Source organism: Lepisma saccharinum, unplaced genomic scaffold, assembly GCF_977018435.1.
Source record: "Lepisma saccharinum unplaced genomic scaffold, izLepSacc3.1 HAP1_SCAFFOLD_257, whole genome shotgun sequence".
In the NCBI taxonomy this organism is placed as follows: domain Eukaryota; kingdom Metazoa; phylum Arthropoda; class Insecta; order Zygentoma; family Lepismatidae; genus Lepisma; species Lepisma saccharinum.
Genome location: NW_028143020.1, coordinates 289,299 through 361,387, shown reverse-complemented (window position 1 = coordinate 361,387; position 72,089 = coordinate 289,299).

Genomic DNA, 72,089 nt, shown 5'->3' with positions numbered 1-72,089 from the left:
TTTGCAGGGATACATTGGATGTCAAGACACGTGGAAAAAACATACAAAACATAGGATTGGGGATATCAAGATTTTGGTCAAATTTTTTAAGAATTTTCAAATTTTCAGATAGGAGGTTCCATATAAGGTCAAAAACTACATACTCAGATCTTCAATAAAAAACATTGCAGGGTTACATTGGATGTCAAGACACGTGGAAAAAACGTACAAAACAAGAGATTGGAGACATCAAGATTTTGGACGAATTTTTGAAGAATTTTCAAATTTTCAGATAGGAGGTTCCAGATAAGGTCAAAAACTACATACTCAGATCTTCACCAAACGTTGCAGGGATACTTTGCATGTCAAGACACGTGGAAAAAACGTACAAAACAAGAGATTGGAGACATCAAGATTTTGGACGAATTTTTTAAGAATTTTCAAATTTTCAGATGGGAGGTTCCAGATAAGGTCAAAAACTACATACTCAGATCTTCACCAAACATTGCAGGGATACATTGGATGTCAAGACACGTGGAAAAAACGTACAAAACAAGAGATTGGAGACATCAAGATTTTGGACGAATTTTTTAAGAATTTTCAAATCTTCAGATAGGAGGTTCCATATAAAGTCAAAAACTACATACTCAGATCTTCACCAAACATTGCAGGGATACATTGGATGTAAAGACACGTGGAAAAAACTTACAAAACAAGAGATTGGAGACATCAAGATTTTGGACGAATTTTTTAAGAATTTTCAAATTTTCAGATAGGAGGTTCCATATAAGGTCAAAAACTACATACTCAGATCTTCACCAAACTTTGCAGGGATACATTGGATGTCAAGACACGTGGAAAAAACGTACAAAACAAGAGATTGGAGACATCAAGATTTTCGACGAATTTTTTAAGAATTTTCAAATTTTCAGATAGGAGGTTCCATATAAGGTCAAAAACTACATACTCAGATCTTCACCAAACAATCCAGGGATACATTGGATGTCAAGACACGTGGAAAAAACGTACAAAACAAGAGATTGGAGACATCAAGATTTTGGACGAATTTTTTAAGAATTTTCAAATTTTCAGATAGGAGGTTCCAGATAAGGTCAAAAACTACATACTCAGATCTTCACCAAACTTTGCAGGGATACATTGGATGTCAAGACACGTGGAAAAAACGTACAAAACAAGAGATTGGAGACATCAAGATTTTGGGCGAATTTTTTAAGAATTTTCAAATTTTCAGAAAGGATGTTCCAGATAAGGTCAAAAACGACATACTCAGATCTTCACCAAACTTTGCAGGGATACATTGGATGTCAAGACACGTGGAAAAAACATAGAAAACATAGGATTTGGGATATCAAGATTTTGGTCAAATTTTTTAAGAATTTTCAAATTTTCAGATAGGAAGTTCCATATAAGTTCATAAACTACATACTCAGATCTTCACCAAACATTGCAGGGATACATTGGATGTCAAGACACGTGGAAAAAACGTACAAAACAAGAGATTGGAGACATCAAGATTTTGGACGAATTTTTTAAGAATTTTCAAATTTTCAGATAGGAGGTTCCATATAAGGTCAAAAACTACATACTCAGATCTTCACCAAACATTGCAGGGATACATTGGATGTCAAGACACGTGGAAAAAACGTACAAAACAAGAGATTGGAGACATCAAGAATTTGGACGAATTTTTTAAGAATTTTCAAATTTTCAGATAGGAGGTTCCATATAACGTCAAAAACTACATACTCAGATCTTCACCAAACTTTGCAGGGATACATTGGATGTCAAGACACGTGGAAAAAACGTACAAAACAAGAGATTGGAGACATCAAGATTTTGGACTAATTTTTTAAGAATTTTCAAATTTTCAGATAGGAGGTTCCAGATAAGGTCAAAAACTACATACTCAGATCTTCACCAAACTTTGCAGGGATACATTGGATGTCAAGACACGTGGAAAAAACGTACAAAACAAGAGATTGGAGACATCAAGATTTTCGACGAATTTTTTAAGAATTTTCAAATTTTCAGATAGGAGGTTCCATATAAGGTCAAAAACTACATACTCAGATCTTCACCAAACAATCCAGGGATACATTGGATGTCAAGACACGTGGAAAAAACGTACAAAACAAGAGATTGGAGACATCAAGATTTTGGACGAATTTTTTAAGAATTTTCAAATTTTCAGATAGGAGGTTCCATATAAGGTCAAAAACTACATACTCAGATCTTCACCAAACTTTGCAGGGATACATTGGATGTCAAGACACGTGGAAAAAACGTACAAAACAAGAGATTGGAGACATCAAGATTTTGGACGAATTTTTTAACAATTTTCAAATTTTCAGATAGGAGGTTCCAGATAAGGTCAAAAACTACATACTCAGATCTTCACCAAACTTTGCAGGGATACATTGGATGTCAAGACACGTGGAAAAAACGTACAAAACAAGAGATTGGAGACATCAAGATTTTGGGCGAATTTTTTAAGAATTTTCAAATTTTCAGAAAGGATGTTCCAAATAAGGTCAAAAACGACATACTCAGATCTTCACCAAACTTTGCAGGGATACATTGGATGTCAAGACACGTGGAAAAAACATACAAAACATAGGATTTGGGATATCAAGATTTTGGTCAAATATTTTAAGAATTTTCAAATTTTCAGATAGGAGGTTCCATATAAGGTCAAAAACTACATACTCAGATCTTCACCAAACATTGCAGGGATACATTGGATGTCAAGACACGTGGAAAAAACGTACAAAACAAGAGATTGGAGACATCAAGATTTTGGACGAATTTTTTAAGAATTTTCAAATCTTCAGATAGGAGGTTCCATATAAGGTCAAAAACTACATACTCAGATCTTCACCAAACATTGCAGGGATACATTGGATGTCAAGACACGTGGAAAAAACGTACAAAACAAGAGATTGGAGACATCAAGATTTTGGACGAATTTTTTAAGAATTTTCAAATTTTCAGATAGGAGGTTCCATATGAGGTCAAAAACTACATACTCAGATCTTCACCAAACATTGCAGGGATACATTGGATGTCAAGACACGTGGAAAAAACGTACAAAACAAGAGATTGGAGACATCAAGAATTTGGACGAATTTTTTACGAATTTTCAAATTTTCAGATAGGAGGTTCCATATAACGTCAAAAACTACATACTCAGAACTTCACCAAACATTGCAGCGATACATTGGATGTCAAGACACGTGGAAAAAACGTACAAAACAAGAGATTGGAGACATCAAGATTTTGGACGAATTTTTGAAGAATTTTCAAATTTTCAGATAGGAGGTTCCAGATAAGGTCAAAAACTACATACTCAGATCTTCACCAAACTTTGCAGGGATACATTGGATGTCAAGACACGTGGAAAAAACGAACAAAACAAGAGATTGGAGACATCAAGATTTTGGACGAATTTTTTAAGAATTTTCAAATTTTCAGATAGGAGGTTCCATATAAGGTCAAAAACTACATACTCAGATCTTCACCAAACATTGCAGGGATACATTGGAGGTCAAGACACGTGGAAAAAACGTACAAAACAAGAGATTGGAGACATCAAGATTTTGGACGAATTTTTTAAAAATTTTCAAATTTTCAGATAGGAGGTTCCAGATAAGGTCTAAAACTACATACTCAGATCTTCACCAAACTTTGCAGGGATACATTGGATGTCAAGACACGTGGAAAAAACATACAAAACATAGGATTGGGGATATCAAGATTTTGGTCAAATTTTTTAAGAATTTTCAAATTTTCAGATAGGAGGTTCCATATAAGGTCAAAAACTACATACTCAGATCTTCAATAAAAAACATTGCAGGGTTACATTGGATGTCAAGACACGTGGAAAAAACGTACAAAACAAGAGATTGGAGACATCAAGATTTTGGACGAATTTTTGAAGAATTTTCAAATTTTCAGATAGGAGGTTCCAGATAAGGTCAAAAACTACATACTCAGATCTTCACCAAACGTTGCAGGGATACTTTGCATGTCAAGACACGTTTAAAAAACGTACAAAACAAGAGATTGGAGACATCAAGGTTTTGGACGAATTTTTTAAGAATTTTCAAATTTTCAGATGGGAGGTTCCAGATAAAGTCAAAAACTACATACTCAGATCTTCACCAAACATTGCAGGGATACATTGGATGTCAAGACACGTGGAAAAAACGTACAAAACAAGAGATTGGAGACATCAAGATTTTGGACGAATTTTTTAAGAATTTTCAAATCTTCAGATAGGAGGTTCCATATAAAGTCAAAAATTACATACTCAGATCTTCACCAAACATTGCAGGGATACATTGGATGTAAAGACACGTGGAAAAAACTTACAAAACAAGAGATTGGAGACATCAAGATTTTGGACGAATTTTTTAAGAATTTTCAAATTTTCAGATAGGAGGTTCCATATAAGGTCAAAAACTACATACTCAGATCTTCACCAAACTTTGCAGGGATACATTGGATGTCAAGACACGTGGAAAAAACGTACAAAACAAGAGATTGGAGACATCAAGATTTTCGACGAATTTTTTAAGAATTTTCAAATTTTCAGATAGGAGGTTCCATATAAGGTCAAAAACTACATACTCAGATCTTCACCAAACAATCCAGGGATACATTGGATGTCAAGACACGTGGAAAAAACGTACAAAACAAGAGATTGGAGACATCAAGATTTTGGACGAATTTTTTAAGAATTTTCAAATTTTCAGATAGGAGGTTCCAGATAAGGTCAAAAACTACATACTCAGATCTTCACCAAACTTTGCAGGGATACATTGGATGTCAAGACACGTGGAAAAAACGTACAAAACAAGAGATTGGAGACATCAAGATTTTGGGCGAATTTTTTAAGAATTTTCAAATTTTCAGAAAGGATGTTCCAGATAAGGTCAAAAACGACATACTCAGATCTTCACCAAACTTTGCAGGGATACATTGGATGTCAAGACACGTGGAAAAAACATACAAAACATAGGATTTGGGATATCAAGATTTTGGTCAAATTTTTTAAGAATTTTCAAATTTTCAGATAGGAAGTTCCATATAAGTTCATAAACTACATACTCAGATCTTCACCAAACATTGCAGGGATACATTGGATGTCAAGACACGTGGAAAAAACGTACAAAACAAGAGATTGGAGACATCAAGAATTTGGACGAATTTTTTAAGAATTTTCAAATTTTCAGATAGGAGGTTCCATATAACGTCAAAAACTACATACTCAGATCTTCACCAAACTTTGCAGGGATACATTGGATGTCAAGACACGTGGAAAAAACGTACAAAACAAGAGATTGGAGACATCAAGATTTTGGACGAATTTTTTAAGAATTTTCAAATTTTCAGATAGGAGGTTCCAGATAAGGTCAAAAACTACATACTCAGATCTTCACCAAACTTTGCAGGGATACATTGGATGTCAAGACACGTGGAAAAAACGTACAAAACAAGAGATTGGAGACATCAAGATTTTCGACGAATTTTTTAAGAATTTTCAAATTTTCAGATAGGAGGTTCCATATAAGGTCAAAAACTACATACTCAGATCTTCACCAAACAATCCAGGGATACATTGGATGTCAAGACACGTGGAAAAAACGTACAAAACAAGAGATTGGAGACATCAAGATTTTGGACGATTTTTTTAAGAATTTTCAAATTTTCAGATAGGAGGTTCCATATAAGGTCAAAAACTACATACTCAGATCTTCACCAAACTTTGCAGGGATACATTGGATGTCAAGACACGTGGAAAAAACGTACAAAACAAGAGATTGGAGACATCAAGATTTTGGACGAATTTTTTAACAATTTTCAAATTTTCAGATAGGAGGTTCCAGATAAGGTCAAAAACTACATACTCAGATCTTCACCAAACTTTGCAGGGATACATTGGATGTCAAGACACGTGGAAAAAACGTACAAAACAAGAGATTGGAGACATCAAGATTTTGGGCGAATTTTTTAAGAATTTTCAAATTTTCAGAAAGGATGTTCCAAATAAGGTCAAAAACGACATACTCAGATCTTCACCAAACTTTGCAGGGATACATTGGATGTCAAGACACGTGGAAAAAACGTACAAAACAAGAGATTGGAGACATCAAGATTTTCGACGAATTTTTTAAGAATTTTCAAATTTTCAGATAGGAGGTTCCATATAAGGTCAAAAACTACATACTCAGATCTTCACCAAACAATCCAGGGATACATTGGATGTCAAGACACGTGGAAAAAACGTACAAAACAAGAGATTGGAGACATCAAGATTTTGGACGAATTTTTTAAGAATTTTCAAATTTTCAGATAGGAGGTTCCATATAAGGTCAAAAACTACATACTCAGATCTTCACCAAACTTTGCAGGGATACATTGGATGTCAAGACACGTGGAAAAAACGTACAAAACAAGAGATTGGAGACATCAAGATTTTGGACGAATTTTTTAACAATTTTCAAATTTTCAGATAGGAGGTTCCAGATAAGGTCAAAAACTACATACTCAGATCTTCACCAAATTTTGCAGGGATACATTGGATGTCAAGACACGTGGAAAAAACGTACAAAACAAGAGATTGGAGACATCAAGATTTTGGGCGAATTTTTTAAGAATTTTCAAATTTTCAGAAAGGATGTTCCAAATAAGGTCAAAAACGACATACTCAGATCTTCACCAAACTTTGCAGGGATACATTGGATGTCAAGACACGTGGAAAAAACATACAAAACATAGGATTTGGGATATCAAGATTTTGGTCAAATATTTTAAGAATTTTCAAATTTTCAGATAGGAGGTTCCATATAAGGTCAAAAACTACATACTCAGATCTTCACCAAACATTGCAGGGATACATTGGATGTCAAGACACGTGGAAAAAACGTACAAAACAAGAGATTGGAGACATCAAGATTTTGGTCGAATTTTTTAAGAATTTTCAAATTTTCAGATAGGAGGTTCCATATGAGGTCAAAAACTACATACTCAGATCTTCACCAAACATTGCAGGGATACATTGGATGTCAAGACACGTGGAAAAAACGTACAAAACAAGAGATTGGAGACATCAAGAATTTGGACGAATTTTTTACGAATTTTCAAATTTTCAGATAGGAGGTTCCATATAACGTCAAAAACTACATACTCAGAACTTCACCAAACATTGCAGGGATACATTGGATGTCAAGACACGTGGAAAAAACATACAAAACAAGAGATTGGAGACATCAAGTTTTTGGACGAATTTTTGAAGAATTTTCAAATTTTCAGATAGGAGGTTCCAGATAAGGTCAAAAACTACATACTCAGATCTTCACCAAACTTTGCAGGGATACATTGGATGTCAAGACACGTGGAAAAAACGTACAAAACAAGAGATTGGAGACATCAAGATTTTGGACGAATTTTTTAAGAATTTTCAAATTTTCAGAAAGGATGTTCCAAATAAGGTCAAAAACGACATACTCAGATCTTCACCAAACTCTGCAGGGATACATTGGATGTCAAGACACGTGGAAAAAACATACAAAACATAGGATTGGGGACATCAAGATTTTGGTCAAATTTTTTAAGAATTTTCAAATTTTCAGATAGGAGGTTCCTTATAAGGTCAAAAACTACATACTCAGAATTTCACCAAACATTGCAGGGATACATTGGATGTCAAGACACGTGGAAAAAACGTACAAAACAAGAGATTGGAGACATCAAGATTTTGGACGAATTTTTGAAGAATTTTCAAATTTTCAGATAGGAGGTTCCAGATAAGGTCAAAAACTACATACTCAGATCTTCACCAAACGTTGCAGGGATACTTTGCATGTCAAGACACGTGGAAAAAACGTACAAAACAAGAGATTGGAGACATCAAGATTTTCGACGAATTTTTTAAGAATTTTCAAATTTTCAGATCAGAGGTTCCCGATGAGGTCAAAAACGACATACTCAGATCTTCACCAAACTTTGCATGGATACATTAGATGTCAAGACACGTGGAAAAAACATACAAAACATAGGATTGGAGACATCAAGATTTTGGACGAATTTTTTAAGAATTTTCAAATTTTCAGAAAGGAGGTTCCAGATAAGGTCAAAAACGACATACTCAGATCTTCACCAAACTTTGCAGGGATACATTGGATGTCAAGACACGTGGAAAAAACGTACAAAACAAGAGATTGGAGACATCAAGATTTTGGACGAATTTTTTAAGAATTTTCAAATTTTCAGATAGGAGGTTCCAGATAAGGTCAAAAACTACATACTCAGATCTTCACCAAACATTGCAGGGATACATTGGATGTCAAGACACGTGGAAAAAACGTACAAAACAAGAGATTGGAGACATCATGATTTTGGACGAATTTTTGAGGAATTTTCAAATTTTCAGAAATAAGGTTCCAGATAAGGTCAAAAACTACATACTCAGATCTTCACCAAACATTGCAGGGATACATTGGATGTCAAGACACGTGGGAAAAACGTACAAAAAAAGAGATTGGAGACATCAAGATTTTGGACGAATTTTTTAACAATTTTCAAATTTTCAGATAGGAGGTTCCATATAAGGTCAAAAACTACATACTCAGATCTTCACCAAACTTTGCAGGGATACATTGGATGTCAAGACACGTGGAAAAAACATACAAAACATAGGATTGGGGACATCAAGATTTTGGACGAATTTTTTAAGAATTTTCAAATTTTCACAAAGGAGGTTCCAGATAAGGTCAAAAACGACATACTCAGATCTTCACCAAACTTTGCAGGCATACATTGGATGTCAAGACACGTGGAAAAAACGTACAAAAGAAGAGATTGGAGACATCAAGATTTTGGACGAATATTTTAAGAATTTTCAAATTTTCAGATAGGAGGTTCCAGATAAGGTCAAAAACTACATACTCAGATCTTCACCAAACTTTGCAGGGATACATTGGATGTCAAGACACGTGGAAAAAACGTACAAAACAAGAGATTGGAGACATCAAGATTTTGGACGAATTTTTGAGGAATTTTCGAATTTTCAGATAGGAGGTTCCATATAAGGTCAAAAACTACATACTCAGGTCTTCACCAAACTTTGCAGGGATACATTGGATCTCAAGACACGTGGGAAAAACGTACAAAACAAGAGATTGGGGACATCAAGATTTTGGACGAATTTTTTAACAATTTTCAAATTTTCAGAAAGTAGGTTCCAGATAAGGTCAAAAACTACATACTCAGATCTTCACCAAACTTTGCAGGGATACATTGGATGTCAAGACACGTGGAAAAAACGTACAAAACAAGAGATTGGTGTCATCAAGATTTTGGACGGATTTTTTAGGAATTTTCAAATTTTCAGATGAGAGGTTCCAGATAAGGTCAAAAACTACATACTCAGATCTTCACCAAACTTTGCAGGGATACATTGGATGTCAAGACACGTGGAAAAAACGTACAAAACAAGAGATTGGAGACATCAAGATTTTGGACGAATTTTTTATGAATTTTCAAATTTTCAGAAAGGATGTTCCAGATAAGGTCAAAAACGACATACTCAGATCTTCACCAAACTTTGCAGGGATACATTGGATGTCAAGACACGTGGAAAAAACATACAAAACATAGGATTGGGGACATCAAGATTTTGGTCAAATTTTTTAAGAATTTTCAAATTTTCAGATAGGGGGTTCCATATAAGGTCAAAAACTACATACTCAGATCTTCACCAAACATTGCAGGGATACATTGGATAACAAGACACGTGGAAAAACGTACAAAACAAGAGATTGGAGACATCAAGATTTTGGACGAATTTTTTAAGAATTTTCAAATTTTCAGATAGGAGGTTCCATATAAGGTCAAAAACGACATACTCAGATCTTCACCAAACTTTGCAGGGATACATTGGAGGTCGAGACACGTGGAAAAAAGGTACAAAACAAGAGATTGGAGACATCAAGATTTTGGACGAATTTTTGAAGAATTTTCAAATTTTCAGATAGGAGGTTCCAGATAAGGTCAAAAACTACATACTCAGATCTCCACCAAACATTGCAGGGATACATTGGATGTCAAGACACGTGGAAAAATCGTACAAAACAAGAGATTGGAGACATCAAGATTTTCGACGAATTTTTGAAGAATTTTCAAATTTTCAGATAGGAGGTTCCAGATAAGATCAAAAACTACATACTCAGATCTTCACCAAACGTTGCAGGGATACTTTGCATGTCAAGACACGTGGAAAAATCGTACAAAACAAGAGATTGGAGACATCAAGATTTTCGACGAATTTTTGAAGAATTTTCAAATTTTCAGATAGGAGGTTCCAGATAAGGTCAAAAACGACATACTCAGATCTTCACCAAACTTTGCATGGATACATTGGATGTCAAGACACGTGGAAAAAACATACAAAACAAGAGATTGGAGACATCAAGATTTTGGACGAATTTTTTAAGAATTCTCAAATTTTAAGAAAGGAGGTTCCATATAAGGTCAAAAACTACATACTCAGATCTTCACCAAACTTTGCAGGGATACATTGGATGTCAAGACACGTGGAAAAAACGTACAAAACAAGAGATTGGGGTCATCAAGATTTTGGACGAATTTTTTAAGAATTTTCAAATTTTCAGATAGGAGGTTCCATATAAGGTCAAAAACTACATACTCAGATCTTCACCAAACTTTGCATGGATACATTGGATGTCAAGACACGTGGAAAAATCATACAAAACATAGGATTGGGGACATCAAGATTTTGGTCGAATTTTTTAAGAATTTTCAAATTTTCAGATAGGAGGTTTCATATAAGGTCAAAAACTACATACTCAGATCTTCACCAAACTTTGCAGGGATACATTGGATGTCAAGACACGTGGAAAAAACATACAAGACCTAGGATTGGGGACATCAAGATTTTGGTCAAATTTTTTAAGAATTTTCAAATTTTCAGGTTCCATATAAGGTCAAAAACTACATACTCAGATCTTCACCAAACTTTGCAGGGATACATTGGATGTCAAGACACGTGGAAAAAACGTACAAAACAAGAGATTGGAGACATCAAGATTTTGGACGAATTTTTTAAGAATTTTCAAATTTTCAGATAGGAGGTTCCATATAAAGTCAAAAACTACATACTCAGATCTTCACCAAACATTGCAGGGATACATTGGAGGTCAAGACACGTGGAAAAAACGTACAAAACAAGAGATTGGAGACATCAAGATTTTGGACGAATTTTTTAAAAATTTTCAAATTTTCAGATAGGAGGTTCCAGATAAGGTCTAAAACTACATACTCAGATCTTCACCAAACTTTGCAGGGATACATTGGATGTCAAGACACGTGGAAAAAACATACAAAACATAGGATTGGGGATATCAAGATTTTGGTCAAATTTTTTAAGAATTTTCAAATTTTCAGATAGGAGGTTCCATATAAGGTCAAAAACTACATACTCAGATCTTCAATAAAAAACATTGCAGGGTTACATTGGATGTCAAGACACGTGGAAAAAACGTACAAAACAAGAGATTGGAGACATCAAGATTTTGGACGAATTTTTGAAGAATTTTCAAATTTTCAGATAGGAGGTTCCAGATAAGGTCAAAAACTACATACTCAGATCTTCACCAAACGTTGCAGGGATACTTTGCATGTCAAGACACGTGGAAAAAACGTACAAAACAAGAGATTGGAGACATCAAGATTTTGGACGAATTTTTTAAGAATTTTCAAATTTTCAGATGGGAGGTTCCAGATAAGGTCAAAAACTACATACTCAGATCTTCACCAAACATTGCAGGGATACATTGGATGTCAAGACACGTGGAAAAAACGTACAAAACAAGAGATTGGAGACATCAAGATTTTGGACGAATTTTTTAAGAATTTTCAAATCTTCAGATAGGAGGTTCCATATAAAGTCAAAAACTACATACTCAGATCTTCACCAAACATTGCAGGGATACATTGGATGTAAAGACACGTGGAAAAAACTTACAAAACAAGAGATTGGAGACATCAAGATTTTGGACGAATTTTTTAAGAATTTTCAAATTTTCAGATAGGAGGTTCCATATAAGGTCAAAAACTACATACTCAGATCTTCACCAAACTTTGCAGGGATACATTGGATGTCAAGACACGTGGAAAAAACGTACAAAACAAGAGATTGGAGACATCAAGATTTTCGACGAATTTTTTAAGAATTTTCAAATTTTCAGATAGGAGGTTCCATATAAGGTCAAAAACTACATACTCAGATCTTCACCAAACAATCCAGGGATACATTGGATGTCAAGACACCTGGAAAAAACGTACAAAACAAGAGATTGGAGACATCAAGATTTTGGACGAATTTTTTAAGAATTTTCAAATTTTCAGATAGGAGGTTCCAGATAAGGTCAAAAACTACATACTCAGATCTTCACCAAACTTTGCAGGGATACATTGGATGTCAAGACACGTGGAAAAAACGTACAAAACAAGAGATTGGAGACATCAAGATTTTGGGCGAATTTTTTAAGAATTTTCAAATTTTCAGAAAGGATGTTCCAGATAAGGTCAAAAACGACATACTCAGATCTTCACCAAACTTTGCAGGGATACATTGGATGTCAAGACACGTGGAAAAAACATAGAAAACATAGGATTTGGGATATCAAGATTTTGGTCAAATTTTTTAAGAATTTTCAAATTTTCAGATAGGAAGTTCCATATAAGTTCATAAACTACATACTCAGATCTTCACCAAACATTGCAGGGATACATTGGATGTCAAGACACGTGGAAAAAACGTACAAAACAAGAGATTGGAGACATCAAGATTTTGGACGAATTTTTTAAGAATTTTCAAATTTTCAGATAGGAGGTTCCATATAAGGTCAAAAACTACATACTCAGATCTTCACCAAACATTGCAGGGATACATTGGATGTCAAGACACGTGGAAAAAACGTACAAAACAAGAGATTGGAGACATCAAGAATTTGGACGAATTTTTTAAGAATTTTCAAATTTTCAGATAGGAGGTTCCATATAACGTCAAAAACTACATACTCAGATCTTCACCAAACTTTGCAGGGATACATTGGATGTCAAGACACGTGGAAAAAACGTACAAAACAAGAGATTGGAGACATCAAGATTTTGGACGAATTTTTTAAGAATTTTCAAATTTTCAGATAGGAGGTTCCAGATAAGGTCAAAAACTACATACTCAGATCTTCACCAAACTTTGCAGGGATACATTGGATGTCAAGACACGTGGAAAAAACGTACAAAACAAGAGATTGGAGACATCAAGATTTTCGACGAATTTTTTAAGAATTTTCAAATTTTCAGATAGGAGGTTCCATATAAGGTCAAAAACTACATACTCAGATCTTCACCAAACAATCCAGGGATACATTGGATGTCAAGACACGTGGAAAAAACGTACAAAACAAGAGATTGGAGACATCAAGATTTTGGACGAATTTTTTAAGAATTTTCAAATTTTCAGATAGGAGGTTCCATATAAGGTCAAAAACTACATACTCAGATCTTCACCAAACTTTGCAGGGATACATTGGATGTCAAGACACGTGGAAAAAACGTACAAAACAAGAGATTGGAGACATCAAGATTTTGGACGAATTTTTTAACAATTTTCAAATTTTCAGATAGGAGGTTCCAGATAAGGTCAAAAACTACATACTCAGATCTTCACCAAACTTTGCAGGGATACATTGGATGTCAAGACACGTGGAAAAAACGTACAAAACAAGAGATTGGAGACATCAAGATTTTGGGCGAATTTTTTAAGAATTTTCAAATTTTCAGAAAGGATGTTCCAAATAAGGTCAAAAACGACATACTCAGATCTTCACCAAACTTTGCAGGGATACATTGGATGTCAAGACACGTGGAAAAAACATACAAAACATAGGATTTGGGATATCAAGATTTTGGTCAAATATTTTAAGAATTTTCAAATTTTCAGATAGGAGGTTCCATATAAGGTCAAAAACTACATACTCAGATCTTCACCAAACATTGCAGGGATACATTGGATGTCAAGACACGTGGAAAAAACGTACAAAACAAGAGATTGGAGACATCAAGATTTTGGACGAATTTTTTAAGAATTTTCAAATCTTCAGATAGGAGGTTCCATATAAGGTCAAAAACTACATACTCAGATCTTCACCAAACATTGCAGGGATACATTGGATGTCAAGACACGTGGAAAAAACGTACAAAACAAGAGATTGGAGACATCAAGATTTTGGACGAATTTTTTAAGAATTTTCAAATTTTCAGATAGGAGGTTCCATATAAAGTCAAAAACTACATACTCAGATCTTCACCAAACATTGCAGGGATACATTGGATGTCAAGACACGTGGAAAAAACGTACAAAACAAGAGATTGGAGACATCAAGATTTTGGACGAATTTTTTAAAAATTTTCAAATTTTCAGATAGGAGGTTCCAGATAAGGTCTAAAACTACATACTCAGATCTTCACCAAACTTTGCAGGGATACATTGGATGTCAAGACACGTGGAAAAAACATACAAAACATAGGATTGGGGATATCAAGATTTTGGTCAAATTTTTTAAGAATTTTCAAATTTTCAGATAGGAGGTTCCATATAAGGTCAAAAACTACATACTCAGATCTTCAATAAAAAACATTGCAGGGTTACATTGGATGTCAAGACACGTGGAAAAAACGTACAAAACAAGAGATTGGAGACATCAAGATTTTGGACGAATTTTTGAAGAATTTTCAAATTTTCAGATAGGAGGTTCCAGATAAGGTCAAAAACTACATACTCAGATCTTCACCAAACGTTGCAGGGATACTTTGCATGTCAAGACACGTGGAAAAAACGTACAAAACAAGAGATTGGAGACATCAAGATTTTGGACGAATTTTTTAAGAATTTTCAAATTTTCAGATGGGAGGTTCCAGATAAGGTCAAAAACTACATACTCAGATCTTCACCAAACATTGCAGGGATACATTGGATGTCAAGACACGTGGAAAAAACGTACAAAACAAGAGATTGGAGACATCAAGATTTTGGACGAATTTTTTAAGAATTTTCAAATCTTCAGATAGGAGGTTCCATATAAAGTCAAAAACTACATACTCAGATCTTCACCAAACATTGCAGGGATACATTGGATGTAAAGACACGTGGAAAAAACTTACAAAACAAGAGATTGGAGACATCAAGATTTTGGACGAATTTTTTAAGAATTTTCAAATTTTCAGATAGGAGGTTCCATATAAGGTCAAAAACTACATACTCAGATCTTCACCAAACTTTGCAGGGATACATTGGATGTCAAGACACGTGGAAAAAACGTACAAAACAAGAGATTGGAGACATCAAGATTTTCGACGAATTTTTTAAGAATTTTCAAATTTTCAGATAGGAGGTTCCATATAAGGTCAAAAACTACATACTCAGATCTTCACCAAACAATCCAGGGATACATTGGATGTCAAGACACGTGGAAAAAACGTACAAAACAAGAGATTGGAGACATCAAGATTTTGGACGAATTTTTTAAGAATTTTCAAATTTTCAGATAGGAGGTTCCAGATAAGGTCAAAAACTACATACTCAGATCTTCACCAAACTTTGCAGGGATACATTGGATGTCAAGACACGTGGAAAAAACGTACAAAACAAGAGATTGGAGACATCAAGATTTTGGGCGAATTTTTTAAGAATTTTCAAATTTTCAGAAAGGATTTTCCAGATAAGGTCAAAAACGACATACTCAGATCTTCACCAAACTTTGCAGGGATACATTGGATGTCAAGACACGTGGAAAAAACATAGAAAACATAGGATTTGGGATATCAAGATTTTGGTCAAATTTTTTAAGAATTTTCAAATTTTCAGATAGGAAGTTCCATATAAGTTCATAAACTACATACTCAGATCTTCACCAAACATTGCAGGGATACATTGGATGTCAAGACACGTGGAAAAAACGTACAAAACAAGAGATTGGAGACATCAAGATTTTGGACGAATTTTTTAAGAATTTTCAAATTTTCAGATAGGAGGTTCCATATAAGGTCAAAAACTACATACTCAGATCTTCACCAAACATTGCAGGGATACATTGGATGTCAAGACACGTGGAAAAAACGTACAAAACAAGAGATTGGAGACATCAAGAATTTGGACGAATTTTTTAAGAATTTTCAAATTTTCAGATAGGAGGTTCCATATAACGTCAAAAACTACATACTCAGATCTTCACCAAACTTTGCAGGGATACATTGGATGTCAAGACACGTGGAAAAAACGTACAAAACAAGAGATTGGAGACATCAAGATTTTGGACGAATTTTTTAAGAATTTTCAAATTTTCAGATAGGAGGTTCCAGATAAGGTCAAAAACTACATACTCAGATCTTCACCAAACTTTGCAGGGATACATTGGATGTCAAGACACGTGGAAAAAACGTACAAAACAAGAGATTGGAGACATCAAGATTTTCGACGAATTTTTTAAGAATTTTCAAATTTTCAGATAGGAGGTTCCATATAAGGTCAAAAACTACATACTCAGATCTTCACCAAACAATCCAGGGATACATTGGATGTCAAGACACGTGGAAAAAACGTACAAAACAAGAGATTGGAGACATCAAGATTTTGGACGAATTTTTTAAGAATTTTCAAATTTTCAGATAGGAGGTTCCATATAAGGTCAAAAACTACATACTCAGATCTTCACCAAACTTTGCAGGGATACATTGGATGTCAAGACACGTGGAAAAAACGTACAAAACAAGAGATTGGAGACATCAAGATTTTGGACGAATTTTTTAACAATTTTCAAATTTTCAGATAGGAGGTTCCAGATAAGGTCAAAAACTACATACTCAGATCTTCACCAAACTTTGCAGGGATACATTGGATGTCAAGACACGTGGAAAAAACGTACAAAACAAGAGATTGGAGACATCAAGATTTTGGGCGAATTTTTTAAGAATTTTCAAATTTTCAGAAAGGATGTTCCAAATAAGGTCAAAAACGACATACTCAGATCTTCACCAAACTTTGCAGGGATACATTGGATGTCAAGACACGTGGAAAAAACATACAAAACATAGGATTTGGGATATCAAGATTTTGGTCAAATATTTTAAGAATTTTCAAATTTTCATATAGGAGGTTCCATATAAGGTCAAAAACTACATACTCAGATCTTCACCAAACATTGCAGGGATACATTGGATGTCAAGACACGTGGAAAAAACGTACAAAACAAGAGATTGGAGACATCAAGATTTTGGACGAATTTTTTAAGAATTTTCAAATCTTCAGATAGGAGGTTCCATATAAGGTCAAAAACTACATACTCAGATCTTCACCAAACATTGCAGGGATACATTGGATGTCAAGACACGTGGAAAAAACGTACAAAACAAGAGATTGGAGACATCAAGATTTTGGACGAATTTTTTAAGAATTTTCAAATTTTCAGATAGGAGGTTCCATATAAAGTCAAAAACTACATACTCAGATCTTCACCAAACATTGCAGGGATACATTGGATGTCAAGACACGTGGAAAAAACGTACAAAACAAGAGATTGGAGACATCAAGATTTTGGACGAATTTTTTAAAAATTTTCAAATTTTCAGATAGGAGGTTCCAGATAAGGTCTAAAACTACATACTCAGATCTTCACCAAACTTTGCAGGGATACATTGGATGTCAAGACACGTGGAAAAAACATACAAAACATAGGATTGGGGATATCAAGATTTTGGTCAAATTTTTTAAGAATTTTCAAATTTTCAGATAGGAGGTTCCATATAAGGTCAAAAACTACATACTCAGATCTTCAATAAAAAACATTGCAGGGTTACATTGGATGTCAAGACACGTGGAAAAAACGTACAAAACAAGAGATTGGAGACATCAAGATTTTGGACGAATTTTTGAAGAATTTTCAAATTTTCAGATAGGAGGTTCCAGATAAGGTCAAAAACTACATACTCAGATCTTCACCAAACGTTGCAGGGATACTTTGCATGTCAAGACACGTGGAAAAAACGTACAAAACAAGAGATTGGAGACATCAAGATTTTGGACGAATTTTTTAAGAATTTTCAAATTTTCAGATGGGAGGTTCCAGATAAGGTCAAAAACTACATACTCAGATCTTCACCAAACATTGCAGGGATACATTGGATGTCAAGACACGTGGAAAAAACGTACAAAACAAGAGATTGGAGACATCAAGATTTTGGACGAATTTTTTAAGAATTTTCAAATCTTCAGATAGGAGGTTCCATATAAAGTCAAAAACTACATACTCAGATCTTCACCAAACATTGCAGGGATACATTGGATGTAAAGACACGTGGAAAAAACTTACAAAACAAGAGATTGGAGACATCAAGATTTTGGACGAATTTTTTAAGAATTTTCAAATTTTCAGATAGGAGGTTCCATATAAGGTCAAAAACTACATACTCAGATCTTCACCAAACTTTGCAGGGATACATTGGATGTCAAGACACGTGGAAAAAACGTACAAAACAAGAGATTGGAGACATCAAGATTTTCGACGAATTTTTTAAGAATTTTCAAATTTTCAGATAGGAGGTTCCATATAAGGTCAAAAACTACATACTCAGATCTTCACCAAACAATCCAGGGATACATTGGATGTCAAGACACGTGGAAAAAACGTACAAAACAAGAGATTGGAGACATCAAGATTTTGGACGAATTTTTTAAGAATTTTCAAATTTTCAGATAGGAGGTTCCAGATAAGGTCAAAAACTACATACTCAGATCTTCACCAAACTTTGCAGGGATACATTGGATGTCAAGACACGTGGAAAAAACGTACAAAACAAGAGATTGGAGACATCAAGATTTTGGGCGAATTTTTTAAGAATTTTCAAATTTTCAGAAAGGATGTTCCAGATAAGGTCAAAAACGACATACTCAGATCTTCACCAAACTTTGCAGGGATACATTGGATGTCAAGACACGTGGAAAAAACATAGAAAACATAGGATTTGGGATATCAAGATTTTGGTCAAATTTTTTAAGAATTTTCAAATTTTCAGATAGGAAGTTCCATATAAGTTCATAAACTACATACTCAGATCTTCACCAAACATTGCAGGGATACATTGGATGTCAAGACACGTGGAAAAAACGTACAAAACAAGAGATTGGAGACATCAAGATTTTGGACGAATTTTTTAAGAATTTTCAAATTTTCAGATAGGAGGTTCCATATAAGGTCAAAAACTACATACTCAGATCTTCACCAAACATTGCAGGGATACATTGGATGTCAAGACACGTGGAAAAAACGTACAAAACAAGAGATTGGAGACATCAAGAATTTGGACGAATTTTTTAAGAATTTTCAAATTTTCAGATAGGAGGTTCCATATAACGTCAAAAACTACATACTCAGATCTTCACCAAACTTTGCAGGGATACATTGGATGTCAAGACACGTGGAAAAAACGTACAAAACAAGAGATTGGAGACATCAAGATTTTGGACGAATTTTTTAAGAATTTTCAAATTTTCAGATAGGAGGTTCCAGATAAGGTCAAAAACTACATACTCAGATCTTCACCAAACTTTGCAGGGATACATTGGATGTCAAGACACGTGGAAAAAACGTACAAAACAAGAGATTGGAGACATCAAGATTTTCGACGAATTTTTTAAGAATTTTCAAATTTTCAGATAGGAGGTTCCATATAAGGTCAAAAACTACATACTCAGATCTTCACCAAACAATCCAGGGATACATTGGATGTCAAGACACGTGGAAAAAACGTACAAAACAAGAGATTGGAGACATCAAGATTTTGGACGAATTTTTTAAGAATTTTCAAATTTTCAGATAGGAGGTTCCATATAAGGTCAAAAACTACATACTCAGATCTTCACCAAACTTTGCAGGGATACATTGGATGTCAAGACACGTGGAAAAAACGTACAAAACAAGAGATTGGAGACATCAAGATTTTGGACGAATTTTTTAACAATTTTCAAATTTTCAGATAGGAGGTTCCAGATAAGGTCAAAAACTACATACTCAGATCTTCACCAAACTTTGCAGGGATACATTGGATGTCAAGACACGTGGAAAAAACGTACAAAACAAGAGATTGGAGACATCAAGATTTTGGGCGAATTTTTTAAGAATTTTCAAATTTTCAGAAAGGATGTTCCAAATAAGGTCAAAAACGACATACTCAGATCTTCACCAAACTTTGCAGGGATACATTGGATGTCAAGACACGTGGAAAAAACATACAAAACATAGGATTTGGGATATCAAGATTTTGGTCAAATATTTTAAGAATTTTCAAATTTTCAGATAGGAGGTTCCATATAAGGTCAAAAACTACATACTCAGATCTTCACCAAACATTGCAGGGATACATTGGATGTCAAGACACGTGGAAAAAACGTACAAAACAAGAGATTGGAGACATCAAGATTTTGGACGAATTTTTTAAGAATTTTCAAATCTTCAGATAGGAGGTTCCATATAAGGTCAAAAACTACATACTCAGATCTTCACCAAACATTGCAGGGATACATTGGATGTCAAGACACGTGGAAAAAACGTACAAAACAAGAGATTGGAGACATCAAGATTTTGGACGAATTTTTTAAGAATTTTCAAATTTTCAGATAGGAGGTTCCATATGAGGTCAAAAACTACATACTCAGATCTTCACCAAACATTGCAGGGATACATTGGATGTCAAGACACGTGGAAAAAACGTACAAAACAAGAGATTGGAGACATCAAGAATTTGGACGAATTTTTTACGAATTTTCAAATTTTCAGATAGGAGGTTCCATATAACGTCAAAAACTACATACTCAGAACTTCACCAAACATTGCAGCGATACATTGGATGTCAAGACACGTGGAAAAAACGTACAAAACAAGAGATTGGAGACATCAAGATTTTGGACGAATTTTTGAAGAATTTTCAAATTTTCAGATAGGAGGTTCCAGATAAGGTCAAAAACTACAAACTCAGATCTTCACCAAACTTTGCAGGGATACATTGGATGTCAAGACACGTGGAAAAAACGAACAAAACAAGAGATTGGAGACATCAAGATTTTGGACGAATTTTTTAAGAATTTTCAAATTTTCAGATAGGAGGTTCCATATAAGGTCAAAAACTACATACTCAGATCTTCACCAAACATTGCAGGGATACATTGGAGGTCAAGACACGTGGAAAAAACGTACAAAACAAGAGATTGGAGACATCAAGATTTTGGACGAATTTTTTAAGAATTTTCAAATTTTCAGATAGGAGGTTCCAGATAAGGTCAAAAACTACATACTCAGATCTTCACCAAACTTTGCAGGGATACATTGGATGTCAAGACACGTGGAAAAAACGTACAAAACAAGAGATTGGAGACATCAAGATTTTGGGCGAATTTTTTAAGAATTTTCAAATTTTCAGAAAGGATGTTCCAGATAAGGTCAAAAACGACATACTCAGATCTTCACCAAACTTTGCAGGGATACATTGGATGTCAAGACACGTGGAAAAAACATACAAAACATAGGATTTGGGATATCAAGATTTTGGTCAAATTTTTTAAGAATTTTCAAATTTTCAGATAGGAGGTTCCAGATAAGGTCAAAAACTACATACTCAGATCTTCACCAAACTTTGCAGGGATACATTGGATGTCAAGACACGTGGAAAAAACGTACAAAACAAGAGATTGGAGACATCAAGATTTTGGACGAATTTTTTAAGAATTTTCAAATTTTCAGAAAGGATGTTCCAAATAAGGTCAAAAACGACATACTCAGATCTTCACCAAACTCTGCAGGGATACATTGGATGTCAAGACACGTGGAAAAAACATACAAAACATAGGATTGGGGACATCAAGATTTTGGTCAAATTTTTTAAGAATTTTCAAATTTTCAGATAGGAGGTTCCATATAAGGTCAAAAACTACATACTCAGATCTTCAATAAAAAACATTGCAGGGTTACATTGGATGTCAAGACACGTGGAAAAAACGTACAAAACAAGAGATTGGAGACATCAAGATTTTGGACGAATTTTTGAAGAATTTTCAAATTTTCAGATAGGAGGTTCCAGATAAGGTCAAAAACTACATACTCAGATCTTCACCAAACGTTGCAGGGATACTTTGCATGTCAAGACACGTTTAAAAAACGTACAAAACAAGAGATTGGAGACATCAAGGTTTTGGACGAATTTTTTAAGAATTTTCAAATTTTCAGATGGGAGGTTCCAGATAAAGTCAAAAACTACATACTCAGATCTTCACCAAACATTGCAGGGATACATTGGATGTCAAGACACGTGGAAAAAACGTACAAAACAAGAGATTGGAGACATCAAGATTTTGGACGAATTTTTTAAGAATTTTCAAATCTTCAGATAGGAGGTTCCATATAAAGTCAAAAATTACATACTCAGATCTTCACCAAACATTGCAGGGATACATTGGATGTAAAGACACGTGGAAAAAACTTACAAAACAAGAGATTGGAGACATCAAGATTTTGGACGAATTTTTTAAGAATTTTCAAATTTTCAGATAGGAGGTTCCATATAAGGTCAAAAACTACATACTCAGATCTTCACCAAACTTTGCAGGGATACATTGGATGTCAAGACACGTGGAAAAAACGTACAAAACAAGAGATTGGAGACATCAAGATTTTCGACGAATTTTTTAAGAATTTTCAAATTTTCAGATAGGAGGTTCCATATAAGGTCAAAAACTACATACTCAGATCTTCACCAAACAATCCAGGGATACATTGGATGTCAAGACACGTGGAAAAAACGTACAAAACAAGAGATTGGAGACATCAAGATTTTGGACGAATTTTTTAAGAATTTTCAAATTTTCAGATAGGAGGTTCCAGATAAGGTCAAAAACTACATACTCAGATCTTCACCAAACTTTGCAGGGATACATTGGATGTCAAGACACGTGGAAAAAACGTACAAAACAAGAGATTGGAGACATCAAGATTTTGGGCGAATTTTTTAAGAATTTTCAAATTTTCAGAAAGGATGTTCCAGATAAGGTCAAAAACGACATACTCAGATCTTCACCAAACTTTGCAGGGATACATTGGATGTCAAGACACGTGGAAAAAACATACAAAACATAGGATTTGGGATATCAAGATTTTGGTCAAATTTTTTAAGAATTTTCAAATTTTCAGATAGGAAGTTCCATATAAGTTCATAAACTACATACTCAGATCTTCACCAAACATTGCAGGGATACATTGGATGTCAAGACACGTGGAAAAAACGTACAAAACAAGAGATTGGAGACATCAAGAATTTGGACGAATTTTTTAAGAATTTTCAAATTTTCAGATAGGAGGTTCCATATAACGTCAAAAACTACATACTCAGATCTTCACCAAACTTTGCAGGGATACATTGGATGTCAAGACACGTGGAAAAAACGTACAAAACAAGAGATTGGAGACATCAAGATTTTGGACGAATTTTTTAAGAATTTTCAAATTTTCAGATAGGAGGTTCCAGATAAGGTCAAAAACTACATACTCAGATCTTCACCAAACTTTGCAGGGATACATTGGATGTCAAGACACGTGGAAAAAACGTACAAAACAAGAGATTGGAGACATCAAGATTTTCGACGAATTTTTTAAGAATTTTCAAATTTTCAGATAGGAGGTTCCATATAAGGTCAAAAACTACATACTCAGATCTTCACCAAACAATCCAGGGATACATTGGATGTCAAGACACGTGGAAAAAACGTACAAAACAAGAGATTGGAGACATCAAGATTTTGGACGATTTTTTGAAGAATTTTCAAATTTTCAGATAGGAGGTTCCATATAAGGTCAAAAACTACATACTCAGATCTTCACCAAACTTTGCAGGGATACATTGGATGTCAAGACACGTGGAAAAAACGTACAAAACAAGAGATTGGAGACATCAAGATTTTGGACGAATTTTTTAACAATTTTCAAATTTTCAGATAGGAGGTTCCAGATAAGGTCAAAAACTACATACTCAGATCTTCACCAAACTTTGCAGGGATACATTGGATGTCAAGACACGTGGAAAAAACGTACAAAACAAGAGATTGGAGACATCAAGATTTTGGGCGAATTTTTTAAGAATTTTCAAATTTTCAGAAAGGATGTTCCAAATAAGGTCAAAAACGACATACTCAGATCTTCACCAAACTTTGCAGGGATACATTGGATGTCAAGACACGTGGAAAAAACGTACAAAACAAGAGATTGGAGACATCAAGATTTTCGACGAATTTTTTAAGAATTTTCAAATTTTCAGATAGGAGGTTCCATATAAGGTCAAAAACTACATACTCAGATCTTCACCAAACAATCCAGGGATACATTGGATGTCAAGACACGTGGAAAAAACGTACAAAACAAGAGATTGGAGACATCAAGATTTTGGACGAATTTTTTAAGAATTTTCAAATTTTCAGATAGGAGGTTCCATATAAGGTCAAAAACTACATACTCAGATCTTCACCAAACTTTGCAGGGATACATTGGATGTCAAGACACGTGGAAAAAACGTACAAAACAAGAGATTGGAGACATCAAGATTTTGGACGAATTTTTTAACAATTTTCAAATTTTCAGATAGGAGGTTCCAGATAAGGTCAAAAACTACATACTCAGATCTTCACCAAATTTTGCAGGGATACATTGGATGTCAAGACACGTGGAAAAAACGTACAAAACAAGAGATTGGAGACATCAAGATTTTGGGCGAATTTTTTAAGAATTTTCAAATTTTCAGAAAGGATGTTCCAAATAAGGTCAAAAACGACATACTCAGATCTTCACCAAACTTTGCAGGGATACATTGGATGTCAAGACACGTGGAAAAAACATACAAAACATAGGATTTGGGATATCAAGATTTTGGTCAAATATTTTAAGAATTTTCAAATTTTCAGATAGGAGGTTCCATATAAGGTCAAAAACTACATACTCAGATCTTCACCAAACATTGCAGGGATACATTGGATGTCAAGACACGTGGAAAAAACGTACAAAACAAGAGATTGGAGACATCAAGATTTTGGACGAATTTTTTAAGAATTTTCAAATTTTCAGATAGGAGGTTCCATATGAGGTCAAAAACTACATACTCAGATCTTCACCAAACATTGCAGGGATACATTGGATGTCAAGACACGTGGAAAAAACGTACAAAACAAGAGATTGGAGACATCAAGAATTTGGACGAATTTTTTACGAATTTTCAAATTTTCAGATAGGAGGTTCCATATAACGTCAAAAACTACATACTCAGAACTTCACCAAACATTGCAGGGATACATTGGATGTCAAGACACGTGGAAAAAACATACAAAACAAGAGATTGGAGACATCAAGATTTTGGACGAATTTTTGAAGAATTTTCAAATTTTCAGATAGGAGGTTCCAGATAAGGTCAAAAACTACATACTCAGATCTTCACCAAACTTTGCAGGGATACATTGGATGTCAAGACACGTGGAAAAAACGTACAAAACAAGAGATTGGAGACATCAAGATTTTGGACGAATTTTTTAAGAATTTTCAAATTTTCAGAAAGGATGTTCCAAATAAGGTCAAAAACGACATACTCAGATCTTCACCAAACTCTGCAGGGATACATTGGATGTCAAGACACGTGGAAAAAACATACAAAACATAGGATTGGGGACATCAAGATTTTGGTCAAATTTTTTAAGAATTTTCAAATTTTCAGATAGGAGGTTCCTTATAAGGTCAAAAACTACATACTCAGAATTTCACCAAACATTGCAGGGATACATTGGATGTCAAGACACGTGGAAAAAACGTACAAAACAAGAGATTGGAGACATCAAGATTTTGGACGAATTTTTGAAGAATTTTCAAATTTTCAGATAGGAGGTTCCAGATAAGGTCAAAAACTACATACTCAGATCTTCACCAAACGTTGCAGGGATACTTTGCATGTCAAGACACGTGGAAAAAACGTACAAAACAAGAGATTGGAGACATCAAGATTTTCGACGAATTTTTTAAGAATTTTCAAATTTTCAGATCAGAGGTTCCCGATGAGGTCAAAAACGACATACTCAGATCTTCACCAAACTTTGCATGGATACATTAGATGTCAAGACACGTGGAAAAAACATACAAAACATAGGATTGGAGACATCAAGATTTTGGACGAATTTTTTAAGAATTTTCAAATTTTCAGAAAGGAGGTTCCAGATAAGGTCAAAAACGACATACTCAGATCTTCACCAAACTTTGCAGGGATACATTGGATGTCAAGACACGTGGAAAAAACGTACAAAACAAGAGATTGGAGACATCAAGATTTTGGACGAATTTTTTAAGAATTTTCAAATTTTCAGATAGGAGGTTCCAGATAAGGTCAAAAACTACATACTCAGATCTTCACCAAACATTGCAGGGATACATTGGATGTCAAGACACGTGGAAAAAACGTACAAAACAAGAGATTGGAGACATCATGATTTTGGACGAATTTTTGAGGAATTTTCAAATTTTCAGAAATAAGGTTCCAGATAAGGTCAAAAACTACATACTCAGATCTTCACCAAACATTGCAGGGATACATTGGATGTCAAGACACGTGGGAAAAACGTACAAAAAAAGAGATTGGAGACATCAAGATTTTGGACGAATTTTTTAACAATTTTCAAATTTTCAGATAGGAGGTTCAAGAAAAGGTCAAAAACTACATACTCAGATCTTCACCAAACTTTGCAGGGATACATTGGATGTCAAGACACGTGGAAAAAACATACAAAACATAGGATTGGGGACATCAAGATTTTGGACGAATTTTTTAAGAATTTTCAAATTTTCACAAAGGAGGTTCCAGATAAGGTCAAAAACGACATACTCAGATCTTCACCAAACTTTGCAGGCATACATTGGATGTCAAGACACGTGGAAAAAACGTACAAAAGAAGAGATTGGAGACATCAAGATTTTGGACGAATATTTTAAGAATTTTCAAATTTTCAGATAGGAGGTTCCAGATAAGGTCAAAAACTACATACTCAGATCTTCACCAAACTTTGCAGGGATACATTGGATGTCAAGACACGTGGAAAAAACGTACAAAACAAGAGATTGGAGACATCAAGATTTTGGACGAATTTTTGAGGAATTTTCGAATTTTCAGATAGGAGGTTCCATATAAGGTCAAAAACTACATACTCAGGTCTTCACCAAACTTTGCAGGGATACATTGGATCTCAAGACACGTGGGAAAAACGTACAAAACAAGAGATTGGGGACATCAAGATTTTGGACGAATTTTTTAACAATTTTCAAATTTTCAGAAAGTAGGTTCCAGATAAGGTCAAAAACTACATACTCAGATCTTCACCAAACTTTGCAGGGATACATTGGATGTCAAGACACGTGGAAAAAACGTACAAAACAAGAGATTGGTGTCATCAAGATTTTGGACGGATTTTTTAGGAATTTTCAAATTTTCAGATGAGAGGTTCCAGATAAGGTCAAAAACTACATACTCAGATCTTCACCAAACTTTGCAGGGATACATTGGATGTCAAGACACGTGGAAAAAACGTACAAAACAAGAGATTGGAGACATCAAGATTTTGGACGAATTTTTTATGAATTTTCAAATTTTCAGAAAGGATGTTCCAGATAAGGTCAAAAACGACATACTCAGATCTTCACCAAACTTTGCAGGGATACATTGGATGTCAAGACACGTGGAAAAAACATACAAAACATAGGATTGGGGACATCAAGATTTTGGTCAAATTTTTTAAGAATTTTCAAATTTTCAGATAGGGGGTTCCATATAAGGTCAAAAACTACATACTCAGATCTTCACCAAACATTGCAGGGATACATTGGATAACAAGACACGTGGAAAAACGTACAAAACAAGAGATTGGAGACATCAAGATTTTGGACGAATTTTTTAAGAATTTTCAAATTTTCAGATAGGAGGTTCCATATAAGGTCAAAAACTACATACTCAGATCTTCACCAAACATTGCAGGGATACATTGGATGTCAAGACACGTGGAAAAAACGTACAAAACAAGAGATTGGAGACATCAAGATTTTGGACGAATTTTTTAAGAATTTTCAAATTTTCAGATAGGAGGTTCCATATGAGGTCAAAAACTACATACTCAGATCTTCACCAAACATTGCAGGGATACATTGGATGTCAAGACACGTGGAAAAAACGTACAAAACAAGAGATTGGAGACATCAAGAATTTGGACGAATTTTTTAAGAATTTTCAAATTTTCAGATAGGAGGTTCCATATAACGTCAAAAACTACATACTCAGATCTTCACCAAACTTTGCAGGTATACATTGGATGTCAAGACACGTGGAAAGAACGTACAAAACAAGAGATTGGAGACATCAAGATTTTGGACGAATTTTTTAAGAATTTTCAGATTTTCAGATAGGAGGTTCCAGATAATGTCAAAAACTACATACTCAGATCTTCACCAAACTTTGCAGGGATACATTGGATGTCAAGACACGTGGAAAAAACGTACAAAACAAGAGATTGGAGACATCAAGATTTTGGACGAATTTTTTAAGAATTTTCAAATTTTCAGAAAGGATGTTCCAGATAAGGTCAAAAACGACATACTCAGATCTTCACCAAACTCTGCAGGGATACATTGGATGTCAAGACACGTGGAAAAAACATACAAAACATAGGATTGGGGACATCAAGATTTTGGTCAAATTTTTTAAGAATTTTCAAATTTTCAGATAGGAGGTTCCATATAAGGTCAAAAACTACATACTCAGAACTTCACCAAACATTGCAGGGATACATTGGATGTCAAGACACGTGCAAAAACGTACAAAACAAGAGATTGGAGACATCAAGATTTTGGACGAATTTTTGAAGAATTTTCAAATTTTCAGATAGGAGGTTCCAGATAAGGTCAAAAACTACATACTCAGATCTTCACCAAACTTTGCAGGGATACATTGGATGTCAAGACACGTGGAAAAAACGTACAAAACAAGAGATTGGAGACATCAAGATTTTGGGCGAATTTTTTAAGAATTTTCAAATTTTCAGAAAGGATGTTCCAAATAAGGTCAAAAACGACATACTCAGATCTTCACCAAACTCTGCAGGGATACATTGGATGTCAAGACACGTGGAAAAAACATACAAAACATAGGATTGGGGACATCAAGATTTTGGTCAAATTTTTTAAGAATTTTCAAATTTTCAGATAGGAGGTTCCATATAAGGTCAAAAACTACATACTCATAATTTCACCAAACATTGCAGGGATACATTGGATGTCAAGACACGTGGAAAAAACGTACAAAACAAGACATTGGAGACATCAAGATTTTGGACGAATTTTTGAAGAATTTTCAAATTTTCAGATAGGAGGTTCCATATAAGGTCAAAAACTACATACTCAGATCTTCACCAAACGTTGCAGGGATACTTTGCATGTCAAGACACGTGGAAAAAACGTACAAAACAAGAGATTGGAGACATCAAGATTTTCGACGAATTTTTTAAGAATTTTCAAATTTTCAGATCAGAGGTTCCAGATGAGGTCAAAAACGACATACTCAGATCTTCACCAAACTTTGCATGGATACATTGGATGTCAAGACACGTGGAAAAAACATACAAAACATAGGATTGGGGACATCAAGATTTTGGACGAATTTTTTAAGAATTTTCAAATTTTCAGAAAGGAGGTTCCAGATAAGGTCAAAAACGACATACTCAGATCTTCACCAAACTTTGCAGGGATACATTGGATGTCAAGACACGTGGAAAAAACGTACAAAACAAGAGATTGGAGACATCAAGATTTTGGACGAATTTTTTAAGAATTTTCAAATTTTCAGATAGGAGGTTCCAGATAAGGTCAAAAACTACATACTCTGATCTTCACCAAACTTTGCAGGGATACATTGGATGTCAATGCACGTGGAAAAAACGTACAAAACAAGAGATTGGAGACATCAAGGTTTTGGACGAATTTTTGAGGAATTTTCAAATTTTCAGAAATGAGGTTCCAGATAAGGTCAAAAACTACATACTCAGATCTTCACCAAACATTGCAGGGATACATTGGATGTCAAGACACGTGGGAAAAACGTACAAAACAAGAGATTGGAGACATCAAGATTTTCGACGAATTTTTTAACAATTTTCAAATTTTCAGAGAGGAGGTTCCAGAAAAGGTCAAAAACTACATACTCAGATCTTCACCAAACTTTGCAGGGATACATTGGATGTCAAGACACGTGGAAAAAACATACAAAACATAGGATTGGGGACATCAAGATTTTGGACGAATTTTTTAAGAATTTTCAAATTTTCAGAAAGGAGGTTCCAGATAAGGTCAAAAACGACATACTCAGATCTTCACCAAACTTTGCAGGCATACATTGGATGTCAAGACACGTGGAAAAAACGTACAAAACAAGAGATTGGGGTCATCAAGATTTTGGACGGATTTTTTAGGAATTTTCAAATTTTCAGATGGGAGGTTCCAGATAAGGTCAAAAACTACATACTCAGATCTTCACCAAACATTGCAGGGATACATTGGATAACAAGACACGTGGAAAAACGTACAAAACAAGAGATTGGAGACATCAAGATTTTGGACGAATTTTTTAAGAATCTTCAAATTTTCAGATAGGATGTTCCAGATAAGGTCAAAAGCGACATACTCAGATCTTCACCAAACTTTGCAGAGATACACTGGATGTCAAGACACGTGGAAAAAACATACAAAACATAGGATTGGGGACATCAAGATTTTGGTCAAATTTTTTAAGAATTTTCAAATTTTCAGATAGGAGGTTCCATATAAGGTCAAAAACTACATACTCAGACCTTCACCAACCATTGCATAGATACATTGGATGTCAAGACACGTGGAAAAAACGTACAAAACAAGAGATTGGAGACATCAAGATTTTCCACGAATTTTTTAACAATTTTCAAATTTTCAGATAGGAGTTTCCAGATAAGGTCAAAAACTACATACTCAGATCTTCACCAAACTTTGCAGGGATACATTGGATGTCAAGACACGTGGAAAAAACGTACAAAACAAGAGATTGGAGACATCAAGATTTTGGGCGAATTTTTTAAGAATTTTCAAATTTTCAGAAAGGATGTTCCAAATAAGGTCAAAAACGACATACTCAGATCTTCACCAAACTTTGCAGGGATACATTGGATGTCAAGACACGTGGAAAAAACGTACAAAACAAGAGATTGGAGACATCAAGATTTTCGACGAATTTTTTAAGAATTTTCAAATTTTCAGATAGGAGGTTCCATATAAGGTCAAAAACTACATACTCAGATCTTCACCAAACAATCCAGGGATACATTGGATGTCAAGACACGTGGAAAAAACGTACAAAACAAGAGATTGGAGACATCAAGATTTTGGACGAATTTTTTAAGAATTTTCAAATTTTCAGATAGGAGGTTCCATATAAGGTCAAAAACTACATACTCAGATCTTCACCAAACTTTGCAGGGATACATTGGATGTCAAGACACGTGGAAAAAACGTACAAAACAAGAGATTGGAGACATCAAGATTTTGGACGAATTTTTTAACAATTTTCAAATTTTCAGATAGGAGGTTCCAGATAAGGTCAAAAACTACATACTCAGATCTTCACCAAATTTTGCAGGGATACATTGGATGTCAAGACACGTGGAAAAAACGTACAAAACAAGAGATTGGAGACATCAAGATTTTGGGCGAATTTTTTAAGAATTTTCAAATTTTCAGAAAGGATGTTCCAAATAAGGTCAAAAACGACATACTCAGATCTTCACCAAACTTTGCAGGGATACATTGGATGTCAAGACACGTGGAAAAAACATACAAAACATAGGATTTGGGATATCAAGATTTTGGTCAAATATTTTAAGAATTTTCAAATTTTCAGATAGGAGGTTCCATATAAGGTCAAAAACTACATACTCAGATCTTCACCAAACATTGCAGGGATACATTGGATGTCAAGACACGTGGAAAAAACGTACAAAACAAGAGATTGGAGACATCAAGATTTTGGACGAATTTTTTAAGAATTTTCAAATTTTCAGATAGGAGGTTCCATATGAGGTCAAAAACTACATACTCAGATCTTCACCAAACATTGCAGGGATACATTGGATGTCAAGACACGTGGAAAAAACGTACAAAACAAGAGATTGGAGACATCAAGAATTTGGACGAATTTTTTACGAATTTTCAAATTTTCAGATAGGAGGTTCCATATAACGTCAAAAACTACATACTCAGAACTTCACCAAACATTGCAGGGATACATTGGATGTCAAGACACGTGGAAAAAACATACAAAACAAGAGATTGGAGACATCAAGATTTTGGACGAATTTTTGAAGAATTTTCAAATTTTCAGATAGGAGGTTCCAGATAAGGTCAAAAACTACATACTCAGATCTTCACCAAACTTTGCAGGGATACATTGGATGTCAAGACACGTGGAAAAAACGTACAAAACAAGAGATTGGAGACATCAAGATTTTGGACGAATTTTTTAAGAATTTTCAAATTTTCAGAAAGGATGTTCCAAATAAGGTCAAAAACGACATACTCAGATCTTCACCAAACTCTGCAGGGATACATTGGATGTCAAGACACGTGGAAAAAACATACAAAACATAGGATTGGGGACATCAAGATTTTGGTCAAATTTTTTAAGAATTTTCAAATTTTCAGATAGGAGGTTCCTTATAAGGTCAAAAACTACATACTCAGAATTTCACCAAACATTGCAGGGATACATTGGATGTCAAGACACGTGGAAAAAACGTACAAAACAAGAGATTGGAGACATCAAGATTTTGGACGAATTTTTGAAGAATTTTCAAATTTTCAGATAGGAGGTTCCAGATAAGGTCAAAAACTACATACTCAGATCTTCACCAAACGTTGCAGGGATACTTTGCATGTCAAGACACGTGGAAAAAACGTACAAAACAAGAGATTGGAGACATCAAGATTTTCGACGAATTTTTTAAGAATTTTCAAATTTTCAGATCAGAGGTTCCCGATGAGGTCAAAAACGACATACTCAGATCTTCACCAAACTTTGCATGGATACATTAGATGTCAAGACACGTGGAAAAAACATACAAAACATAGGATTGGAGACATCAAGATTTTGGACGAATTTTTTAAGAATTTTCAAATTTTCAGAAAGGAGGTTCCAGATAAGGTCAAAAACGACATACTCAGATCTTCACCAAACTTTGCAGGGATACATTGGATGTCAAGACACGTGGAAAAAACGTACAAAACAAGAGATTGGAGACATCAAGATTTTGGACGAATTTTTTAAGAATTTTCAAATTTTCAGATAGGAGGTTCCAGATAAGGTCAAAAACTACATACTCAGATCTTCACCAAACATTGCAGGGATACATTGGATGTCAAGACACGTGGAAAAAACGTACAAAACAAGAGATTGGAGACATCATGATTTTGGACGAATTTTTGAGGAATTTTCAAATTTTCAGAAATAAGGTTCCAGATAAGGTCAAAAACTACATACTCAGATCTTCACCAAACATTGCAGGGATACATTGGATGTCAAGACACGTGGGAAAAACGTACAAAAAAAGAGATTGGAGACATCAAGATTTTGGACGAATTTTTTAACAATTTTCAAATTTTCAGATAGGAGGTTCAAGAAAAGGTCAAAAACTACATACTCAGATCTTCACCAAACTTTGCAGGGATACATTGGATGTCAAGACACGTGGAAAAAACATACAAAACATAGGATTGGGGACATCAAGATTTTGGACGAATTTTTTAAGAATTTTCAAATTTTCACAAAGGAGGTTCCAGATAAGGTCAAAAACGACATACTCAGATCTTCACCAAACTTTGCAGGCATACATTGGATGTCAAGACACGTGGAAAAAACGTACAAAAGAAGAGATTGGAGACATCAAGATTTTGGACGAATATTTTAAGAATTTTCAAATTTTCAGATAGGAGGTTCCAGATAAGGTCAAAAACTACATACTCAGATCTTCACCAAACTTTGCAGGGATACATTGGATGTCAAGACACGTGGAAAAAACGTACAAAACAAGAGATTGGAGACATCAAGATTCTGGACGAATTTTTGAGGAATTTTCGAATTTTCAGATAGGAGGTTCCATATAAGGTCAAAAACTACATACTCAGGTCTTCACCAAACTTTGCAGGGATACATTGGATCTCAAGACACGTGGGAAAAACGTACAAAACAAGAGATTGGGGACATCAAGATTTTGGACGAATTTTTTAACAATTTTCAAATTTTCAGAAAGTAGGTTCCAGATAAGGTCAAAAACTACATACTCAGATCTTCACCAAACTTTGCAGGGATACATTGGATGTCAAGACACGTGGAAAAAACGTACAAAACAAGAGATTGGTGTCATCAAGATTTTGGACGGATTTTTTAGGAATTTTCAAATTTTCAGATGAGAGGTTCCAGATAAGGTCAAAAACTACATACTCAGATCTTCACCAAACTTTGCAGGGATACATTGGATGTCAAGACACGTGGAAAAAACGTACAAAACAAGAGATTGGAGACATCAAGATTTTGGACGAATTTTTTATGAATTTTCAAATTTTCAGAAAGGATGTTCCAAATAAGGTCAAAAACGACATACTCAGATCTTCACCAAACTTTGCAGGGATACATTGGATGTCAAGACACGTGGAAAAAACATACAAAACATAGGATTGGGGACATCAAGATTTTGGTCAAATTTTTTAAGAATTTTCAAATTTTCAGATAGGGGGTTCCATATAAGGTCAAAAACTACATACTCAGATCTTCACCAAACATTGCAGGGATACATTGGATAACAAGACACGTGGAAAAACGTACAAAACAAGAGATTGGAGACATCAAGATTTTGGACGAATTTTTTAAGAATTTTCAAATTTTCAGATAGGAGGTTCCATATAAGGTCAAAAACTACATACTCAGATCTTCACCAAACATTGCAGGGATACATTGGATGTCAAGACACGTGGAAAAAACGTACAAAACAAGAGATTGGAGACATCAAGATTTTGGACGAATTTTTTAAGAATTTTCAAATTTTCAGATAGGAGGTTCCATATGAGGTCAAAAACTACATACTCAGATCTTCACCAAACATTGCAGGGATACATTGGATGTCAAGACACGTGGAAAAAACGTACAAAACAAGAGATTGGAGACATCAAGAATTTGGACGAATTTTTTAAGAATTTTCAAATTTTCAGATAGGAGGTTCCATATAACGTCAAAAACTACATACTCAGATCTTCACCAAACTTTGCAGGTATACATTGGATGTCAAGACACGTGGAAAGAACGTACAAAACAAGAGATTGGAGACATCAAGATTTTGGACGAATTTTTTAAGAATTTTCAGATTTTCAGATAGGAGGTTCCAGATAATGTCAAAAACTACATACTCAGATCTTCACCAAACTTTGCAGGGATACATTGGATGTCAAGACACGTGGAAAAAACGTACAAAACAAGAGATTGGAGACATCAAGATTTTGGACGAATTTTTTAAGAATTTTCAAATTTTCAGAAAGGATGTTCCAGATAAGGTCAAAAACGACATACTCAGATCTTCACCAAACTCTGCAGGGATACATTGGATGTCAAGACACGTGGAAAAAACATACAAAACATAGGATTGGGGACATCAAGATTTTGGTCAAATTTTTTAAGAATTTTCAAATTTTCAGATAGGAGGTTCCATATAAGGTCAAAAACTACATACTCAGAACTTCACCAAACATTGCAGGGATACATTGGATGTCAAGACACGTGCAAAAACGTACAAAACAAGAGATTGGAGACATCAAGATTTTGGACGAATTTTTGAAGAATTTTCAAATTTTCAGATAGGAGGTTCCAGATAAGGTCAAAAACTACATACTCAGATCTTCACCAAACTTTGCAGGGATACATTGGATGTCAAGACACGTGGAAAAAACGTACAAAACAAGAGATTGGAGACATCAAGATTTTGGGCGAATTTTTTAAGAATTTTCAAATTTTCAGAAAGGATGTTCCAAATAAGGTCAAAAACGACATACTCAGATCTTCACCAAACTCTGCAGGGATACATTGGATGTCAAGACACGTGGAAAAAACATACAAAACATAGGATTGGGGACATCAAGATTTTGGTCAAATTTTTTAAGAATTTTCAAATTTTCAGATAGGAGGTTCCATATAAGGTCAAAAACTACATACTCATAATTTCACCAAACATTGCAGGGATACATTGGATGTCAAGACACGTGGAAAAAACGTACAAAACAAGACATTGGAGACATCAAGATTTTGGACGAATTTTTGAAGAATTTTCAAATTTTCAGATAGGAGGTTCCATATAAGGTCAAAAACTACATACTCAGATCTTCACCAAACGTTGCAGGGATACTTTGCATGTCAAGACACGTGGAAAAAACGTACAAAACAAGAGATTGGAGACATCAAGATTTTCGACGAATTTTTTAAGAATTTTCAAATTTTCAGATCAGAGGTTCCAGATGAGGTCAAAAACGACATACTCAGATCTTCACCAAACTTTGCATGGATACATTGGATGTCAAGACACGTGGAAAAAACATACAAAACATAGGATTGGGGACATCAAGATTTTGGACGAATTTTTTAAGAATTTTCAAATTTTCAGAAAGGAGGTTCCAGATAAGGTCAAAAACGACATACTCAGATCTTCACCAAACTTTGCAGGGATACATTGGATGTCAAGACACGTGGAAAAAACGTACAAAACAAGAGATTGGAGACATCAAGATTTTGGACGAATTTTTTAAGAATTTTCAAATTTTCAGATAGGAGGTTCCAGATAAGGTCAAAAACTACATACTCTGATCTTCACCAAACTTTGCAGGGATACATTGGATGTCAATACACGTGGAAAAAACGTACAAAACAAGAGATTGGAGACATCAAGGTTTTGGACGAATTTTTGAGGAATTTTCAAATTTTCAGAAATGAGGTTCCAGATAAGGTCAAAAACTACATACTCAGATCTTCACCAAACATTGCAGGGATACATTGGATGTCAAGACACGTGGGAAAAACGTACAAAACAAGAGATTGGAGACATCAAGATTTTCGACGAATTTTTTAACAATTTTCAAATTTTCAGAGAGGAGGTTCCAGAAAAGGTCAAAAACTACATACTCAGATCTTCACCAAACTTTGCAGGGATACATTGGATGTCAAGACACGTGGAAAAAACATACAAAACATAGGATTGGGGACATCAAGATTTTGGACGAATTTTTTAAGAATTTTCAAATTTTCAGAAAGGAGGTTCCAGATAAGGTCAAAAACGACATACTCAGATCTTCACCAAACTTTGCAGGCATACATTGGATGTCAAGACACGTGGAAAAAACGTACAAAACAAGAGATTGGGGTCATCAAGATTTTGGACGGATTTTTTAGGAATTTTCAAATTTTCAGATGGGAGGTTCCAGATAAGGTCAAAAACTACATACTCAGATCTTCACCAAACATTGCAGGGATACATTGGATAACAAGACACGTGGAAAAACGTACAAAACAAGAGATTGGAGACATCAAGATTTTGGACGAATTTTTTAAGAATCTTCAAATTTTCAGATAGGATGTTCCAGATAAGGTCAAAAGCGACATACTCAGATCTTCACCAAACTTTGCAGAGATACACTGGATGTCAAGACACGTGGAAAAAACATACAAAACATAGGATTGGGGACATCAAGATTTTGGTCAAATTTTTTAAGAATTTTCAAATTTTCAGATAGGAGGTTCCATATAAGGTCAAAAACTACATACTCAGACCTTCACCAACCATTGCATAGATACATTGGATGTCAAGACACGTGGAAAAAACGTACAAAACAAGAGATTGGAGACATCAAGATTTTCCACGAATTTTTTAAGAATTTTCAAATTTTCAGATGGGAGGTTCCAGATAAGGTCAAAAACTACATACTCAGATCTTCACCAAACTATGCAGGGATACATTGAATGTCAAGACACGTGGAAAAAACGTACAAAACAAGAGATTGGAGACATCAAGATTTTGGACGAATTTTTGAGGAATTTTCAAAATTTTCAGAAATGAGGTTCCAGATAAGGTCAAAAACTACATACTCAGATCTTCACCAAACTTTGCAGGGATACATTGGATGTCAAGACACGTGGGAAAAACGTACAAAACAAGAGATTGGAGACATCAAGATTTTGGACGAATTTTTTAAGAATTTTCAAATTTTCAGATAGGAGGTTCCAGATAAGGTCAAAAACTACATACTCAGATCTTCACCAAACTTTGCAGGGATACATTGGATGTCAAGACACGGGGAAAAGACGTACAAATCAAGAGATTGGGGTCATCAAGATTTTGGACGGATTTTTTAGGAATTTTCAAATTTTCAGATGGGAGGTTCCAGATAAGGTCAAAAACTAAATACTCGGATCTTCACCAAACTTTGCAGGGATACATTGGATGTCAAGGCACGTGGAAAAAACGTACAAAACAAGAGATTGGAGACGTCAAGATTTCGGACGAATTTTTTAAGAATTTTCAAATTTTGAGAAAGGATGTTCCAGATAAGGTCAAAAACGACATACTCAGATCTTCACCAAAATTTGCAGGGATGCATTGGATGTCAAGACACGTGGGAAAAACGTACAAAACAAGAGATTGGAGACATCATGATTTTGGACGAATTTTTGAGTAATTTTCAAATTTTCAGAAATGAGTTTCCAGATAAGGTCAAAAACTACATACTCAGATCTTCACCAAACATTGCAGGGATACATTGGATGTCAAGACACGTGGGAAAAACGTACAAAACAAGAGATTGGAGACATCAAGATTTTGGACGAATTTTTTAACAATTTTCAAATTTTCAGATAGGAGGTTCCAGAAAAGGTCAAAAACTACATACTCAGATCTTCACCAAACTTTGCAGGGATACATTGGATGTCAAGACACGTGGAAAAAACATACAAAACATAGGATTGGGGACATCAAGATTTTGGACGAATTTTTTAAGAATTTTCAAATTTTCAGAAAGGAGGTTCCAGATAATGTCAAAAACGACATACTCAGATCTTCACCAAACTTTGCAGGCATACATTGGATGTCAAGACACGTGGAAAAAACGTACAAAAGAAGAGATTGGAGACATCAAGATTTTTGACGAATATTTTAAGAATTTTCAAATTTTCAGATAGGAGGTTCCAGATAAGGTCAAAAACTACATACTCAGATCTTCACCAAACTTTGCAGGGATACATTGGATGTCAAGACACGTGGAAAAAACGTACAAAACAAGAGATTGGAGACATCAAGATTTTGGACGAATTTTTGAGGAATTTTCGAATTTTCAGAAATGAGGTTCCAGATAAGGTCAAAAACTACATACTCAGGTCTTCACCAAACTTTGCAGGGATACATTGGATCTCAAGACACGTGGGAAAAACGTACAAAACAAGAGATTGGTTTCATCAAGATTTTGGACGGATTTTTTAGGAATTTTCAAATTTTCAGATGAGAGGTTCCAGATAAGGTCAAAAACTACATACTCAGATCTTCACCAAACTTTGCAGGGATACATTGGATGTCAAGACACGTGGAAAAAACGTACAAAACAAGAGATTGGAGACATCAAGATTTTGGACGAATTTTTTATGAATTTTCAAATTTTCAGAAAGGATGTTCCAGATAAGGTCAAAAACGACATACTCAGATCTTCACCAAACTTTGCAGGGATACATTGGATGTCAAGACACGTGGAAAAAACATACAAAACATAGGATTGGGGACATCAAGATTTTGGTCAAATTTTTTAAGAATTTTCAAATTTTCAGATAGGGGGTTCCAAATAAAGGTCAAAAACTACATACTCAGATCTTCACCAAACATTGCAGGGATACATTGGATAACAAGACACGTGGAAAAACGTACAAAACAAGAGATTGGAGACATCAAGATTTTGGACGAATTTTTTAAGAATTTTCAAATTTTCAGATAGGATGTTCCAGATAAGGTCAAAAGCGACATACTCAGATCTTCACCAAACTTTGCAGAGATACATTGGATGTCAAGACACGTGGAAAAAACATACAAAACATAGGATTGGGGACATCAAGATTTTGGTCAAATTTTTTAAGAATTTTCAAATTTTCAGATAGGAGGTTCCATATAAGGTCAAAAACTACATACTCAGACCTTCACCAAACATTGCATAGATACATTGGATGTCAAGACACGTGGAAAAAACGTACAAAACAAGAGATTGGAGACATCAAGATTTTCCACGAATTTTTTAAGAATTTTCAAATTTTCAGATGGGAGGTTCCAGATAAGGTCAAAAACTACATACTCAGATCTTCACCAAACTATGCAGGGATACATTGAATGTCAAGACACGTGGAAAAAACGTACAAAACAAGAGATTGGAGACATCAAGATTTTGGACGAATTTTTTAAGAATTTTCAAATTTTCAGATAGGAGGTTCCAGATAAGGTCAAAAACTACATACTCAGATCTTCACCAAACTTTGCAGGGATACATTGGATGTCAAGACACGTGGAAAAAACGTACAAAACAAGAGATTGGAGACATCAAGATTTTGGACGAATTTTTGAGGAATTTTCAAATTTTCAGAAATGAGGTTCCAGATAAGGTCAAAAACTACATACTCAGATCTTCACCAAACTTTGCAGGGATACATTGGATGTCAAGACACGTGGGAAAAACGTACAAAACAAGAGATTGGAGACATCAAGATTTTGGACTAATTTTTTAAGAATTTTCAAATTTTCAGATAGGAGGTTCCAGATAAGTTCAAAAACTACATACTCAGATCTTCACCAAACTTTGCAGGGATACATTGGATGTCAAGACACGGGGAAAAGACGTACAAATCAAGAGATTGCGGTCATCAAGATTTTGGACGGATTTTTTAGGAATTTTCAAATTTTCAGATGGGAGGTTCCAGATAAGGTCAAAAACTACATACTCGGATCTTCACCAAACTTTGCAGGGATACATTGGATGTCAAGACACGTGGAAAAAACGTACAAAACAAGAGATTGGAGACGTCAAGATTTCGGACGAATTTTTTAAGAATTTTCAAATTTTGAGAAAGGATGTTCCAGATAAGGTCAAAAACGACATACTCAGATCTTCACCAAACTTTGCAGGGATACATTGGATGTCAAGACACGTGGGAAAAACGTACAAAACAAGAGATTGGAGACATCAAGATTTTGGACGAATTTTTGAGGAATTTTCAAATTTTCAGAAATGAGGTTCCAGATAAGGTCAAAAACTACATACTCAGATCTTCACCAAACTTTGCAGGGATACATTGGATGTCAAGACACGTGGGAAAAACGTACAAAACAAGAGATTGGAGACATCAAGGTTTTGGACGAATTTTTTAAGAATTTTCAAATTTTCAGATAGGAGGTTCCAGATAAGGTCAAAAACTACATACTCAGATCTTCACCAAACTTTGCAGGGATACATTGGATGTCAAGACACGGGGAAAAGACGTACAAAACAAGAGATTGGGGTCATCAAGATTTTGGACGGATTTTTTAGGAATTTTCAAATTTTCAGATGGGAGGTTCCAGATAAGGTCAAAAACTACATACTCGGATCTTCACCAAACTTTGCAGGGATACATTGGATGTCAAGACACGTGGAAAAAACGTACAAAACAAGAGATTGGAGACGTCAAGATTTCGGACGAATTTTTTAAGAATTTTCAAATTTTGAGAAAGGATGTTCCAGATAAGGTCAAAAACGACATACTCAGATCTTCACCAAAATTTGCAGGGATGCATTGGATGTCAAGACACGTGGGAAAAACGTACAAAACAAGAGATTGGAGACATCATGATTTTGGACGAATTTTTGAGGAATTTTCAAATTTTCAGAAATGAGGTTCCAGATAAGGTCAAAAACTACATACTCAGATCTTCACCAAACTCTGCAGGGATACATTGGATGTCAAGACACGTGGAAAAAACATACAAAACATAGGATTGGGGACATTAAGATTTTGGTCAAATTTTTTAAGAATTTTCAAATTTTCAGATAGGAGGTTCCATATAAGGTCAAAAACTACATACTCAGATCTTCACCAAACGTTGCAGGGATACTTTGCATGTCAAGACACGTGGAAAAAACGTACAAAACAAGAGATTGGAGACATCAAGATTTTCGACGAATTTTTTAAGAATTTTCAAATTTTCAGATCAGAGGTTCCAGATGAGGTCAAAAACGACATACTCAGATCTTCACCAAACTTTGCATGGATACATTGGATGTCAAGACACGTGGAAAAAACATACAAAACATAGGATTGGGGACATCAAGATTTTGGACGAATTTTTTAAGAATTTTCAAATTTTCAGAAAGGAGGTTCCAGATAAGGTCAAAAACGACATACTCAGATCTTCACCAAACTTTGCAGGGATACATTGGATGTCAAGACACGTGGAAAAATCGTACAAAACAAGAGATTGGAGACATCAAGATTTTGGACGAATTTTTTAAGAATTTTCAAATTTTCAGATAGGAGGTTCCAGATAAGGTCAAAAACTACATACTCAGATCTTCACCAAACTTTGCAGGGATACATTGGATGTCAATACACGTGGAAAAAACGTACAAAACAAGAGATTGGAGACATCAAGATTTTGGACGAATTTTTGAGGAATTTTCAAATTTTCAGAAATGAGGTTCCAGATAAGGTCAAAAACTACATACTCAGATCTTCACCAAACATTGCAGGGATACATTGGATGTCAAGACACGTGGGAAAAACGTACAAAACAAGAGATTGGAGACATCAAGATTTTGGACGAATTTTTTAACAATTTTCAAATTTTCAGATAGGAGGTTCCAGAAAAGGTCAAAAACTACATACTCAGATCTTCACCAAACTTTGCAGGGATACATTGGATGTCAAGACACGTGGAAAAAACATACAAAACATAGGATTGGGGACATCAAGATTTTGGACGAATTTTTTAAGAATTTTCAAATTTTCAGAAAGGAGGTTCCAGATAAGGTCAAAAACGACATACTCAGATCTTCACCAAACTTTGCAGGCATACATTTGATGTCAAGACACGTGGAAAAAACGTACAAAAGAAGAGATTGGAGACATCAAGATTTTGGACGAATATTTTAAGAATTTTCAAATTTTCAGATAGGAGGTTCCAGATAAGGTCAAAAACTACATACTCAGATCTTCACCAAACTTTGCAGGGATACATTGGATGTCAAGACACGTGGAAAAAACGTACAAAACAAGAGATTGGAGACATCAAGATTTTGGACGAATTTTTGAGGAATTTTCGAATTTTCAGAAATGAGGTTCCAGATAAGGTCAAAAACTACCTACTCAGGTCTTCACCAAACTTTGCAGGGATACATTGGATCTCAAGACACGTGGGAAAAACGTACAAAACAAGAGATTGGAGACATCAAGATTTTGGACGAATTTTTTAACAATTTTCAAATTTTCAGATAGGAGGTTCCAGATAAGGTCAAAAACTACATACTCAGATCTTCACCAAACTTTGCAGGGATACATTGGATGTCAAGACACGTGGAAAAAACGTACAAAACAAGAGATTGGTGTCATCAAGATTTTGGACGGATTTTTTAGGAATTTTCAAATTTTCAGATGAGAGGTTCCAGATAAGGTCAAAAACTACATACTCAGATCTTCACCAAACTTTGCAGGGATACATTGGATGTCAAGACACGTGGAAAAAACGTACAAAACAAGAGATTGGGGTCATCAAGATTTTGGACGGATTTTTTAGGAATTTTCAAATTTTCAGATGGGAGGTTCCAGATAAGGTCAAAAACTACATACTCAGATCTTCACCAAACATTGCAGGGATACATTGGATGTCAAGACACGTGGAAAAAACGTACAAAACAAGAGATTGGAGACATCAAGATTTTGGACGAATTTTTTAAGAATTTTCAAATTTTCAGAAAGGATGTTCCAGATAAGGTCAAAAACGACATACTCAGATCTTCACCAAACTTTGCAGGGATACATTGGATGTCAAGACACGTGGAAAAAACATACAAAACATAGGATTGGGGACATCAAGATTTTGGTCAAATTTTTTAAGAATTTTCAAATTTTCAGATAGGGGGTTCCATATAAGGTCAAAAACTACATACTCAGATCTTCACCAAACATTGAAGGGATACATTGGATAACAAGACACGTGGAAAAACGTACAAAACAAGAGATTGGAGACATCAAGATTTTGGACGAATTTTTTAAGAATTTTCAAATTTTCAGATAGGATGTTCCAGATAAGGTCAAAAGCGACATACTCAGATCTTCACCAAACTTTGCAGAGATACATTGGATGTCAAGACACGTGGAAAAAACATACAAAACATAGGATTGGGGACATCAAGATTTTGGTCAAATTTTTTAAGAATTTTCAAATTTTCAGATAGGAGGTTCCATATAAGGTCAAAAACTACATACTCAGACCTTCACCAAACATTGCATAGATACATTGGATGTCAAGACACGTGGAAAAAACGTACAAAACAAGAGATTGGAGACATCAAGATTTTCCACGAATTTTTTAAGAATTTTCAAATTTTCAGATGGGAGGTTCCAGATAAGGTCAAAAACTACATACTCAGATCTTCACCAAACTATGCAGGGATACATTGAATGTCAAGACACGTGGAAAAAACGTACAAAACAAGAGATTGGAGACATCAAGATTTTGGACGAATTTTTTAAGAATTTTCAAATTTTCAGATAGGAGGTTCCAGATAAGGTCAAAAACTACATACTCAGATCTTCACCAAACTTTGCAGGGATACATTGGATGTCAAGACACGTGGAAAAAACGTACAAAACAAGAGATTGGAGACATCAAGATTTTGGACGAATTTTTGAGGAATTTTCAAATTTTCAGAAATGAGGTTCCAGATAAGGTCAAAAACTACATACTCAGATCTTCACCAAACTTTGCAGGGATACATTGGATGTCAAGACACGTGGGAAAAACGTACAAAACAAGAGATTGGAGACATCAAGATTTTGGACGAATTTTTTAAGAATTTTCAAATTTTCAGATAGGAGGTTCCAGATAAAGTCAAAAACTACATACTCAGATCTTCACCAAACTTTGCAGGGATACATTGGATGTCAAGACACGGGGAAAAGACGTACAAATCAAGAGATTGGGGTCATCAAGATTTTGGACTGATTTTTTAGGAATTTTCAAATTTTCAGATGGGAGGTTCCAGATAAGCTCAAAAACTACATACTCGGATCTTCACCAAACTTTGCAGGGATACATTGGATGTCAAGACACGTGGAAAAAACGTACAAAACAAGAGATTGGAGACGTCAAGATTTCGGACGAATTTTTTAAGAATTTTCAAATTTTGAGAAAGGATGTTCCAGATAAGGTCAAAAACGACATACTCAGATCTTCACCAAACTTTGCAGGGATACATTGGATGTCAAGACACGTGGGAAAAACGTACAAAACAAGAGATTGGAGACATCAAGATTTTGGACGAATTTTTGAGGAATTTTCAAATTTTCAGAAACGAGGTTCCAGATAAAGTCAAAAACTACATACTCAGATCTTCACCAAACTTTGCAGGGATACATTGGATGTCAAGACACGTGGGAAAAACGTACAAAACAAGAGATTAGAGACATCAAGGTTTTGGACGAATTTTTTAAGAATTTTCAAATTTTCAGATAGGAGGTTCCAGATAAGGTCAAAAACTACATACTCAGATCTTCACCAAACTTTGCAGGGATACATTGGATGTCAAGACACGGGGAAAAGACGTACAAAACAAGAGATTGGGGTCATCAAGATTTTGGACGGATTTTTTAGGAATTTTCAAATTTTCAGATGGGAGGTTCCAGATAAGGTCAAAAACTACATACTCGGATCTTCACCAAACTTTGCAGGGATACATTGGATGTCAAGACACGTGGAAAAAACGTACAAAACAAGAGATTGGAGACGTCAAGATTTCGGACGAATTTTTTAAGAATTTTCAAATTTTGAGAAAGGATGTTCCAGATAAGGTCAAAAACGACATACTCAGATCTTCACAAAAATTTGCAGGGATGCATTGGATGTCAAGACACGTGGGAAAAACGTACAAAACAAGAGATTGGAGACATCAAGATTTTGGACGAATTTTTTAAGAATTTTCAAATTTTCAGATAGGAGGTTCAAGATAAGGTCAAAAACTACATACTCAGATCTTCACCAAACTTTGCAGGGATACATTGGATGTCAATACACGTGGAAAAACGTACAAAACAAGAGATTGGGGTCATCAAGATTTTGGACGGATTTTTTAGGAATTTTCAAATTTTCAGATGGGAGGTTCCAGATAAGGTCAAAAACTACATACTCAGATCTTCACCAAACTTTGCAGGGATACATCGGATGTCAAGACACGTGGAAAAAACGTACAAAACAAGAGATTGGAGACGTCAAGATTTTGGACGAATTTTTTAAGAATTTTCAAATTTTCAGAAAGGATGTTCCAGATAAGGTCAAAAACGACATACTCAGATCTTCACCAAACTTTGCAGGGATACATTGGATGTCAAGACACGTGGAAAAAACGTACAAAACAAGAGATTGGAGACATCAAGATTTTGGACGAATTTTTTAAGAATTTTCAAATTTTCAGATAGGAGGTTCCAGATAAGGTCAAAAACTACATACTCAGATCATCACCAAACTTTGCAGGGATACATTGGATGTCAAGACACGTGGAAAAACGTACAAAACAAGAGATTGGAGACATCAAGATTTTGGACGAATTTTTTAACAATTTTCAAATTTTCAGAAAGGATGTTCCAGATAAGGTCAAAAACGACATACTCAGATCTTCACCAAACTCTGCAGGGATACATAGGATGTCACGACACGTGGAAAAAACATACAAAACATAGGATTGGGGACATCAAGATTTTGGTCAAATTTTTTAAGAATTTTCAAATTTTCAGATAGGAGATTCCATATAAGGTCAAAAACTACATACTCAGATCTTCACCAAACATTGCAGGGATACATTGGATGTCAAGACACGTGGAAAAAACGTACAAACCAAGAGATTGGAGACATCAAGATTTTGGACGAATTTTTGAAGAATTTTCAAATTTTCAGATGGGAGGCTCCAGATAAGGTCAAAAACTACATACTCAGATCTTCACCAAACGTTGCAGGGATACTTTGCATGTCAAGACACGTTGAAAAAACGTACAAAACAAGAGATTGGAGACATCAAGATTTTGGACGAATTTTTTAAGAATTTTCAAATTTTCAGATAGGAGGTTCCAGATAAGGTCAAAAACTACATACTCAGATCTTCACCAAACTTTGCAGGGATACATTAGATGTCAAGACACGTGGAAAAAACGTACAAAACAAGAGATTGGAGACATCACGATTTTGGACGAATTTTTGAGGAATTTTCAAATTTTCAGAAATGAGGTTCCAGATAAGGTCAAAAACTACATACTCAGATCTTCACCAAACTTTGCAGGGATACATTGGATGTCAAGACACGTGGGAAAAACGTTCAAAACAAGAGATTGGAGACATCAAGATTTTGGACGAATTTTTTAACAATTTTCAAATTTTCAGATAGGAGGTTCCAGATAAGGTCAAAAACTACATACTCAGATCTTCACCAAACTTTGCAGGGATTCATTGGATGTCAAGACACGTGGAAAAAACGTACAAAACAAGAGATTGGAGACATCAAGATTTTGGACGAATTTTTTAAGAATTTTCAAATTTTCAGAAAGGATGTTCCAGATAAGGTCAAAAACGACATACTCAGATCTTCACCAAACTCTGCAGGGATACATTGGATGTCAAGACACGTGGAAAAAACATACAAAACAGGATTGGGGACATCAAGATTTTGGTCAAATTTTTTAAGAATTTTCAAATTTTCAGATAGGAGGTTCCATATAAGGTCAAAAAACAACATACTCAGATCTTCACCAAACTTTGCATGGATACATTGGATGTCAAGACACGTGGAAAAAACGTACAAAACAAGAGATTGGAGACATCAAGATTTTGGACGAATTTTTTAAGAATTTTCAAATTTTCAGAAAGAAGGTTCCATATATGGTCAAAAACTACATACTCAGATCTTCACCAAACTTTGCAGGGATACATTGAATGTCAAGACACGTGGAAAAAACGTACAAAACAAGAGATTGGGGTCATCAAGATTTTGGACGGATTTTTTAGGAATTTTCAAATTTTCAGATGGGAGGTTCCATATATGGTCAAAAACTACATACTCAGATCTTCACCAAACTTTGCAGGGATACATTGGATGTCAAGACACGCGGAAAAAACGTACAAAACAAGAGATTGGAGACATCAAGATTTTCGACGAATTTTTTAAGAATTTTCAAATTTTCAGATAGGAGGTTCCATATAAGGTCAAAAACTACATACTCAGATCTTCACCAAACTTTGCATGGATACATTGGATGTCAAGACACGTGGAAAAAACATACAAAACATAGGATTGGAGACATCAAGATTTTGGTATAATTTTTTAAGAATTTTCAAATTTTCAGATGGGAGGTTCCAGATAAGGTCAAAAACTACATACTCAGATCTTCACCAAACTTTGCAGGGATACATTGGATGTCAAGACACGTGGAAAAAACATACAAGACCTAGGATTGGGGACATCAAGATTTTGGTCAAATTTTTTAAGAATTTTCAAATTTTCAGGTTCCATATAAGGTCAAAAACTACATACTCAGATCTTCACCAAACTTTGCAGGGATACATTGGATGTCAAGACACGTGGAAAAAACGTACAAAACAAGAGATTGGAGACATCAAGATTTTGGACGAATTTTTGAGGAATTTTCAAATTTTCAGAAATGAGGTTCCAGATAAGGTCAAAAACTACATACTCAGATCTTCACCAAACTTTGCAGGGATACATTGGATGTCAAGACACGTGGAAAAAACGTACAAAACAAGAGATTGGGGTCATCAAGATTTTGGACGGATTTTTTAGGAATTTTCAAATTTTCAGATGGGAGGTTCCAGATAAGGTCAAAAACTACATACTCAGATCTTCACCAAACATTGCAGGGATACATTGGATGTCAAGACACGTGGAAAAAACGTACAAAACAAGAGATTGGAGACATCAAGATTTTGGACGAATTTTTTAAGAATTTTCAAATTTTCAGATAGGAGGTTCCAGATGAGGTCAAAAACTACATACTCAGATCTTCACCAAACTTTGCAGGAACACTTTGCATGTCAAGACACGTGGAAAAAACGTACAAAACAAGAGATCGGAGACATCAAGATTTTCGACGAATTTTTTAAGAATTTTCAAATTTTCAGATGGGAGGTTCCAGATAAGGTCAAAAACGACATACTCAGATCTTCACCAAACTTTGCATGGATACATTGGATGTCAAGACACGTGGAAAAAACATACAAAACATAGGATTGGTGACATCAAGATTTTGGACGAATTTTTTAAGAATTTTCAAATTTTCAGAAAGGAGGTTCCATATAAGGTCAAAAACTACATACTCAGATCTTCACCAAACTTTGCAGGGATACATTGGATGTCAAGACACGTGGAAAAAACGTACAAAACAAGAGATTGGAGACATCAAGATTTTGGACGAATTTTTTGAGAATTTTCAAATTTTCAGAAAGGAGGTTCCATATAAGGTCAAAAACTACATACTCAGATCTTCACCAAACTTTGCAGGGATACATTGGATGTCAAGACACGTGGAAAAAACGTACAAAACAAGAGATTGGAGACATCAAGATTTTGGACGAATTTTTTAAGAATTTTCAAATTTTCAGAAAGGATGTTCCAGATAAGGTCAAAAACGACATACTCAGATCTTCACCAAACTTTGCAGGGATACATTGGAGGTCGAGACACGTGGAAAAAACGTACAAAACAAGACATTGGAGTATTCAAGATTTTGGACGAATTTTTGAAGAATTTTCAAATTTTCAGATAGGAGGTTCCAGATAAGGTCAAAAACTACATACTCAGATCTTCACCAAACATTGCAGGGATACATTGGATGTCAAGACACGTGGAAAAAACGTACAAATCAAGAGATTGGAGACATCAAGATTCTCGACGAATTTTTTAAGAATTTTCAAATTTTCAGATAGGAGGTTCCAGATAAGGTCAAAAACTACATACTCAGATCTTCACCAAACGTTGCAGGGATACTTTGCATGTCAAGACACGTGGAAAAAACGTACAAAACAAGAGATTGGAGACATCAAGATTTTCGACGAATTTTTTAAGAATTTTCAAATTTTCAGATGGGAGGTTCCAGATAAGGTCAAAAACGACATACTCAGAAGTAGTAGTATTTGTGGTACAACCAATGCCGGAAAGTATGTGCCCCTCTCAAGCAGGTTTGGCTATACTTAAAACCATCTCAACATGCTCATATGAGCTTTTTGTTCATGTGTGGGACTCTGTCTAATCCAAGATTTTTGTAAAAAATGCCCTCGGGAATTTCCCTTCGGAAAGTATGACCCCCCTCAGATTGAAGTGCCTACACTTACAAAAGGCACTTCTGTGAGATTGTTGTCCATAAACTTGTCAAAATATGCCCTTCTTGATGCCCACACCTAAAACTACGCCATCTACGTTGACGTTGACCACACCCACCCACATACACCCACACCCACCCACATCCACCCACACCCACCCACATCCACCCACACCCACCCACACACACCCACACCCACCCACACACACCCACTCCCATCCACACCCACCCACACACACCCACACCCACCCACACCCACCCACACACACCCACACCCACCCACACCCACCCACACCCACCCACATCCACCCACACCCACCCACATCCACCCACACCCCACCCACACACACACACACACACACACATATTTACTTCCGGTCCACTTCCGGTTTGACCACTTCCGGTCCACTTCCGGTTTGACCACTTCCGGTTTGACCACTTCCGGTTTGACCAATTCCGGTTTGACCACTTCCGGTCCACTTCCGGTTTGACCACTTCCGGTTTGAGTTCAATTGGCACCAGCCTCAACTTGCTTATCTAGTACTAAAACAATGCAATATGCAGAGATTTTCTAGAATTGCTCTGTGACTCTCTCATTTCTTACATCATAAACATATGATTTTTCTCCTATGAGAATAACACTACATATGGTGTCATCAGGTAATGCTTCATGGAATTCACAGACAATTTTAATGTTTGTCCTGTCATTCACCACAACTTGTTTCCTTTTTGAAGTGTTTATTACAAACATGGGTCTCCGTGCTTTGAATTCATCTGGTGTGTAATACATGTCAGTATTGCCAGTAGTGACCCTCTTGAATGCCGAAAAAGCCTCATATAATTTGAGGAAATCATCCTTGGACATGTCTAAATTGTAATTTTCTCTAGGAAAGACTTCATTTCTGCCATTTTTAAGATATATGTTTTTGATGTTGCAGCTATCAAACTTACTTGAATTTTTTTCCTGATTGTTGTGTCTCCCAGTCTGAAACAGTACCACCACAAAATCAGGCATGTCATATTGAATACTGGAGAATGAATTTGTAGCATCAAACTCATAATAAGAACCAGTTGCGGGCCTCTGTACGCATTGATATGTATAAAATTGCAGAGGAAGCTGTGGATTTTTTACTATATCTGCTTTGTGTTTAAGAGCATAACTGGCTTCATATTCAACAACCGGGATTCTTAACTCCATAGTCTGAATAATGCATTTGCCCTCATCAGGTAAGGTATTAGGCAGAGCTTCTCCTGTGGGGTTTAATGTGCTATACCTCATCAAAGCATTATTATCATTGGCAGCTCTTCTAAATGTAATTCTTAAACCACCCTTCCACATTATTTCTTTGTAATCTGAGAAGAATCCTGGCAACAGGCGCATCGGGAACAGCACTGTGTGGCTCTTGGTTAATATTTTCTCGCCAGCCTCAAATCCGCCTATTTTGTAGTAAGAAGCCTCGGTTTTGGATAATTTTAATGTGGCCATAGCTGTGGAGGTAATGCCGGGATAATCCACTCTGTTTATAACAACGCCATGCTTTCTGATCTCAATTTCAGAGAATAGATGTGGCACAAAATTATCCACCAATCTTATATTTGAATTTGCCGGATAATCTGTGCCATCGAGCTTTACAACATCAAATTTGATGTAAAGATCTGCTCTGTGGGGGTGTATAAAGCCGTCCCCCACGTCTAGATCAACCTCAATCTCTGTGTTGGGTTGATTTAAATTTGCAAATGTCCTCCTGTTTGGGGGGAATGATTGTAGCTCATAACTCTCAATATTTTCCATTGTATGTATTTTTATTTAAATGTTAATCTCTATGATTGCAGTTGTTGTGGCTCCAGCAAAATCAACTAATTCTTCTTTTTCATTGGTGACCATCAATTCGATGTAATCTATTCTGTTGTGACACACAGGAAAATATAATGTTGGGGATGGATTGTAGATGATTGGTTCCATGAATTCAGAATTAGGTTTGAATGTTGCAATAATCCCGGTTTGTTTGTGACTGCCTATGCCATTTGATTTGGTGATCATACGCTCAGCTACATTACAGTGAATATTCAGAGTCTCTATGGCTAAGAATTTAGGTATATTAATAGCAGTGTGTTTGATGGCCGGTTCAAGTTTTGTGTTGTTCTCAAATCCTAACAGCTCTCCTATAGTTCCCAGATTCACTGTTTCTGTAGCAGATACAATCTCTACTCTGTGAGTGACAGAATTTTGACTTAACACTACACCTCTGGGTAACTGAGCATTTAGAGTGGATAGATTATATTGCCCTGGAGTGATGACAATTTTTTCATCCCCTACTGCAATTGTGTTGTTGTGGTGTGTAATATTAGGGATCAAGTACATGCCATAAAATGCTCTGAGAGCTATTGTTTTGGGATACACTATGTCATCATGCAATTTGAGTTTCAATATTGAATTTTGGCTGGTGAGATGAAATACTCCCATGATGTTTCAGATACCACAAGGCTTTTTGAAAATTTTCAATTGATGGTTTATTTATTTGAGACATATATCTAAGAACTGATAAACACAAATGTCCGCAATTAACATCTTTGAAGTTTTGAACACGGGCATTATTGTAATAAAGATTGGGTGAATTTAGATATTTTATTAAATTTTCAGGCGGAACACCTCCAAATGAATCGAACACAAATGCCTCATCTTTTAAATATTTAAGATAACAGATCCAGTGAGTGCCCTGATTTTTGTACTTATCCAAATTAACAATGCCACACTCTTTGTTGAGTGGTTGTTCCGGTAAAGAATCAGACATGTACACACCTCTAAAATGTTTGATGCCCAGTGGCTTGATTAAAGCTTCAATATCTTGGTTTGTAAGCGGTTCTTGTTTTTTTTTAAACTTATTCATGGCTCTCTTAACACCTTTGCCTTGTTTCTCCATTGCCAGGTTATGGCGCCTCTGCTCATCTAATTCTGCTCTATTTTTCTTGGCATCTATTACTGTTTTTGCTATGGCGGCTGACCCCCCCGCCAAGCTCCCAACAGCCCCGAGAGCAGCTAAGATGGCAGGGATGGTAAATATGAATCCCCCACATGTGATTTTTTTCTTGATTGCTGTAATTTTTTTAATTGGGGGGTGCTAAGCAACAATTTCATACCATGCCCCTTTGCAATACAAGAGCTTTTTTTCTTGCGCTGCTTTTTGGTCAACAGGCTATCAATAGGCCCAAGAGATTTGAGACCTGCACAAGGTATTTGATACATAACACCCTTGGCCTTCATTGTAGGTTTATTATATACATATTCACAACCCCCACCCCAGTTTTTGTTTGGTGCTCATAGCTATGGTGGTCCCCAATGCTGATATTCTCTCACTCAAAGATGCATCTTTGCTTACAAATCTGCCAAATGCAGCCTCTTCTAATTTCTTGTCTGCAACATGTCTCTTGTCAAGATCAGAATGTGTGTTGTATGCTATGTCATGGTCTCTGCAAGCAGCATCTAAAGGATTAACACCAGGATCCCCTCTGTTTAATCTATGGTCCAATTTTGTGCCTGGACCACAATACTGATAACCTGGAATGTGTAGTTCAAATGGCAGCTTGTTTATAATGTCATTAACCAAGCCCCGACCCTCAGAGACATTCCAAAATTTAGGTGGTAGAGTATTAATAATTTTTATGAGATATCCAATCCCCTTAGGGTCATTCACTATAAAATTAGACAATTTTGTGCTTATCATGTCCATAATTCCAACCTTTTCATTGTAAAAATTGTGGTTCCCAGCATTTTCCTCCCCAGCTATGACCAGCAACCTATCTACAAGTTTCCTGACATCATCAACCCACACAAATTCTTTGGGCAGGGTGTTGTATTGTTTGATTCCACTCCCTGTCTTGATCTGTGACCATATGGGCTTGATTAAATTATTGTATTTTGCCCCACTGCTCGACTTAACCCTTTTTTGCGTGGGATCATTGTTCTGGTATAGAGCATCTGATTTTATTAATATTTCTTTATAATGTTCATAATCTTGATCTGTATAGCTGCCAGGTCTTTTCCGAGTCATCAGTTCCCACAATCCAGGTGTGCCGGGGTACTTAACAAAAGCACCTTTTTCTCCGAGACGAGATTCTGAATATACAATTATATCATCTCCCATAAATGTTACTCTGAAATTGCCAATTCTATGTATAATGCTCCCATCACGCTCTGTGTCAGCATATAAGCCAAACACCTCATCTTTATTGTCTTTAGGTGTTGTTAAATATTTTTGTGCAAGAAGACCCAAGTCAACAGGGTCCTGAGTAGCTTCAATTCTTCGAGGAGCAACAGGACTAGGTGTATGAATACTGGAAAGTGGGGTGAATGGATAATCTAATATGTTCCTTGCAGCTACAGGTACAAGCTCTGTGATCAAGTTTTGATTTTTCTCTGTAACAGTTTTGATATTCTTACCTAAATTATTAATAGCATCAATTACAGGCTGTTCTGCTTGTTTGTGTTTTTCATAAATTCCTTGGTTCTCTGATTTCCATCCCTTAAATCTTTTTACAAGATAATCTCTTAACTTAAGATCATCAATGATTGGCCTTTTCATGGTTGTTTATATACGTCTCAAAGTCTAGAAAATCGTTGATTTTATTTCTGTATTTGCCAGTATTAGGTGTTCTTGTCATATCAATTGTGACAAACCCATAACTGTCCTGGTTCCAGCACCTGCTGCAAAATTTAGAAAAATCATTGTAGCTCAAGTCCCCACCTACATATTCATCATGTATGTGTTTGAGGTTTGTATGATCTTGATGAAACACACATATAAAATTGCTGTTGTCTCGGATCAGTTGCTTGGGTATTTTTGAAAAAGTCTGTGCCAGGTAGAAGCAATCAATGTTTTTGTGCCGGCCCTGTGTAAAGAAATTTCTAACCTTGTTTTGATTATCCAGTATAATGTCATCAAACACAACAACAGAATTATCGAGACATTCATGAAGTGGCTTAACATCTGATTCAAAAGTGGCTATATCCAATCCATCATATAGCTTCATTAACTGCTGATATTTTAATTGTTCCAAGCTCTTAGAGAAGATATACAAGTGCCTGTTTTTCCAGTCTAGCCAGTTGAGTGCCAATAAAAAATTATCAACCATTAGTGTAGTTTTACCACAAGCAGATGGCCCAACGATAAGACACCTAATATTTTCAGGCAGCAGGTCGCCATTTCTCTTTTTCTGCTGTTCAGGTTCTGGCAGTCTTTTTATAACATCCCAGGTGCTCATATTATCACTTTGTTTTCCTCGATCCAGCTGTGTTCTGGAAGTCCCAGCCATTTGACAAGTAACTTGTTGCCTTTTCTGCGGATAATTTTTTCTATGAGATATGTGTCAGGCTGTTTAGTTTTACTGAGCTCTTGTTCATAAAACCTGCCTTTGAGAATTTCTCCTCGGTGATCTTTTATTATATATGTGTTAAGGGTCCCGGGTTTAACTTGAACCACTGTAAATAATTCGGTGCTCCAGTTTCTCGTAAAGCCTCTTTTGAATAAGTGCTTATATTTGCTGATTCTTACTTGATCACCCACCTTGTATTTGGCTTTTCTTGTTGTTGGCTGGTATCTAGGATAATAAACAGTCCTGATCAATTTTTGCTCATCAGATGAAGTTACTTCAGAAGGCTTCATGTTGATTGTGGAATGGACCGAGTTGTTATATTTATGTAGAAGTTCTGGAAGAATATTAAGCCATTTATAATTACCTTGCAGTGTAAATTGTTTATACATAAGATTTTTTAAGGTTCTGTTGAATCGCTCTACAATTGAGGCCTTGAGGTCACTGTAACTCGAGTAATGTTTTATTGCCTGGCTTTTAATAAATTGTTGAAACACTGAATTATAAAATTCTTTGCCATTATCTGTTTGCAAATAGCGCGGTGATCTTCCTGAATGATTGATGATTGTCCTGAGGGCTTCTGTAACACATTTTCCAGTCTTGGATTTGAGTGGCACAGCCCAGGCAAATTTTGAAAATGTGTCTATGACAGTGAGTAGATACTTGTAGCCCTTGTTGATTTTGTCTAAGTTTTTCAACTGCCCACTTGCCAATTCAATCAAGTCGCTCTGCCATAAATCATCTATGCCCTTTGTGACTACTGGGAGTCTCTTAAAATTATGTCTGGCTTGTCTGTGTAATTCATCAACAATAATTTGTCTAGACATAATATGTAAACAAGAATATTGCAACTATGGGGTGTTCAGCAGCTGAGACTGCAGGATTTTCCAAATATAATTTGTCCCCTATTTGTATTTTAAATTCCAGAGAGCCATCATCTTCAGCATAGGCTGTTTCTAATGTATTGGGATCTGTAAAATCCTCTAACTCTACACTGGTGATTTTTGGTTTGTTGTCAGCATTTGTTATTGATAAGGTAGGGTAGTGGTGTGCCTGTGGTTGAAGCCAATATTTGATCTTGATTGGTCTCAGTGTGCCCCCAACAAAAAACTGGTAATAAAATTGTGCAGGGGACAGCATATATATTTTGCCACCTGGTGTAAATGGTGAATCATATTCTTTGTTGGGGATGCTGTACAATTCAAGAATTACTGTATGTTTTGGATTCTCGATTATGCCTGTTATTTCTTTTTCTGCTGTAAGCAATCTGCTTGTTACAGATTCAAGATGCTCATTGATGGTCCTAACAACATCATCATGGCCTGGCTTGATCTTTATGTCCACAGCAAGTCTCTTGTATTGTTGAACAATCTCTTGAAGCTGGGTGGCAAAAACAGACAGAGCATTTGCTTGATTGGATTCCATGGTCCCTAGCTGTTGCTTGATATTAGCTACAATTTGTTGCAAATTTTCAACAACTGCCAATTTTGAATTTTGAGCAGTGAGATCATGGACCTGTCTTCTGATATCCTCAAACAGGGCATGCAATTCATTAATATGTTGATTGGTTGGAAGAGTGGCAACTGTCTGAGTAAGTTGTTTGATCTCTGTCTGGATATTCTTGATATCTTCTGATTTCAATATCCTATTCACAGCTCTCTTAATATTTTTAAGTTCCTGCGATGTAGGAAGATTTGATACTGTATTTTGCAAAAATTCAAGTGCCAATTTTACATTGTTTAATTCAGATGCATCAGCCACATTTTGCATAGCATTTTGGAGCAGGGCTATATCTGCCTGAGAGGGTGTGGATTGCTGTAAAATTTCAAGCTTTGTTTGGATATCATCTATCAAGTGATGAAAATGAGATAGCTCAGATTCGGTGTTGAGGTTTTCAAGCTTTGTGATCTGTTGCTGGACACTGACAAGGGTATCTACAATTCCAGGCAATCGGGATTCTAGTACATTTGCCAAATCACTTTGCACTGCTGCTATTGTACCTTCAAGATGGGTTATGGAACTTTGAATTTTTCCAAAATCTTCATATGTTTCAAGTTGCAGCTTGATGTTTGCAACACTCCGAGTTATTGCATTCAAAGCATCAGAAGATGGCAAATTGTTCATAAAATTTTCAAGTGTCTCAATTTTTTCCTTAACCTCGGCTATGGCATTGTGCAGAGGGTCCAGATTAGGTATTTGGAGTGATTGAATCTGTTCCTTTAGAGTGGAAATCACTAGATCAAAATCTTCTTGTGATTTTATGCTTTTGACAATTGTTTGGAGCTGTGCCTGGACATTATTTATTTGCTCTTCCAATTGTTGTTTCAATTGCTCCGAGTTGGTGGCCTGGGTCTTAAATTTGGCTTGAAGAGCTGCTACAGCTTCTTCTAAACTTTGAAAATTATCCAATGTCGCCAGGTCAGTATATTTCTGAAGCAGCACTTTGAGTTCAGAATCAATTTTAAGAAGAGGGTCCATGCATTGTGATTGCAAATTTGTAATTTCTAATTGAAGACTGGCATTGAGTGTGGTTTGTAAAGCTTGTAAATCACTTCTTAATTTCTTGACTCTGACATCAAGCATCAGAATCTCATCACTGTGATCTTCATGTCTTGTATGGCCAAATATATCATTAGGCATTTTTGTTTTAATGGTTATTTATTATTGAATATCTGATTCTTAATTCTATAAAAAAGGGTATAAGCTTGTCATATGATCCAGGGACCTCAATATATAAGCAGTCACCAGCAGAAACAGTATATACAGTGCCAGAAACCATGTTTGAGTGCTTAATTCTATAAATATTTCTCCCTACTGAAATCTTGACATCACCCTCAGGAGTTGTAATAAATTGCAATTGCCCACCTACAGGTAATTGGTAATGATTTAAATTATTGTTAAATATGTACAATATTTTGCCTGTTTCATCATCAACATCTGTAAGTATGCTGTTCAGATGAATAATTAACAAGCCACTCAGTTTAGATATCATATCAGAAGAGGGTTGTGGTGTCGGCAGCTCCATAATAGCCTGTTTTTTGAACCCAAATAAGTTCATAGGCATGTTTATTTATTTCAAATCATGCTCTGTGTTTGGGCATTGTTTGCCATTTTTCAAATCACAATAACCCCATGGTAGAGTATGTATGTCACATGATAAAATGCATCTCTTATCATCATGTGGGTCCAGGGCCACTTTTCTTACAATATTGCTAGTCAACAAGTGATCCTCACTCTGAATTCTATTTTCTGATGTTCTGATTGAATTCTGGGATTTGATGCAATTTTCATAATCTTCAAATTGAAGATCTTTTTCAACAGTAACTCTGCCAATGCCCTTGGCCTTTTTGGCAACAGCGCCACTACATGTTTCAAAAGTGTACACCTTGGCACTTAACCCAGCAAATTTCACAATAACATCACCACATGTCTCATCTTTTAACTTGCCAGGCACCTTTTTGTTGTGGGGTTGAATTATTGTATGTTCACTGGTATCAAAGTATTGAAACAATTCAGGTTGTGCCATATCTTGATAAACATCTTCTGTTTGAATATCAAGAATAAAACTATCCGTGTCCATGTACAATAATTTTACACGATCACCATAAAAAGGTTTCAGCACATCATAATACAATGTTAACATATGTAATTTGGACAATTCCAATATCGCAGCCCCTACATAAATAGGTTTATCAAACTTAATCTTTGTTTTCATCATGTTGAAAAGTGCCATGTGCTCATCATAAATTCTTCTGTAATTGATGTTGGGCTTTGCAAAAAATTTTTTGCTCCGGCTGGGGTCAGTAATTATTTTAACATCGGTATGTTTTCTGACATTTTCAATTGTTTTGCCATACACTGAATTCACCATCAATTTAAACAAGCCCTTATCAAATTGGCTCTTTGCAGATGTTCGAAGCTCCGTGTTTGTGTCAATATATGGTTTCAACCATCTTGAGTGCCTGAACCTCAAAACTTTTCCAACTTTGGGCACTTGAACACCATGTTTCATCAGGAACTGGAGGTTTTTGTAATATATGACATAGCCCTGTTTCGGCTCCAGAGTCATCATGAGCTTCTTCTGTTTAGAGCCAGGTGAGCACTGAACCTCGGAAATTGGGGGCAGATCAGAAAATTTATTGTGCAAATCATCAGGAATTATCAGATCAACCTCTAAGAAGAGGCCATATTCACTGTCATCAAAGTCCTGAAGATCTTCAATGTTAAAATCTTCAACCCATTCAAGCCCTGCATATGGCAATTTATCCATCATGGCGTGACCATAGAGGTTGTTTGCATCTACATACAGTATATAATTTGATGGCCGTGCTGGATCATAATCAGGCATATACTTGTTATTTGCTCTGGCATATCTCTGGGAACATTGCACCATGCCTCCTCTTATACATTTCTCCATAAACAGATACATATCTTGATCTTGGATCAGATCCAATTGCATTTTGGTGTTGAAAAACATTGCAGACCATGCTAGGCCCGGGGCACTGTAAAAATACACTGGGTCCAGTTTATAATTTTGCATGGAAGATTTTCTGAATGCCTGTATTATATCAGCTAAGAGGGTCACATCAAGTTTCAAATATGCCATGTGATAATCACCAAATGCCTTGCATTTTAAATTGTTCCACATCAACTGAGCATGGTGATAATCTTCATCAGTGATTCCAGATCCTCTGATTCTGCTGTAAAACTCTTCTTGTGGTGGCAGGGAACACTCATCAAATTTAGAAAAATCTGTAACATATTCATATGGATATACACCCTTCCGCCTAATTAATTTCAAGTCCTGATTTGGAAACATTGCACGTGTGATTTTGAATTGATCATCAGATAATTGAGTGGCCAGTGTAGCCAGGCTAGCAGATAAAATTCTGTAAGAATCAAGAAATCTTATGTGAATAGGAACACCATCAACTTTAATTATCTTGCTAATAGATATATATTTTTCATCATTTTCAGCTAAAATATTTAAATTCTGTTTCTCAAACCCCTCGTACCTGATCAAATGATGAAAATCATAATTGGATGCTCCATGGCAAAATATGGGGATAAATCTTGGTCTCTTGATCTTAATATTACAGCTATTACACAGGGCCATTAAGAATTTACCATCTGTATGAGAATGGTGATGTACCTTGATATTTGTATCTGAAAATTCACAATCACATACCGGGCATTTTTCTGCATTGTTGAAATCTTCAATCTGTTCCTCTGTTAAAGGCAACATAGGCTTTGATATTAATAAGATGTTAGATGCTATGTCACGGCACTCATTTTCTATTCTATGTGCAAATATTTTGATGGCATTTGGTCCCTTGTATGAATATTCTTTAATAACAACACCATCCCGTATAACCACACAACAAAAGCTGGAAGGTTCATGTTGCTGGTATGGTGTAATTGAAGATTCTTCAGGATCTGGATTGCAGAATGCAAAAGGATTGAGGTTCGATTCAAAATCACAGACAATATATACTGGGTGTTCCAACGAGGCTTCATACTTTTTGAATTTGCAATTTTCACTTGGATTAGGCATTACCATATGAACAGGTTTATGATTGCCACAGTATTTCAGATGCTCAATTAACTTGTTTTTAGCAATTTCTGCACTCTCTTCACAAACCCCCTTCACCATTTTTCTACCATCAAATTCAGTTAAACATCTTCTGCACAACTTGAATATTTTTTTTATATTTGTCTAGTTGTGTTCTCACTAAAGCTTCAAGATTATGTATCAGAGTGTAATGATATGTGCCATCCCCTTCAATTAAGAGCAAATCAATCGGAATAGCAGATTGATCATCAAGTGTACTGATTCTGAGAGGTGCTATCGGGCAATTGCCAGTGGAACAAATAAATACATTAATAGATAATTGCTTGCCATTGATGTGCCTGGCCCTTTTTTCAAATTTATCAATATTCTGAACAGACATTGGATATTCCAAACCCTCCATTGCATCGTCAAAATCATGTTCATGCTGTTTGTAATAATTTATTCTCTGAGGATTTCTTGAAGCTGGAAACAGAGCAGCTAATATACACCACAAAAAGCATTTCTGGTCAGTATTTTCAATATTGACCACGGCTCTTTTGTTTTTGATATTAGCAGGTAATGGCAGATATGTAGATCCTTGTAACGGGTTGAATTCAGAAATATTAACATAGAGCCTGTGCGGAGAGCCACATAGGCTCCATCCGGACTCTTTTGCTGCAAATTCAGAGTGTTTCATATTCAATTGATCCATCAATCTGCTTATTATTCTGTCTAAATTTGTATTTGAATATACCGGTACAGTTTCTGTTAAGTGGGGATGTATAAATTTTGTGCCGTTTGGTTTCTTATATTGTACAAACAATTTGAGGGACAGTTTATAAGACCCATTTTGTGCATTTAGAATTGCCTGCACATTAGGATTTACACTGTTCAAGAAATTCTTAATGCCGCATCTTGGCTCTGATACAAACCGGTGATCCCTTAATTGGCCGTTAAAACTGCTACGGATGGGTGCATGGCATGGCTGCTTTGCTGCTCTGGCATTAACAGGTGCTTCATGCCTTCTTTTCAGACCAGATGTGGATGGTTGTACAGAGCAAGTATCTTTATGTGTATATGTGAAGTATTGCATGCTGTATTTTCTATTGCATTTGGGGCAAATTTTTGTGGGAGTTCTGCTTTTGTCTGGATTACAAATTTTTTGATGCTTGGCCCAATTGGGGCTGGATATATTCTTATTGCATTGATTACAATATTTTTGATTCGGCATTTTTGTTGTTGTTTATTATATACAATTTCCTGGGATTCAAATCAAAATTCTATGCTGGATAAAAATATCAGTTGGGTTCAGTACTGTGCTTTGTGTGTGTGTGTATGTATATATGTGTGTATGTGTATTAATATTTTTGGCTTTGGTATTTATATACAATTTCCTGGGGTTCAAATCAAAACTCTATGCTGGATCAGTTGAGTTCAGTGCAGACAAAAAAACTGCATAGCTCTATGTCAATTAGTTCTTGAGATATTGTATTTAGGAACCACTTTGGCCCCCCTGCCAAAAATTGGCTTTTATTGTATCAGTGTATATTGTCTCTATGACCTTACTTGGGCTATTCCAGTGCAGACAAAAAAAACCGCATAGCTCTATGTCAATTAGTTCTTGAGATATTAATTATTTTGTATTTAGGAACCACTTTGCCCCCCCCTGCCAAAAATTGGCTTTTATTGTATCAGTGTATATTGTCTCTATGACCTTACTTAGGTTATTCCGCCAAATTATATGCTTCAAGTCTCCTATACTTTGGTGGAGCCTGTTCAGGTTCTATCCCCCACTTGTGGGTTCCACTGCCGAGCCAGCAATGGTGAAGAATCTGCACTGTGCCCTGGCTTTTATAGTTTTGTCGGACCAATCAAAACCTTGCTTGCTTTAGCCAATCAGAAAACACCACATAATCACATTATGTCATAACCATTTAATCAATTAATATTGCACAACATGATGCAATAGAAGTGGACCGGGAAGTAAATATGTATGGATGTGAGTGGGTGGGTGTGGGGGTGGGTAGGTATGGGTGTGGGTGGGTGTTGGTGGGTATGAGTGTGTGGGGGTGGGTGTGGGTGGGTGGGGGTGGGGGTGCATCTTGGCTTAGTTTTAAGTACTGTGTTCAAAATAAAAATATAATGGCTGGTAGCTATATCCAAGCCCTATTATAATTTTTGTTTCTCCATTCTGTCACTAATTTTGATCCTAGGACAATTATATTTATAGGGGTGACTCTGCATGGCCCCCAGAGCAACATACTGAAATTTTGAAAAAATCGATTATTTTATTTTTGCAATTTTCACTAATTTTGATCCTAGGCCAGTAATATTTTATAGGGTGACTCAGCATAGCCCCCTGAGCAACATACTCAAATTTTGAAAAAATCGATAATTTTTTGAATTTTGATTATCTCTGGAACCATGAATGCTAGAGACATGGGGTTTGTTGCTTTGGCCTGGGCATGGCAAGATGCAACTTTTTGATCTCTATAATTTTTCAAAAATATCTTGCTGTTCTCTAGATCTTGAATAACTTGCCTATTTTTCAAGATATCAGCATGGGAGTTGCATATTTGAAATCTAGAAGCTGTTTAGAAGTTTTGTTAAAAAATCGATAATTTTTTGAATTTGAGATTTTTTCAAAAACTATCAGTACTGGAGACTTGAAATTTTGTAGGCATATTCTAGGCATAATTCTCTACATTTTATGTCTCTATAATTTTCCTGATATATGCAATATTTAAGCTGTAAATCTCTGATTTATGTCTGTTCTATAAATAGAATTTTCTGAAAAATACAATATTAACAATAATTTTGATTATCTCTGGAACCATGAATGCTAGAGACATGGGGCTTGGTGATTTCTCATGGGCATTTCAAGATGCAACTTTTTGATCTCTATAAATTTTTCAAAATCTCTTGTTGTTCTCTAGATCTTGAATAACTTGCCTATTTTTCAAGATATCAGCATGGGAGTTGCATATTTGAAATCTAGAAGCTGTTTAGAAGTTTTGTTAAAAAATCGATAATTTTTTGAATTTGAGATTTTTTCAAAAACTATCAGTACTGGAGACTTGAAATTTTGTAGACATATTCTAGGCATGATTCTCTACATTTTTTGTCTCTATAATTTTCCTGATATATGAAATATTTAAGCTGTAAATGCCTAATTTTTATAAATAGAATTTTCTGAAAAGTGCAATATTAACAAAATTTTGAAATCTATACATGCTAGGGCACTATAGCAGTTACTATACTTAAGATATCATAAAATATCAAGAGGGGCATATTTTTGACAAGTTTATGGACAACAATCTCACAGAAGTGCCTTTTGTAAGTGTAGCCTCATCAATCTGAGGGGGGTCATACTTTCCGAAGGGCATTTTTACAAAAATCTTGGATTAGAGGGGGGTTCCACATTAGAGCAAAAAGCTCATATGGGCATGTTAAGCAAGTTTTAAGTGTAAGCAAATCTGCTGGAGGGGGGTTCATACTTTCGTGAGTTTATCCCACCACAAACCCCACTACTCTCAGCTATGGCATTGTTCAGAGGGTCCAGATTAGGTATTTGGAGTGATTGAATCTGTTCTTTTAGAGTGGAAATCACTAGATCAAAATCTTCTTGTGATTTTATGCTTTTGACAATTGTTTGGAGCTGTGCCTGGACATTATTTATCTGCTCTTCTAATTGGTGTTTCAATTGCTCAGAGTTGGTGGCCTGGGTCTTAAATTTGGCTTGAAGAGCTGCTACAGCTTCCTCTAAACTTTGAAAATTATCCAATGTGGCCAGGTCAGTATATTTCTGAAGCAGCAATTTGAGTTCAGAATCAATTTTCAGAAGAGGGTCCATGCATTGTGATTGCAAATTTGTAATTTCTAATTGAAGACTGGCATTGAGTGTAGTTTGCAAAGCTTGTAAATCACTTCTTAATTTCTTGACTCTGACATCAAGCATCAGAATCTCGTCACTGTGATCTTCATGCCTTGTATGGCCAAATATATCATTAGGCATTTTGTTTTAGCGGTTATTTATTATTGAATATCTAATTCTTAATTCTATAAAAAAAGGTATAAGCTTGTCATAAGATCCAGGGACCTCAATATATAAGCAGTCACCGGCAGAAACAGTATATACAGTGCCAGAAACCATGTTTGAGTGCTTAATTCTGTAAATATTTCTCCCTACTGAAATTTTAACATCACCCTCAGGGGTTGTAATAAATTGCAATTGCCCACCTACAGGTAATTGGTAATGATTTAAATTATTGTTAAATATGTACAATATTTTGCCTGTGTTATCATCAATATCTGTAAGTATGCTGTTCAGATGAATAATTAACAAGCCACTTAGTTTAGACAGCATATCAGGAGAAGGTTGTGGTGTGGGCAGATCCATAATAGCCTGTTTTTTGAACCCAAATAAGTTCATAGGCATGTTTATTTATTTCAAATCATGCTCTGTGCTTGTGCATTGATTGCCATTTTTCAAATCACAATGCCCCCACGGTAGAGTATGTATGCCACATGATAAAATGCATCTCTTATCATCATGTGGGTCCAGAGCCACTTTTCTTACAACATTTGAAGTCACTGAGTGACCCACACTCTGAATTCTGCATTCTGATGTTTTGATTGAACTCTGGGATTTGAGGCAATTTTCATAATCTTCAATTTGGAGATCTTTGTCAACAGTCACTCTGCCAACGCCCTTGGCTTTTTTGGCAACAGCACCACTACATGTCTCAAAACTGTACGTCTTGGCACTTAACCCAGCAAATTTCACAATAACATCACCAAGTGTCTCATCTTTTAACATGCCGGGCACTTTTTTGTTGTGGTGGTGTTCAATTTTTGAATGCTCACTGGTGTCAAAATATTCAAGCAATTCAGGCTGTGCCATATCTTGATAAACATTTTCTGTCTGAATATCAAGAATAAAACTATCCGTGTCCATGTACATCAGTTTTACACGATCACCATAAAAAGGTTTCAACACATCATAATACAATGTTAACATGTGTAATTTGGCCGAATCCAATATTGCAGCCCCTACATAAATAGGCTTATCAAACTTAATCTTTGTCTTTTTCATGTTGAAAAGTGCCATGTGTTCATCATAAATTCTTCTGTAATTGAAGTTTTGCTTTGCAACCATTTTTTTTGCTCAGGCTGGGGTCAGTAATTATTTTAACATCGGTATGTTTTCTGACATTTTCAATAGTTTTGCCATACACAGAATTGACCATCAATTTAAACAAGGTCTTATCAAATTCGCTCTTTGCAGATGTTCGAAGCTCTGTGTTTGTATCAATGTATGGTTTCAACCATCTTGAGTGCCTGAACCTCAAAACTTTGCCAACTTTGGTCACTTGAACACCATGTTTCATCAGGAACTGGAGGTTTTTGTAATATATGACATAGCCCTGTTTTGGCTCCAGAGTCATCATGAGCTTCTTCTGTTCAGAGCCAGGTGGGCACTGAACCTCGGGAATTGGGGACAGATCAGAAAATTTGTTGTGCAAATCATCAGGAATTGTCAGATCAACCTCTAAGAAGAGGCCATGGTCACTGTCATCAAAGTCCTTAAGATCTTCAATATTGAAATCTTCAACCCATTCAAGCTCTGCATATGGCAGTTTTTGCATCATGGCATAACCATAGAGGCTGTTTGCATCCACATACAGTATATAATTTGATGGCCGTGTTGGATCATAATCAGGCATATATTTGTTATTTGCTCTGGCATATCTCTGAGAACATTGCACCATCCCTCCTCTTATACATTTCTCCATAAACAGATATGTATCTTGATCTTGGATCAGATCCAATTGCATTTTGGTGTTGAAAAACATTGCAGGCCATGCTAGACCCGGGGCACTGTAAAAATACACTGGGTCCAATCCATAATTTTGCATGGAAGATTTTCTGAATTATCAGAACATCATTACATCAGCTAAGAGGGTCACATCAAGTTTTAAATATGCCTTGTGATAATCACCAAATGTCTGGCATTTTAAATTGTTCCACATCAATTGGGCATGGTGATAATCTTCATCAGTGATTCCAGATCCTCTGATTTTGCTGTAAAACTCTTCTTGTGGTGGCAGGGAACATTCATCAAATTTAGAAAAATCTGTAACATAGTCATATGGATATACACCCTTCCGCCTAATTAATTTCAGGTCCAGATTTGGAAACATGGCACGTGTGATTTTGAATTGCTCATCAGATAATTGAGTGGCCAGTGTGGCCAGGCTAGCAGGTAAAATTCTGTAAGAATCAAGAAATCTTAATTGAATAGAAACACCTTCAACTTTAATTTTCTTGCTAATGGCAATATATTTCTCATCATTTTCAGCTAAAATATTTAAATTCTGCTTGTCAAACCCCTCGTATCTGATCAGATGATGGAAATCATAATTGGATGCTCCATGGCAAAATATGGGGATAAATTTTGGTCTCTTGATCTTAATATTACAGCTTTTACACAGGGCCATTAAGAATTTACCATCTGTATGAGAATGGTGATGTTCCTTGATATTTGTATCTGAAAATTCAGAATCACATACCGGGCATTTTTCTGCATTGTTGAAATCTTCAATCTGTTTCTCTGTTAAAGGCAACATGGGTTTTGATTTTAATAAGATCTTAGATGCTATGTCACGGCACTCATTTTCTATTCTATGTGCAAATATTTTGATGGCATTTGGTCCCATGTATAAGTGTGGCTCACTAGCTACACCGTCCCGTATAACTGTATAACAAAAACTGGAAGGTTCATGTAGCTGGTATGGTGTAATTGAAGAATCATCAGGATCTGGGATACAAAATGCAATAGGTTTGAGGTTCGATTCAAAATCACAGACAATATATGCTGGGTGTTCCAACGAGGCTTCAAACTTATTGAATTTTGCTTTTTCACTTGGATTAGGCATCACCATATGAACAGGTTTATGGTTCCCACAGTATTTCAGATGCTCAATTAACTTATTTTTTGCAATTTCTGCACTCTCTTCACAAATCCCTTTCACCATTTTCCTGCCATCAAATACAGTTAAACATCTTCTGCACAACTTGAATATTCTATGAGTTTTGTCTAGTTGTTTTCTGACTAAAGCTTCAAGATTTTTTATCAGAGTGTAATGGTATGTGCCATCCCCTTCAATTAAGAGCAGATCAATCGGAACAGTAGAATCATCATCAAGTGTACTGATTCTGAGAGGTTCTATCAAGAAATTGTCACGACCAGTGGAACAAATAAAAACGTTAATAGATAATTGTTTATCATTGTTATCCCAGGCTCTTTTTTCAAATTTATCAATGTTCTGAACTAACATTGGATATTCTAAACCCTCCATTGCGTCGTCAAATTGATGTTCATGTTGTTTGTAATAAGTTATTCTCTCAGGATTCCTTGAAACTGGATACAAAGCAGCTAATATACACCACAGAAAGCATTTCTGGTCGGGATTTTGTATGTTAACCACGGCTTGTTTGTTTTTAATATTGGCAGGTAATGGCACATATGTAGATCCTTGTAATGGGCTGAATTCAGAAATATTAATATATAACTTGTGCGGAGAGCCACATAGGCTCCAGCCACTCTCTTTCGCAGCAAATTCAGAGTGTTTGATGTTCAATTGATCCATCAAACTGCTTATTACTGTGTCTGAATTTGCATTTGAATGTACCGGTACAGTTTCTGTTATGTGGGGCTGTGTAAATTTTGTGCCGTTTGGCTTCTTATATTGTGTAAACAATTTGAGGGATAGTTTATAAGAGCCATTTTATGCATTAAGAATTGCCTGCACATCAGGTTTTTTACTGTTCAAAAAATTCTGAATGCCACATCTTGGCTCTGATACAAAACAGTGATCCCTAAGTTGGCCATTAAAACTGCTACGGATGGGTGGTGCATTGCGTGGCTGCTTTGCAGGTCCAGCATTAAGAGGTGCTTCATGCTTTCTTTTCAGACCAGATGTAGATGGTTGTGTTGATGACTGTGCAGAGCAAGTATCTTTATGTGTATGTGCGAAGTATTTCATGCTATATTTTATATGGCATTTAGGGCATATTACTGTGGGAGTTCTGTATTTGTCTGGATTACAAATCTTTTGGTGCTTAGCCCAATTGGGGCTGGATATATTTTTTTTGCATTGATTACAATATTTTTGACTTGGCATTTTTGTTGTTGTTTATTATATACAATTTCTTGGGATTCAAATCAAAATTCTATGCTGGATAAAAATATCAGTTGGGTTCGGCAGTGTGATTTGTATGTGTGTGTATGTGTGTATACACTTAATATTTTTGGCTTTGGTATTTATATACAATTTCTTGGGGTTTAAATCAAAACTCTATGCTGGATAAAAATATCAGTTGGGTTCAGCAGTGTGTGTGTGTGTGTGTGTGTGTGTGTGTGTGTGTGTGTGTGTGTGTGTGTGTGTGTGTGTGTATCTTAGCTTTGGTATTTATATAAAATTTCTTGGGGTTCAAATCAAAACTCTATGCTGGATAAAAATTTGTTGCACAGCATAATGCAATATAAATAAACCAGAAAAAGGCCACAACTTGGCCACAAGTGGACCGGAAGTGGTCAAACCGGAAGTGGTCAAACCGGAAGTGGTCAAACCGGAAGTGGACCGGAAGTGGTCAAACCGGAAGTGGACCGGAAGTGGTCAAACCGGAAGTGGTCAAACCGGAAGTGGTCAAACCGGAAGTGGTCAAACCGGAAGTGGTCAAACCGGAAGTGGACCGGAAGTAAATATGTGTGTGTGTGTGTGTGTGTGTGTGTGTGGGTGGATGTGGGTGGGTGTGGGTGGATGTGGGTGGGTGTGGGTGGGTGTGGGTGGATGTGGGTGGGTGTGGGTGTGTGTGGGTGGGTGTGGGTGGGTGTGGTTGTATGTGGGTGGATGTGGGTGTGTGTGGGTGGGTGTGGGTGGATGTGGGTGGGTGTGGGTGGGTGTGGGTGTATGTGGGTGGATGTGGGTGGGTGTGGGTGGATGTGGGTGGGTGTGGGTGTATGTGGGTGTATGTGGGTGGATGTGGGTGGGTGTGGTCAACGTCAACGTAGATGGCGTAGTTTTAGGTGTGGGCATCAAGAAGGGCATATTTTGACAAGTTTATGGACAACAATCTCACAGAAGTGCCTTTTGTAAGTGTAGGCACTTCAATCTGAGGGGGGTCATACTTTCCGAAGGGAAATTCCCGAGGGCATTTTTTACAAAAATCTTGGATTAGACAGAGTCCCACACATGAACAAAAAGCTCATATGAGCATGTTGAGATGGTTTTAAGTATAGCCAAACCTGCTTGAGAGGGGCACATACTTTCCGGCATTGGATTGGGGTCATCAAGATTTTGGACGAATTTTTTAAGAATTTTCAAATTTTCAGATGGGAGGTTCCATATAAGGTCAAAAATTACATACTCAGATCTTCACCAAACTTTGCATGGATACATTGGATGTCAAGACACGTGGAAAAAACATACAAAACATAGGATTGGGGACATCAAGATTTTGGTCGAATTTTTTAAGAATTTTCAAATTTTCAGAAATACGGTTCCAGATAAGGTCAAAAACTACATACTCAGATCTTCACCAAACTTTGCAGGGATACATTGGATGTCAAGACACGTGGAAAAAACATACAAGACCTAGGATTGGGGACATCAAGAGTTTGGTCAAATTTTTTAAGAATTTTCAAATTTTCAGGTTCCATATAAGGTCAAAAACTACATACTCAGATCTTCACCAAACTTTGCAGGGATACATTGGATGTCAAGACACGTGGAAAAAACGTACAAAACAAGAGATTGGTGTCATCAAGATTTTGGACGGATTTTTTAGGAATTTTCAAATTTTCAGATGAGAGGTTCCAGATAAGGTCAAAAACTACATACTCAGATCTTCACCAAACTTTGCAGGGATACATTGGATGTCAAGACACGTGGAAAAAACGTACAAAACAAGAGATTGGAGACATCAAGATTTTGGACGAATTTTTTAAGAATTTTCAAATTTTCAGAAAGGATGTTCCAGATAAGGTCAAAAGCGACATACTCAGATCTTCACCAAACTTTGCAGAGATACATTGGATGTCAAGACACGTGGAAAAAACATACAAAACATAGGATTGGGGACATCAAGATTTTGGTCAAATTTTTTAAGAATTTTCAAATTTTCAGATAGGAGGTTCCATATAAGGTCAAAAACTACATACTCAGACCTTCACCAAACATTGCAATGATACATTGGATGTCAAGACACG